The sequence below is a fragment of the Vigna angularis genome, chromosome 1 (genome assembly GCF_016808095.1).
Source record: "Vigna angularis cultivar LongXiaoDou No.4 chromosome 1, ASM1680809v1, whole genome shotgun sequence".
Classification (NCBI taxonomy): domain Eukaryota; kingdom Viridiplantae; phylum Streptophyta; class Magnoliopsida; order Fabales; family Fabaceae; genus Vigna; species Vigna angularis.
The window spans coordinates 22,158,358-22,227,838 of NC_068970.1; the positions used below are offsets into that span (position 1 = coordinate 22,158,358).

The 69,481-nt window shown below is 31.8% G+C and overlaps 7 protein-coding genes across 13 annotated transcripts in view; 2 read left to right on the top strand and 5 right to left on the bottom strand.

Annotated features, from left to right (window-relative positions):
- The window catches only part of LOC108332010 (uncharacterized), a 2,287-nt gene extending 1,405 nt beyond the window's left edge, over positions 1–882 (bottom strand). The window contains exons 1-3 of the mRNA XM_017567094.2: positions 469–882; positions 267–385; positions 110–167 (exon numbers count right to left, since the gene is read on the bottom strand). Coding sequence (XP_017422583.1) covers positions 110–167; positions 267–385; positions 469–646 — 355 coding nt within the window. The 5' untranslated portion in view covers positions 647–882. The remainder of the gene's footprint in view (positions 1–109; positions 168–266; positions 386–468) is intronic.
- A 13,325-nt stretch (positions 883–14,207) lies between these two features.
- On the top strand, positions 14,208–20,640 carry LOC108346578 (pre-rRNA-processing protein esf1). Its single transcript, XM_017585651.2, has 8 exons — positions 14,208–14,599; positions 16,001–16,545; positions 16,647–16,718; positions 16,824–17,038; positions 17,754–17,916; positions 18,106–18,234; positions 19,257–19,939; positions 20,163–20,640. The coding sequence occupies exons 2-8, from the start codon at positions 16,018–16,020 to the stop codon at positions 20,461–20,463; spliced, it is 2,091 nt and encodes a 696-aa protein (XP_017441140.1). The 5' UTR covers positions 14,208–14,599; positions 16,001–16,017; the 3' UTR covers positions 20,464–20,640.
- Positions 20,641–20,786: 146 nt separating this feature from the next.
- LOC108346589 (aspartyl protease family protein 1-like) lies at positions 20,787–25,287 on the bottom strand. Its single transcript, XM_017585660.2, has 10 exons — positions 24,842–25,287; positions 24,171–24,303; positions 23,756–23,994; positions 23,366–23,590; positions 23,144–23,279; positions 22,984–23,066; positions 22,805–22,901; positions 22,659–22,719; positions 21,291–21,362; positions 20,787–21,204 (listed from the first exon to the last, which is right to left on the bottom strand). Exons 1-10 carry the CDS (start codon positions 25,141–25,143, stop codon positions 21,005–21,007), a joined length of 1,548 nt encoding a protein of 515 aa, XP_017441149.1. The 5' UTR covers positions 25,144–25,287; the 3' UTR covers positions 20,787–21,004.
- Positions 25,288–35,493: 10,206 nt separating this feature from the next.
- Positions 35,494–39,231, bottom strand: LOC108338738 (aspartyl protease family protein 1). Of its 3 annotated transcripts, none has more exons than XM_052871405.1 (10): positions 38,660–39,231; positions 38,060–38,190; positions 37,408–37,643; positions 37,104–37,328; positions 36,861–36,996; positions 36,692–36,765; positions 36,510–36,609; positions 36,344–36,401; positions 35,991–36,062; positions 35,494–35,885 (listed from the first exon to the last, which is right to left on the bottom strand). In XM_052871405.1, the coding sequence occupies exons 1-10, from the start codon at positions 38,823–38,825 to the stop codon at positions 35,656–35,658; spliced, it is 1,428 nt and encodes a 475-aa protein (XP_052727365.1). In that variant the 5' UTR covers positions 38,826–39,231; the 3' UTR covers positions 35,494–35,655. The 3 variants fall into 3 exon arrangements, with proteins under 3 accessions (XP_052727365.1, XP_017431374.1, XP_017431304.1); XM_017575885.2 differs by having other exon boundaries at positions 38,060–38,217; XM_017575815.2 differs by having other exon boundaries at positions 38,060–38,207; positions 38,660–39,230.
- A 5,640-nt stretch (positions 39,232–44,871) lies between these two features.
- LOC108323680 (CSC1-like protein At4g35870) lies at positions 44,872–47,875 on the bottom strand. The gene has a single exon (XM_017556187.2). The coding sequence runs from the start codon at positions 47,575–47,577 to the stop codon at positions 45,169–45,171; it is 2,409 nt and encodes an 802-aa protein (XP_017411676.1). The 5' UTR covers positions 47,578–47,875; the 3' UTR covers positions 44,872–45,168.
- A 1,202-nt stretch (positions 47,876–49,077) lies between these two features.
- Positions 49,078–54,939, top strand: LOC108345311 (probable protein phosphatase 2C 46). Of its 5 annotated transcripts, none has more exons than XM_017583906.2 (6): positions 49,109–49,442; positions 49,558–49,622; positions 49,690–50,087; positions 50,548–50,915; positions 53,758–53,994; positions 54,420–54,939. In XM_017583906.2, the coding sequence occupies exons 3-6, from the start codon at positions 49,775–49,777 to the stop codon at positions 54,678–54,680; spliced, it is 1,179 nt and encodes a 392-aa protein (XP_017439395.1). In that variant the 5' UTR covers positions 49,109–49,442; positions 49,558–49,622; positions 49,690–49,774; the 3' UTR covers positions 54,681–54,939. The 5 variants fall into 5 exon arrangements, with proteins under 5 accessions (XP_017439418.1, XP_017439395.1, XP_052727942.1 ...); XM_052871982.1 differs by having other exon boundaries at positions 49,109–49,411; XM_017583929.2 differs by lacking the exon at positions 49,558–49,622 and having other exon boundaries at positions 49,078–49,190.
- An 868-nt stretch (positions 54,940–55,807) lies between these two features.
- On the bottom strand, positions 55,808–59,072 carry LOC108328541 (probable serine/threonine-protein kinase PBL25). Its single transcript, XM_017562424.2, is given in 8 exon segments — positions 55,808–56,481; positions 56,607–56,929; positions 57,016–57,071; positions 57,327–57,399; positions 57,816–57,904; positions 58,101–58,344; positions 58,691–58,881; positions 59,038–59,072. Coding segments are annotated over 8 exon segments (1,452 nt in total). The 3' UTR covers positions 55,808–56,040.
- Positions 59,073–69,481: the final 10,409 nt, after the last annotated feature.

A 69,481-nucleotide genomic window follows, 5' to 3' on the forward strand; every position in this document is an offset into this window, starting at 1 on the left:
ATTGTATAAATCTTCTAATTCAAAAGCGAAAAGTTATCCTCATTTTTCTTTCTCTTGAAAACCACCCGTAGGTATGCACACAAGCACATGCCAAGTTACAATAGCATACCTACAACTGTAATGTCAGCTCCATACTTTTTAGCTAAAGCAGAGGTGGTTGCAATAGCCTAATAAAAACACAACAACCCCAAGTCAGCGTTTGATGAACAAATGCACATATTAAGCCAAGGCCAAAAAAAAAAACTAAGTGCATCACAGCGACCCACTTGTCTTGTACCCTCAGAGAGGTAGGGATTCCTATCCGTAATGGGCAAAAGCAGATGCTTGAATTCCGTGAAGGCATCACTGGCCACACTGACTTCGGGTTCCTGCGGCTTAGCGTTGGCTGAACCGGAAGCAAATGCCGAAATTAGCGATTTTTGAAAAATAAAAAAACAACATTGAGAAAAAAAAGATGAAAAATTCTACCTTTGTGAGCGATTCTGCGGAGCCTGGCGAATGGTGAGAGGTTGTGAGTTTTGGGGCGGAGAGTTGAAGAGAGGTTTAAACAGTGTGAGGAAATCGACAACGGTTGGTTGGATATGGGAAGTTTTGGATATTCGCAGGGTTCAACGGGAACTGCGAGCAGGCAGTGAGCGAACGCCATCGAATGGAAGAAGAAGAATGAGAAGAAGGTGGCGGTTGTGGTGGTGCTAAGTTCACGGTTCAGTGCAGATTGGGGTTAGTTCCAGAAGAAAGAGACCCCAACAACATCGTAAAAGTAAATTATTAATTAAAATTAATGAAATTAAATAAAAAGAGATAGCTCCATCGGCTGAGATTGATAGCGTGGATGTGAGGTACATGCAGGAAAGTGTAGCGGCGCCCTATTCTCTAGCCACCTGTTACCATGGTCACCACCAGCCCACTGTTTTTCGAATGAAATTTTTTTTATTGAAATTTATATTAGAAATATATACAAAATTATAGTGAAATCATCTCCGTGTTACACCTGTTTTATACAAAACATTCCCATCTATCATTCTTATTAATAAATATTTAAAAAAATTGCTTAAATTTTAAAGGACCATAAATAATTTTAAAATAATATATTTATTATTATTATTATTAGATTAAAGTTTAATAATAAATTTCAAAATTTTTAATTGAATCTTAAAATAAATTTTTATGGTTGACTATTTAATAATATATTTTTCAAGTGAATTCATGTATTAATTTTTTCAAACTTTGTGATATAAAATTGGATTAGATGACTATTTTTTCTATGTTTTTTTTTATTTTTAGTGAAAATTAAAATTAATTGTTTTGTTTTTAATTTTGACTCAATTTAGTTCTTCAATTTCAGAAATGTGTGGATTTAGTATTTTTTAATCAATTTTTTTTAAGTTTACTTAATGTTTCTAATACATTTTATGATAGCATTTGAGTTGTTTACATTATTTGACACATTTTTTTATTCAATGTTACTTGGAAAACGTATTTGAAACCTCAAATAAACTTTACAAAATTTGATTACAACAAATAAATTGATGCAGTTCTAAAGATGAAGGACTATATTTGTCTAAAATTTGGAGAAGAGATTAATTCAAATTTTAACTAAAAGTTAAGAAACTAAAAACATATTTAATCCTATCTTAATTTAGTAGGTTTACACTACTAACTAAAACTATTGCAAGTTAGGTATTGAAGTAATAAACAATCATATAAACATAGATAATGTATCTACATACTTTCACAAATCTCAATGATACATTTTTCAAAATATAAAGTTCTTACACAAGTGGAGGATCTATATAATACAAAATTATATACTTATGCATTAATTATATTTTATTCGTCCATCAACCATCTTACTATTTCAAAACCATCATATTTGTACTATCATATGCACACATATAACATACGATAATCACTAATGGATAAACCACAACTAAACACGAAAAATAGGATAAGCTAATGATAGTTTATACCATCACATATTATAATACCACAACGATTAAACAAAAACCACAGGTCCACACATTTCAAATTGCACATGTCATGTAATCAATGAATAACCCAAATTTACCAAGTCTCAATTCCTCGTGACATGGTTAGTTCACTTGCCAAAAAAAATATCTCTTGTCCTAAATCCCATTATAGAAACCTTATTCAACTCTCATAACCTAAACATCATTCTATATACAAGTTTGCAAATTTAAGAGTTAAAATAATTTCACAATAAGAAACCTTATTCAATGCACAACATTATATTAACCAATATATATATATATATATATATATATATATATATATATATATATATATATATATATATATATATATATCATTCCTCTTTATGAACACAATATTCATACAATACACAAATCTCATCCTATTACAACCTGACTATTCCATTTTTTCCTTTTATTGAACATCCATTACATAAACGTCCCTCCAATACCATAATCATTTTATAGTATGATAAATCCTCATAGGATTTTTCACATTTCAAACAACACATCATATAAGGCAATTAACAAACTTACTCGCTTAGTGAGTTACCTTTGGGATGTATTCGTTAAGTGATTAAGCAACTCACTAAATGAGCCAAACACTAGATCCAAAAATACATAAATTTGTCTAATGAAGATGAAATCATTGATATGTTTAATATACATTTAATTATATATTAATGTAAACATTTATCATGTGTTAAAATGTTACATTTTGAGGAAAAACAACCCTTTTAGCTTACATTGCATAACATGGTAATTAAAGTTCAAAGATTTATTTTAAAATATCATAAAAACACTTCAAACTTACTTCAATCATCCCTATTTATATTTGTGACACCTGTCCATTTCTTTGATTATTTTGTTATTTCATATTCAAACTACTATAAAATTGACCAAAATACTCCTATCCCATGTCATGACACGTGTCCATTTTGTGGATTTTTTGTCATTGCATATTAACTTTCACCATGCAAAAAAAAAATACCTTCACCAATTTACCAAATCACCATTTAAACATTGAACTCTACGCAATGGTTGGTTTTTGTATATTTCTGCACTTTCAGTACATCATCACCCATCTATGTGGGGCTAGAACAATAAAGGTTTAAACCCTCCCTTGGTCCTTATTTTTGTATGAAAATCTCAGTTCGGTCCTCATTTTTTCATCTGTCTCAATTGGGTCATATTTTTTGTAAAAATGAACACATTTTATCCTAACCGTTAACTGATCTCAGACGACGTTAAATTAAGGTCACGTGGTGCAGAGATAATGTGCTGACGTGTGTTTGTGTAGATAGTGTTTTGATTGTCCATTTGTGCAGAGAGTGTTTTGATTGTAATAATTAGATATATAATTTTATTACTTTGAAAAGTTAAAAATATAATATATATGTTGAATTTATTTAAATTTAAAAATAAAATAATTTTAAAAAAAATATTAAAATAAGTTATCTTTTATAAGTCTAAAAATTATTTATATTTGGATAGAATTGTAAAAATACATATTTTTTTTAATTTTCTTTGTGTTTAAATGTTTTTATGAATTTATTTTGACAAAAAATTTAAAAATATATATATATATAAGACTTATTTTTAGTTATGAAATCTAAAATATAATAAACATATTTTAGTTTAAAAATAAATTTTTTCTCTCATATAGTCATCTAAAAAAATATTAAATAAGTTATTATTTTTATATAATAATTTGATATAATATAAACAATTTTGTATATTAATATTCAATTAAAATACACATAATTTTATAAAAATTTTAAAATTAAAAAATTAAATTTAAAATAATTTAGTTCAAAATAATGACTAGTGAATATGATTAAATTGGATTATTAATTAAATTATTATATTATCTTAATATATTTTTTTAATATTATTAAAATAAAATAATCAACATATAAAAATATCATAAATTAACTGTAATGGATAGGATTTTAAGACTTTATAAATATTTAATTATATAAATTTTTTAATAAAATTACTTTTATTTCTATTAAGTTTTTTATCCCTGATTTAGGATTAAGTTCTATAAAATGAAATAATTTAACAATATTATATTAAAAATACTAAAATAAATCTTTAATATATAAGATGTGATGTTTTGTCTTATGATAAAATAATATTATTATAGTCAATTACGGTATTTTATATATTTTTTATTTATATAAATTTATTTTTAAAGAAAAACTCAGAAAATTAAAAAGAAAACATATATTTAAAAAGTTTGCTTAATCAATTGATGTACAATAGTTAATTATTTATCTATATTATTTTTGTATGAATTTCATTAAAAAAATATATATTATTTTTAAATTTAAATAAATTCAACACATATATTATATTTTTAACTTTTCTAAGTAATAAAATTATATATCTAATATTACAATCAAAATACTTTCTGCACAAATGCACAATCAAAACATTCTTTGCACAAACACACATCAACACATTCTCTCTGCACCACGTGGCCTTAATTTAACGTCGTCTGAGACCAGTTAACGGTTAAGATAAAATGTGTTCATTTTTACAAAAAATATGACCCAATTGAGACAGATGAAAAAATAAGGACCGAACTGAGATTTTCATACAAAAATGAGGACCAAGAGAGGGTTTAAACCAACAATAAATGATTGGGTGTAATTTGATTATTATTATATGGTTTAATAGCCAATTTTGTTCCTAGTTTCGGTGACAAATCTCAATTTAGTCCCTCGTTTTAAAAGTGTTTGAAATGGATCCTCACTTTTAAAATTTTGAGTCAAATTAGTTAATTCTGTTAAATAGACACAAACGGTGTTAAGGGTTTGATGATTTGGCAGAAGGCATGTTATTTTATAGATATATTTATGCTCACGTGTTAGTGGATGGATGCAGAGATGAAATTTAGAGGTGCACTTGATATTTTCTAGGCGAGGCCCAAGCCCTCTAGGGTTTTTTTTTTCTTTTTCAGAAACGAAGGTCTCTTCTCCACCTTCATTAGCGGCAGCTCTGCCCTCTGCATGACCAATGTCGTCGTGCCTTCCTCTGGATGACCAAAATTGTCGTCGACGGCACCGATCGTTGCTAGAGACACCGCCAGCCACTACATCATTCCTCCCTCCGTACGCACTTGATGACGTCGTTGCCGCTACGATTAGGTTCCGATTCTGAGTAAACGTCGTCGGCGACAACGCCACCGTCCTGCGGAGCAAAATCGCTTGTTTCTCCTCTTCAAATTGCAAACACAAATCACAACTCGTTCTGGGCCCTAATTCCTCCGCTTCACTTCAGCCTCCGATAGCATCACCGTCGAAGTGAAAGGCGTAAAGGTAAGGGATTTCGCCCCCTTTGTCCCCTATTTTCTGCACCATCCACCACAGCTTGAACCGGAAGCACGCCATGAACCTTACATCCCTCAAGGTTCCCAATGAAACCACTGCTATCTTCCTTCTCCATATCCACTCCCAGAAACATTCCTTTTACCGTGGATGTCTCCACCATGTTCTCTTGTATTCCTGTCAGAATCGTTCCCTCCTTCACCACCAGCTTCCCCTCCGAAATGCAAACAACTCTTCAGCTCCCTCTACGTTCCTCTACAATTAAATCAAACCAATTTTTCATCTATCCAATGGAACTGAAATGAAATTTTGAATTTAGGGGTTTTATTAATCAATACCTTGAATGACACCACTGGAAACACTCGATTAAAAAAATGTCTGCGAATTCGAAAACATGAAGATGGAAACCATTGCCGTTAGCAACATTAAAAAACAATTGGATAAATAAAACGGAACAAAAAAGAAAATATTAAGACGATGATGAGGGGTCTGTACTCTTTCACAGCCAACTTCTAATTTACTAACACATCAGCACAAATATATTTATAAAATAACATGTTAGCATTGTTCTCTGCCAAATCATCAAACCATTAACGCTGTTTGTTTATATTGAACAGAAGAGACTAATTTGACTCCAAATTTTAGAAATGAGGATCTATTTCAAACACTTTTAAAACGAGAGACTAAATTGAGATTTGTTAACGAAAATGGGAACAAATTTGACCATTAAACCTTATTATATTTATTATTATTAGTATTATTTTTTTTATTAAAATTATTATACTATTTGTGTTATTAATAATATTAATATTACTAGTACTTCAAATTTATTAATATTAGAATTAGTATTATTATTTGAATTAATATGATCATTAATATTAGTAATAGTGGTTGAAGTATGATTAATATTATCATTATTACAATTAAATATGTTTTTTTTTAATTTTTACTGAAAATTATAATTACTTTTTTTTAACTTTATACTAATTTAATCTCTTATTAATAGAATTGCATGAATATTAGATTTTTTATTTTTTCTTAAATTTAGTTAAAGTTTGAAATACATTTCTCAATTAACATGAAAAAAGAATACATTAAACGGCAACTCACAGGAAATGTCCTCACTCGCACACTTTTTGGAAAAAGTTCCGAAAAGGTTACCCATCCCTAAATTACTCCAGGCTAAGCACGCTTAACCATGGAGTTCTTATGAGTTAGGCTACTGAAAAGCAAATGTATTTGGTGATATAAGTAGTCAAATCAATCCCTTTAAGCTATCCTTCAATCGTATAGTCCCATACCTATACAGTCTCTACATCTCTCTCTTTCCGGTGTATGTTCGATTCATCCATGTGTCCCTTCCACTCGAAGCCTGCCAGGAACCGCTCCTTGTCTGTGCCCCCTGCACTTCATGCCTCTTGCACCGACGTCACTCCCCGCCCTCGTCAGTGCCCGGGTGTCACATGCCCACCAGCTTCCGGTTGGTTCGTCCTCGAACCACACCGTACTGGGAGAGGCTAGGCTCTGATACCATTTGTAACGCCCCGACAACTCACAGGGAATGTCGACTGCCCCCACAGATCACCACGAGGTTTTCCAATGTGCTTTGTCCTCACTCGCACACTTTCTGGGAAAACTTCCCAGAAGGTCACCCATCCCCAAATTACTTCAGGCTAAGCACGCTTAACCATGAAGTTCTTATGAGTTAGGCTACCGAAAAACGAATGCATTTTGGTGATATGAGTATCTAAGTCTACAAGATACGGTGGAGTTGTTGGGAACAGATCAAGCTAAAGATTTCAGTTTGGGATTAGATGGTGTTATTCGTTTTAAGAATAGAGTCTGCGTTCCAGCAAAGGATGAGTTGAAGAAGATGATTCTAGAAGAAGGACACAAGAGTCGTCTTAGCATACATCCTAGTATGACTAAGATGTACAAAGACTTGAAAGAATCTTTCTGGTGGAGTGGGATGAAAAAGGATGTGGCAAAGTTTGTATCTTCTTGTTTGGTATGTCAGAAGGCTAAGATAGAACATCAAAGGCCGGGTGGAATGTTACAACAGTTGGATATTCCCCAATGGAAATGGGACAGCATCTCGATGGACTTTGTAACTCACTTACCAAGATCATGGAAGGGTCATGATTCCATTTGGGTGATAGTTGATCGATTAACGAAAAGTGCTCACTTTTTGCCAATCAACCTGAGAATGTCAATGCAGAAATTGGCGGAGTTGTATATTCAGGAAATAGTGAGATTGCATGGTGTACCAAATAGCATTGTCTCAGATCGGGATCCAAGGTTTACGTCAAGGTTCTGGCAGCAATTGCAAGAGGCTTTGGGTTCGAAGTTAAGAATGAGTTTAGCATATCATCCTCAAACAGATGGACAAACTGAAAGGACTATTCAGTCATTGGAAGATCTGCTGAGAACGTGTGTATTGGATTATTTAGGAGGTTGGAGTGAGGTATTGCCTTTGGTGGAATTCACATACAACAACAGCTTTCATGCGAGCATTGGAATGACACCGTATGAAGCATTGTATGGGAGAAGGTGCAGGACACCTTTGTGCTGGTTTCAGGATGGAGAAACAATTTCAGTAGGTCCCGAGTTATTGCAGCAAACAACAGAAAAAGTCAAGTTGATACATGACCGGATGCGTGCAACACAAAGTCGGCAAAAATCTTATGCAGACAAGAGAATGAGACCTCTTGAGTTTAACGAAGGAGATCATGTGTTTCTACGTGTGACACCGATTACCGGCATAGGTAGGGCTATTAAATCAAGGAAGTTGTCACCAAAGTTTCTCGGTCCTTACGATATTCTTAGGAGGATTGGACCAGTAGCAAATGAGGTAGCGTTACCACCACAGTCGGCGAACTTGCATAATGTGTTCCACGTGTCACAGCTGAGGAAGTATGTCTCTAATCCGACTCATGTTTTGGAAACAAATGACATTCAAGTGCGCGAAGATCTTACTATCGAAGCGATGCCAGTAAGGGTGTTAGAAGTTCAAACAAAGAAGTTACGGGAAAAGGAAATTCGTACGGTGAAGGTACTTTGGAACGACAAAACCCAAGACATGACATGGGAACTAGAGGATCATATGATTAAAGAATACCCTCATTTGTTTAAGTAACAATTAATTTTCGAGGACAAAAATTTTTGGAGTCGGGGTGAATGTAAGACGTATAGAAAAATAAAAGTAATTTTCTTGTATTAATTATTTGAATTTGATGCAATTTGTGCTGACAATCTTTGGTTAAAAGGAGGGACATAATTATACATTAATAATAAAAAAAATTAATATTAATATGGAAAATAAGAAGACAATATTGAAGCATGGAGGTCGATGTTTTGTTTCCCGTGAAACATGGGTGCATGTTTTGGTAAAGGGGACCCATCCCTTTCATTTGTTTGTTTTTTTTTTCTTTTCATTGTATTACTGCAAGCATCTTCCAAGAGGATTCATTCTCTTGATATAAGCTTATTAAGGCCAAAAGAGAGGAGGAGAAGAGAAGAGGGATTTAAGTTAGAATTTTCTTTGAATTTGAGAGTGAAAACAAACAAAGGTGGTGGTCTAGGAGTATCAAGAGTGAAGAATTTCTTACAAGAAGAAGAGGTAGGGGAGCTAATCCTTTCTTGTTATGATCATGAATATGAGTATGAATATGTTAAAATTTTGGTAATGGTAGTTATCTATTGACTTGTGTAAATGTGGTTTTCATGATTATAATTTCTTATTTTCGAGTTACTGTGGTGAAATTTTTCTATAAATTGTTTTCACCGTTGGATTTAGCTAAAATTTTAATATGTGAATCCTAAGACCTGTTACTACACTTTGACCGTTCGGATTTGAAAATAGAAGTCTGTACTTGGAGAAATAAATCCTGCATGTTTGAGTAAATTAGTTACCCATGTAGTTCTATTACTAAGTTGTCTCGGTAAAATATAGATTCTGATCTATTTGACCGTTAGATCAAACTCAAAATTTGATATATTATCCCTAAGACATATTAATACACTTTGACTGATCGGATTTGTAATTGAAGGTCTATGCTTAGAGAAAGAAATTTCGAAAGTTTGAAATATTTGATGAACACTGTAATTCTGTTTTTAAGTTATAATGGTAAAAATTTCATATATATTCCATTTACCGTTAGATTGAGTCCAAACTTTAGTATGTATCTCATAAGACATATTAGGTGATCTTGACCGTTCCGATTTGGAATTAAATATCTGTGCTTAGAGGAATTTATTTCGTATTTCGAGTTTAACCAAGAACCACTTAAACTTCTGTCTCTGAGTTACCTCGGTAAAACCTCCATATCTACTTAGTTAACCGTTAGATTACCTTGAAATTTTAATATGTTGTTTCTAAAAGATAGTGACATACTTTGATCATTCAGATTTTAAATCGGAGATACAGATGATATTAGTTTCGTATCTTCTCAGGGATCTCAATACTGCTTAATTTATGTTTTGGAGCATTTATACATAAATTATGATTTCCGCCTCATCAACCGTTAGATTGGACTAAATATTTTACCATATGATTTAAACATATTGTTTATTAGTCTGATTGGTTCAGATTTTAATTATTGATATGAGTGAAGAGTAATCTTTCCATGAAATAGTAAATTTATTTGTATTAGATCAATTCTTGAATAATTATATTCTTAAATTGTATGTGTAGTTGTATTTTGAAAATTTGAAGATAAGTAATATAATATATTCTATATTAGAATATAAAATTATATTTGAATATTACTGAGTTGGTAATAATTATTTGAGTTAAATCATGAATTGTAAATAAGTTTATGGTAAAATTTGATGGGTAGTATAAGAATTATTGTCATAATTGTAAATTCGAAATTTATTTATTTTCCTACGACTTTGGTAAGTCGGGAGGGAAGATGTTTGAAGTCGGACGCTACTTTGGTAAGTAGGTGAGATAATGAGAGATTAATTTGGCATAAACCGTACTACTTTGGTAAGTAGGCAGAATATTACCTTGTTGTGCTACTTTGGTAAGTAGACAATATCACCTTATTGTGCTACTTTGGTAAGTAGACAATATCATCTTATTGTGCTACTTTGGTAAGTAGACAATATCATCTTATTGTACTACTTTGGTAAGTAGACAATATCACCTTATTGTGCTACTTTGGTAAGTAGACAATATCACCTTGTTGTACTACTTTGGTAAGTAGATCACTTCGTTAGATTACTTTGGTAAGTAGTCAGTATCACATGGTTATACTACTTTGGTAAGTAGATAGAAGGATTGTTGACTGCTTTGCTTTGGTAAGTAGGCAGGTTAATAATATGTTGCATTGACTCTAGTAAATGTACTGATAGTTTTGACTTGAGAAATATTATATAGTATCAATGTAATAGTCTGTTCTTGAGTATGTTCGAGTATGTATTGGACTGATTGTCACACTTGTGATATTAGTAAGATTGTGGATAATGTATATTTCTTGATTTGGTTAGCTCACCCTACTGTTTGTGTTTGTGTATGTGAATGCAATGATCGTATAATGTGTGATATTATACGGGAGTAGAAACTATTTCAGATGAATTAGCAGATGGTTCTGGATTTGCTTAGAAGATGAGAGATCTGTGGGGAAAAAGGAGACATGGAGAATTTCTAAAATAAATCTATGTTTGAATTTCCGAACTGTGTGAAATTTTAAATTTCAGAAGTTTATGAACTGTGTGTAATTTTATTTTCAGAAGACTTGTGTTGTAATAAAGAACGTAATATTTTGTTGGGTGGTGTTGAAATTTAAAAAAAAAAAATTATATATGTATTTTATGGAACATAAATTGTAACGCCTAATTCGAGGTGTTACATAAAACATTCAACTATTGTAACAAAATATGTTTAAAAGTAAAATAAATTTGGTTAAAAAAAATTAAATCTATACATTTTTAAAGTTCAAATATTAAATTAGACCATAATTTAAAAGATTAATAGACAAAAAGATATTTAACTCTCATTATTATTTGTATTACTAATAATAAAAATATTAGTAATATTATTGTTAGTATTAGTATTAGCGTTATTCTTATTATTAATATTATTAGTATTCTTATATATTATTAGTATTAAAATTAGCAGAAATAATAGTAAAAAAATTACTATTAGTATTATTATTATTTGAACTAATATTAGTATTAGTAGTGTTAATATTAATAATAGTTTTATTTTTTTTATTATTGCTAATGAAAATACATGTACTATACATACTTGTCTTATTTGTTTTTAATAACAATAAAAATAATAAATTATTATTACTTTTATTATAATTTAATATAAATATGTTTTATAATTTTATTGTAAAGTAGTTTTTATTTATTTTGTACGTAATTTATTAATTAAAAGTTTATAAAAATGATTAAAGAAAAACTGTTAAATTTAAATAAATAGTTAAATAAAAGACAATATTAATAAAATAATTATTTTAATTAAAAATATATTTAAAAAGTAAAAGTGAAAAACAAATATGGATAAAATGAATCATATCTATATATAGATTAATAGTATTATTATTTTATTAATATTTTTATTATTAGTAGTAACAATAATAAAATTATTATTATTATTATTATTTATTTGTATTATTAGTATTACAGATTTTATAATATTAGTACTAATATTATAATTAGAATTATTGTTAGTATTGTTATTTGAATTTATATTAGTATTAGTAGTAGTATTGATATTATTATTTTTATTATAAGCGTAAATAGATTAATAATATTACTTCTGTTATTATTGTATCATTATTTTTATTAGTAGTGTTATTATTATTGTTAGTAGTAAGATTTTTAGTATTATTATTATAATTTGTATTATTAGTACTATTTGTAATAGTATTATTAGACTTCCTAATATTAGTATTAATATTAAAATTAGTATTAATATTATTGAATATTATTATTTGAATTTATATTGGTATTATATTTGTAGTATTATTTATATTATTACTTCTAGTATTATTGTTATTATTAATAGTAATATTAGTATTATTATTATTAGTACTTTTATTATTATTATTAGTAGTAGTAATATTCTCATTATTAATATTATTTGTATTATTATTATTATTATTTATAACTGTTTGTAATATAATTGTTGTTAACTTTTTTTGAAGACGAACTACTATTTTTATTTATTTTTAATAAAACTCAATTATAATTACATGATAAACTATTTTTATAATTTAGTATATTGAATAATTTATCAGTATATCTATAATTATATAACTGTAACTATATATGTAAAGAGAATTTTATCTGTTATGTACACTGTTCATATTCTTATTTTTACGACCTATAATATATACAACAGTTGTTAATTGAATTTTTAAGAATAATCATTATTTTAATTTTTTAAATAAAGCTCCATTACAATTAATAACCAAAGAAAATAGTGAACTATTTTTATAATTTAGTATGTTAAATGATTTATTATTACATTTATCAGTACATATAATATTTTATCAGTATATTTAATAGTAGCTTTTATATTTAATAATTTAATATATTTCACTTATAAAAATTAAAGTAATTAATATAATTTATATTATTTTGTGAATCAAACTTAATGTAAAAAAAAAATAAAAAGACATGTAAACTAAAATAATCTATAATAATTTATTAAATAAAATTATTATATTACATCAAACACATTTTATACTATTTTCTCACCACAAATATAATACAGGTATAATAATTACATAATAAAAAAATATATATAAAAAACTATGTAAACATACTAAAAATATAATAAATCTTAAACTTTTATTCATTTAATTAAGAAAAACATAAAATAAATCTTTTTATTTTATTTTTGTTGATAACCTTCAATATTCATCTTTAATAAGTTTTATAATATTGTAACAATTTGATTCTAAATTATGTTATTCAAAAGTTATATCATTTTGACCTAGTAAATAAATAAATATATTAGTTTCTGCATTATAGATTATATGTTTATCTTATTTGCATTTTCTTCTTTTTATCATGTTTGTTGATTAATATTTTATTTTCAATTGAATATTTTTTTTGTTTTAACTTTATTTTACTGTTTACATTGTGTGTCAATTGATTATTATCTTCATACGTACACTGTTTAGAATATTTTATGTTTAATTTAACTTTTATCTTATTTCATATGTCAATATATCTTTATTCTAAGTGGTATACATCTACATGTATTTTTAATTACAAATCTTTTGCCCACGAATCATATTTTAGAGTGTGCTTAAATTTTTTTAGATACATCTTACTTTTCTTTTGTATGTGGATCATAATTCAATTACTTGCAGTTATTTCAGTTTTGTGTGTTGATTTACAATACAGCGAGAAACACTTGATGTTATTATTGTTATTCGTATTATTGTTTTTGTTATTAGTTTTAATATTTGTATTATTATTAGTATAATTCATTATATTTGTATAATTCATTATATTTGTATTATTAATTATATTTGTATTATTAATTGTATTCATTATTTGAACATAACAAAATCAATATTGAAATAATAATATTTATTTTAATTAAACGAAAAAGTACTTAGTTATTTATTTTTTTCCACATTATTAAACTCTATTTTAAATATTATTTTTAACTATACATAATTATAATACGAATATATAAATATTTAAATACATTATTTATTAAAAAAAATAAACATATAATTTTCTTAATACAAACATAAAAAACAACAACGAGTGAGCACGGCTCCAAAAATAGTCACTAAATGTATGAATGTAATTATTTATTTTTTATATAGTTTTTTAATACAAATAATTAAAATCTAATAATTTTAATATTTTTTTTTCTATTTTCCCTTTCGTTCTTTTTTTTTCTTCCATCTTCCTCTGCCTTTTAAACCCTAACACAACATCCGCATACCGCACCTCGCCGCACCTGGACCTCATCTCACCGCACCTGGACGTAACTCCGCCGCACCTGGACGTCACTCCGCCATAATTTTTGCGATTCTATAGTAGTTAAAATATAAAAAACAGGGATTAAAGGTGATCAATGGTGGTTCTTTCAAAGGATCCACTGTACTGACAAAAAATCAACAACGGCAAGGTCATTGGTTTCACCCTCTCTTTCAAATCCTTTATTCCGGAAAGCCCGTTTCTGTGGTGCTGTCAACCAATTCTCCTCCTTCTGTCGGTGGGAACCATTTGCCATACATCACTTCTCCTCTCAACAACACCCGCGCCCCCCGCCGCCCCTTCGTTTTTGGGGTAAAACCCATGTTTCTCAACTCTCAATTATAAGTTATTTTTTTATGTATGATTTTGAGTTTGGCTACTTATTTCGCCTGTTTGTGCTTTCATTTGGACAAAAGGTTTGTTGCATTTTTACCAAAGGTTTAGTGGTTGTGTTGCGTTTCTAGTTGTGCTCTTCGACCATATGTTACTGCATTTTATTTGTGTTGGTTATTGGTCACTCCTTTGTTGTAGTATTTTATTGTTTTTTTAATCTGCAAATTTGTCGATCTTGCTTGGTTTGGTTCACTGTTGGTCTTGCTTGAAACTTATGTGAGGATTTAGTAGGATTTGACGGAATGACTAAATAGGCTTGCCCATTTGGTATGCATAGCTTGTTCAAGTAAGAAGTGCATTTACCTTGTGATTGGAACATAGTTAATATGAACGAAGTCCAATTAGTTCATTGGTAACACTTCAAGCTTATTTTTCTTACACGTACAACTAGTCTACTATTAGCTTGAATCACGTAAGAAGTAAGTCATTAGAAAGTATTAGCCGGTGTCGCCTATTATAGATTGCATTATTTGTTAATAATGTGGTGTCTGAATTGTGAGTGTCCGTGTGGGTTGGGTTTTTTTGCCAAGTACTTCTTGGAGGATCCTGCTTTAGGTTTTGCAGATCCTATTACCGATTGTTAGATTTATTTCCTGGTAGAATTGCTATGAAAGAGACTATTGTGGTTGCCTTTAAATGATCACCGAAGAGCTTTTTTTTGCAGCTGTTGGAGAATTCAAGTGTTTTTGATTTATCTTTTGTTGTCTTTAATGGGAAAACAAATTAGGAATTTTCGTTGTTGTTTAAGATACTTAACAGTGGCAGTAAGAAAGATACTTAAGAGTGGCTGGAAGTAGTAGACCATACTATTTGTTTGAATGAATTGTCTTCAGGTTTTATGTATGCTTGGAGCTGATGCTATACATATAGACTGCATATATTTTCCACTCCGCTTTGGTGCTTTTTTTTTTAGTTTTGGATGAGGTGACCAGTTATAGGTTTTCACTTTATAGGGTTTATTTGGTTGTTTATACAATGAATGGTTTATGTGACTATTTCTTATTTATTTATTGCTCTAAATTTTATAATTTATGTGTTATATTTAACTTCCTTTTGGGTTGCCTATTTTTTCTTGGTGAATTATGCATCTTTAAACATTGTTGATTTGTTGTGATAACAGAGACATGCATTTTCTTTGAAACATGCACTTTATTTATGTTGTATATTTCTTTTCCGTATGAGCTTTGGGTTCACTACAATGGACCATGACCAACAAAATATTGACAATGCAACATTTTGTAGTTTTTATTTCATTTGGGAGGGAGAATCTAAGTTTTATTGTCTCGTAATCCTTGCCTTACTTTGTTTTTCCTCTGACAGTGTCCAACTAGAGCATAATGGGATCAAAAAATGCGAACAAGAAGGACCTAAAGGACAAAAGGAGGAAGGTTAAGGATAATTTGAGTTCAAAACATTCTGCACCGAGTGATGGCAAGGTTATCAGTGATCCTCGTTATGCAAAGGCTCACACAGATCCTCGGTTTAGGGAGGCTCCAAAGCGTGAAACAAAGGTGGGCATTGACTCTCGCTTCAACCGCATGTTCACTCACAAGAGTTTTTTGCCCTCTTCTGCTCCTGTTGACAAGAGAGGCAAGCCCAAGAACAAACCAACCTCTCAACTTGGTTCTATGCGCCATTACTACAAAATTGATGAAAAGGAAACAGAGCAGAGTAGTGATGAGGAAGAAGAATTGGTGAAAGCCAATCAGTTGAAACCAGAGAGTGATAAAGGTTCTGAGTTCGAAGAGACCAGTGAATCTGAGTCGTCAGCTGAATCAGAAGAGGCCAGTGAGTCAGAGTCTGCTACAGATACAGATGAAGGTGAAGACGAGGTAGTTTATGAGGAAGAAGCATCTGATGTACAGGTACTGCATTGCATTTAAATTTGAAATTTCTCATCTTTGTTTTGTGTGACATTGTATATAACACTGGTTGGCCCTTTTGAATTATTTTTATTTTGTGACAGGAAGACATAGCAGAAATTGAAAAAGAAACACATAGGCTTGCTGTTGTTAACATGGACTGGAGGTTTGTTAAGGTACTATGTATTTCAAGTATAATGTGCATTTGCTGCAATAAATTTTTGATACGAGAATTATTTAAAATGTTGGCTAAAATTTTGCTTTTGTTTGTTTTTTGCTAGGCTGTTGATTTGTATGCATTGTTAAGCTCATTTCTCCCACCTAATGGACTGATCAAATCAGTAACTATCTATCCATCCGAGTTTGGCCTTCAACGTATGAAAGAGGAGGAAATTCATGGACCTATTGGTCTATTTGATGATGAAAATGATGAAGATAACAGCAATGATGACATTGACAATGAGAAACTTCGTGCATATGAGAAGAGTAGAATGCGGTAAATAACTATAAAAATACTTGTAATGTGATCTAAATAACTATAACTGTCAAATGTATTACTTTGTGTTGTATTAAGTATAACTCAGTAATTTTAGGAGTTTAAATTGGTTCTATCATTTAATGTAAAGTTTTCATTACTTTTTCCTTCAAGAACTCATTACATCAATAGGTATGCCTTCTGATGTAATAATGTTCAAAAGGGAGGAATATTTTACATGCTGATATTGTTAAACTGAAGAATAGTGTTTAAAGATGATGATCATGATGACAAGACCATTCTTTATATATTTTTACCTCCTGCCTTCGTTTTCCATTTTTCTTGTAATCTAGGCTGATATCAGTGTGATCAATAGTGTTTGGTCTTAGACACCTCCTTCTTGTGACTATCATTTTGGAGTTCTTGCATTTTATTGTGATGATCTAGTTGGGTGGGTGTCTAGAGCCGGAGGCCTTAGAAACACATTGCTATTCACTCATGTCTGATGTCTCGTATGACTTTTTATTGTTGTACCTTTTCATATGTAACATGGGTTAAGTAAACTGTTCTGCTGATTGATACATGGGTCCACAACGTACAACTAAGGAAACTTAAGGGATCTTTTCAGCACATCGTCCACTGTTTCAAGATATACTTGTTTACCATGTGGTTCAAGTTTCTTTTATATATTTTTTCTTCTTTTCACATTAATTTTTATTATTTCTCTTCTCCCCAGGTACTATTTTGCTGTTGTGGAATGCAACTCAATTGCCACAGCAGATTACATTTACAAGGAATGTGACGGGGTTGAGTTCATGCAGACGTCTAATGCACTTGATTTAAGGTTTATCCCAGACGACATGGAAGTCAAACACCCACCTCGGGATGTTGCTACTGAGGTATTTAAGATGCGATTGCAGTTGACCTCCAATAGTATGTCAGATTAAAAAATGCAATTATAAATTGATTGATGTGGACTTTCAATTCATCTGGTCTATATACGTGTGCGCTCGCTCACATATTTAGTTATGATGTATATATGCAGTATACTAATAAATTGCAAAATTTTGACTCCGTTCTGTGCTTAGGTGCCTGCAAATTACGAGTGTAAGGATTTCTATTCTCGGGCTCTTCAGCACAGTGAGGTTACCCTTACTTGGGAGGATGAAGAACCTCTTCGCTCAAAGATATTGAATAGGAATCTCAATGATGAGCAGGTCAGCTTGCTTTCTAGTAATCAAAGTTTTAAATAGTGCACTATAGAATCACTATACCAGTTAGCAATGTAGAGCGGTCCCTCGCTACAGGGGCTGCTGTGGTGGAGTGGTTTAGTGCAACTGCTATAGCAGACTAAGTAGCGAGCTGTTGCTGATGCTATAGCAGTTCTATGTGTTAGTTTCACAAAATACCTTTGAAAAAAAGATATTAGGCGTGTTGGTAGACTATTTTTGGATTTTTATTTCCAAAACCGAAATCTATAGATGTAATAATAGTGACAATGATAAATACTTGGATTTAGAAGATGATGACTAGTCATTCCAACCAATCTAGGAAACTTGTTTTAGACTTTTGTTGGTATTTACTTGTAGGCTTTGTTTATTACATCTGTGATTTTTTATTCTTAATTATAAATATTATTTTTGAGTAAATGTTTGAGTTTTGAGAATTTATATATATATATATATATATATATATATATATATAATACATTATATAAATTATAAAAAATTTCAAAACATCTTGCTGTAGCGTTTTGGGGATGGCCCCCAAACTTTGGGTGTCATCTTCTGTATCTTTTGTGCATAAGGTTTATCCATTCTAAAAATTCTGGGCTTGCATAGTGTTATTATGAGGTCTTGAGTATTTGCATCTTTTATATGGTGATTTCTCTACGTAGTTCTTATTTATAAAATTAGTTAAAGACCCGTCATACATATTATGAAGGAAACATGCACAATCTATTAATGGATGCATCTATAAATATCCCTGTCATGCATATATATATATATATATATATATACACACATATATGCTGACATTTTATCCTTAACATTTTACCGTACTCGTGTATCTTTTACATATGTCTATTTGTTTTTTATCTATATCATATCTGAAATTGTGAAGCATGGATGTTCTTCCATATTACTTTATATGTATTTTCTGTACTTTTATATGCACTTTGCTTCAAATTGAATGGTCTTTTTCTTATCTTCCCTTCCTCTTACTTCCTCTTGAATAGTTAGCTCAGATGGAATTGAAGGAACTCTTAAATTCTGATGATAGTGATAGTGATGATAGTAAGGATAATAATAGTGAGACAGATGATCAGCCTGATAAAATTGAAAAAAAACGAGCTAAATACCGTGCTTTGCTCCAATCTGGTGATGATTCAGATGGAGGTGGTGAACATGATAACGGCCATGATATGGAGGTCACCTTCAATACAGATTTGGAAGATTTAAGCAAACATATATTGGAAAAGAAGGATAAAAAATCAGAAACAGTTTGGGATGCATATTTGAGGAAAAAACGGGAGAAAAAGAAGGCCAGGAAAAATAAAGCAAAGTATTCATCAGATGACGATAGCGATGATACCGATCAAGAGGCAACTGAAGAAGCAGATGACTTCTTCATCGAGGAGCCTGCAGTCAAGAAGAGGAAAAAGGCACAAAGTACAGACGAAGAACATAAGCCCCAAGACAAAGTGAGCAAAGAGGAGCTTGAACTGTTGCTTGCTGATGATAAGGGAACAGATACTGGTCTCAAGGGATATAATCTAAAATTTAAAAAGGGCAAGGGAAAAAGGAGGGAGAATGCTTTTGATGAGGAAAAAATACCAAGTAATGCATTTGATGATCCACGTTTTTCAGCTCTTTTCTCCTCAAACTATGCAATTGATCCCACCGACCCACAATTTAAAAGGTATTTTCTGTTCTATGTGGTGACATTTACGTTCTACTCAATGTTTTTATAAAATAAAACTAATAGCTGATCAAGACATTGTTTCAAAGTTCGTAACATTCAAAGAAAATATAGTATCATAATTTTATAACAAAAACAAAATCATTTCATAGGTATTCAAAAGTAAACAACAATCTAAATCGAATATGTTTAACTTCTACTAATATAATCTTGGTGTTTGCAGGAGTGCGACATATGCCAGGCAGCTAGCCCAGAAGCAGCAAAAGGATAGTGCGGATCCACCTGCGGAAAGGGAGCCTACAAAACCAAAAGGAATGCAATTGTCTTCGGATGAGTCTGGCATGGTGAAGGAGGGTGAGGAAAAACCATTAGAAGTTTCGATGTCAAAGAAAGATAAATATGAAATATCATCTTTGGTTAAATCGATTAAGATGAAAGCAAAACAAGTTCAGTTACCCTCTGGTAGCAAGACAAGGAAAGAAGAAAAATCACATATTAAAGGTATGAAGAAAAAGAGGCAGTAGTTCTACCGAGCCCAGCAGGTTGTTTATTCTTCCAAGACGTGAAAGTTTTCCTGTCCAAATCACCCATTTGAAATTTTGAATCCACATAATTAGAATGCTTCATTAATATTTTGGTCCAAACTACATGTAGAACGGTATAAATTATAATGAGTTTGATGATTAGTTTTGGAAAACGCATCCATTTGGTGGTGTTAGCATTTATTAGCATTTATAGCTGTATGTTGTCAATCTAGATTTGATTGCATTCCCATGCAAATTAACCCGTAAGAGTTTTCACCTCTGGTCTTTTCTACAATAATTAATTATCTCGTAAAGTCTGCACATATCGAGTCTAAGTCGTATTTCTGGAGCAATTTTATTCACTAGATCAAGTATATGTAGTAACGTATGACTGAATTTTCCCAAGTTTACATCTATACTGGGTTCTTATATACAAGCCCATCAAAGACCATTATAATTGGAAAAAAGGAAAGCAAAAATGGTTCTGGTGTGGTAAACTAAAAATGGAATAAAGCTACTATTTTGAAGAACACTTGATTGGTCAAAAAATGGCTAAAAGTGGAAATAGGAGGAAAATAAATGTAAAAGTAGGTTTAATGATGAATGATGGATTAGGTGGTTTAATAGAGGGACTGGATGTAGCCACGGGATTCACAGCGGTTGCAGGAGGGACCGCAGGGGAAACAGCAGGAGAAGACGATGGGTTAATTGGTGGTGTATTTGAGAGCACATCATCATAACCTGACAATACCAGATAGCATTGTTTAACAACAGTGCAATGTGGAAGACCAATAAATTGAAACGTTGAAGAGATGAAATATACTCACAATTAGTTTCTTTCCATCCAAGATTCATGTTCTCACGATCGAAAACTATGTTGTAACCAGTCATGAAGTTCTCTGCAGTAATATAAAAATACAATCAGTGTTGCAAGTTTGTATGCATGGTTCAGCAAAAACATTGATGTTTGGTCTAAACCTTGATTTATGATTTGCAGAAACTAAATAGAATTATGCTGTAGTTGTAACTTGCGATATTCATGACATGTCCCGTTTCACTAACCCATGCATGGAGTTTTACAAGTTAGAATTCGTTTTTGAGAATGGATTAGGGATTCGTGTGATCTGAAACCAACTTGGTGTTTTGTTTTGTTTTCAAAATTTTCAATTTTCAATTATTAATTACTAATCATATTCTTTTGACTTAAAGAATATGATTTCACATGATATATAATACACTTACATTAATATTACTTATTTTGAAAAATATCTAATAAAATACACTTACTTTGACACTTTACTTTTTAATTTTGTGACATAGTTATACATAAATTTTAATAACTTTTTTTTTCATCACACTTCTCAATAATCTTTTTTTGGTTTTAATCCTAAATAAATTTCTTATTTTTGATTTGGTGTCCAATAAAATTTTACATTTTGTTTTAGTTCTCGATTTTTTTTTTCATTTTTGACCCCATGAAATATATATTTTTATTTTGGTTTCTAAGTTTAATAACATCTTTTAAGTATTGAGTTATCTTTTAAATGACCATATGAATTATCAAGATGATACATATAATTTTTAAAAGAAAAAAATGTATTAATGTAGTGAAAACACTCTGTTCTCTTCTCTTTGATCAGGGGTTGCATTTCTTATTTCTTTTAATCTCCATTATTCAACGATGAAACTGAAAGTGTATAAATATCAATAAATATAGGATTTTTTTGTTTTGTTTTGTTTTGGAATTCTTCATTTCTTTTATATCATTGTCGAATAGAAAACACTAAAAGAAAAAGAAAAAAGTATGTAAGTGTTTAATGGATAACTCACCAATGACCTATAGGAGAAAATTAGAAATAAAAACACTACAGGACACCAAATAACAATACAAATTTTATGCCAATCCTAGTCAGCCTTGTTACTTCATAGATAGATGCAAATGAATCAAAACAAAAATAAATATTTATTGAGGACCAGAACCCCAAAAAAATATTTATGGAGGACCATATGTAAAATGTTTGAGGGACAGGAAAATGAAGTTGTGTATGAACCAAAATAAACTGTTCCAATCTGTTAAATGAATGGTCTTAATTGTAGGTGTTATATCAATAAAGGCACGATAATTGATTATTCCGAATGGAAAATTTGAAGATGAAAATTCTTTGAAGAAAAAAATGATTGAGTTAAATACTTACGTCCAATGATATTGATGCTGTTACTCTTTTGGATTCCCAAACAAAGAAAGTTTCCTTCCTTCTGCATGTCAGAGAAAGGAAATGAGATTAAGAAGGTTGAGAATGATTAGAAAGCATGAAATTGGAAAAATATTTTGTGCTCCCACCTCACTAAGAATTATTACTATGGGATCCGTGACATAATAATCATCTCCACCTTTCATCGTTAGATTCACAGAAGGAACTAAGACTGTCTGATTTAGACTGCAGGTAAAGTGGAAATCAGTTTCTGATAGATTATTCAAAAACAAAATTATGTTAATGTTTGCTCTCAACCCAATATCACCTTATGTTATAACAGTACTCAAAAGGGACAACAGATTCAGTTGATTGAAATGAATGCCGATTTGCTTTGATCCGTGAATTGAACTGCAAATAAATTTTTCACAGCTTATGGCTTGAAACTCATTAATCCTTAAAAAACTGTTTCATAGTAGATTACTTACCATCTCACCAAGTCGTGTATAAGCTGGATCACTTATGTATGTAAACGAGGTACCAGAGTCAAATATTGCATGAAACTCAACATCAGCAACAAGATCTTCCACAAAAATTTGGGTTATGCTGATGTTATAAGTTGGACTGCAGGGATTAATTAAGCACCAGTACACAGTTAGACACAAGAATTTTTGTTGCTTCTGTTGTAAAGAGTCCAAACGTCCACTTACTGCAATTTGTCAAGGTTGAATGGTGTTTTTCTTTGGTCTGCCTTGCCAGTATCACCAAACGTGATTCTTCCAACACCATCAGATCCAAAACACATTGAAAAGGAATTTGAGATGAGCCCTTCTTTGGCTAGGATGCTAGGAACGGATCTATTATCCATTCCAAGTCCAAATAGGCCATTTGGAGTTCCCCCATTTTGAAACGCACCAGTTTGAACTTGGCCACAACTGCAACAGATTAATTAATACCAAGAATCAAAACAGTTTCAAAGAAGCAACCATATTTAAATGTTAGTTCAAGAATCACAGTGAAGGGTTTGGCCTAGAGTTTATTGAACCTTCAAATGTAAACACACTGAGTAAGTATTTTCAGTTAGATGTTCAGTATTTTACCCAAAAATAATTCTTGTGTCAGCAGCATCTGCTATATCATCATCTGTGATTAAGTGCAACACGTCCTCTACCAAGATTCCCCTAGATGAAGTATCGTTTGAAAGATAGTCAACTCTATATCGACAGCTGCTGCCAGGTGAAGGACACTGTTGTTTCTGTGTACAATAGCTGCTATTGGTGCATGGAACTATGTTGCTTGTCGATGACTTATCAAGATTATAGGTATTAAGTTTAATTATCTGCCAATTTAAAGAAGGAAAAAGAATGGTGATGATGACGATGGTTGAGTATGAAAAATACATGAGTTTTGTTCAAGACTCAAAGAAACCGCAGAGAAAGGAAAAGTGAATCCATTTAATCAAGAATGATCATGAAAAATCAAACACAAACGCTTAGGGTAGACAGATTTAAATACCTTTCCTCTTGATATCAAATCGGGCACACACCTTGTACAATTACAAGGTAACCAAAACAAGTCACTGCCTGTATCCAACGCCACCAGAAACCATAAAGGTGGTGTGCCAACCGAAACATTTGCAAAATGCAAACTGAAATGCAAATAACGAGGACATATTATAAGTACACAAACAGCAACATAGAAAGTACGGAAAATGTTAAGTTTTAGTGTTTGGATGAACAAATTTACTCAGTTTTAGTTTCTGTTATTAACTGTTTTCAGAAAAAGAGCATTAAATTCAACAGTTAAGAAACCAAAACGCAATAAAACTTGCTCGTTCAGATATTAAAACTTACTATTATTACATATAGATTGAGCGATTCTTAAAAAGGTAAAATGTGAACAAGTATCAAAATAACAACTAAACCAAACCTTTTTCTTTAACTGACAAACCCTTTGGCATCAGAGTTCAATCTAAAATACATAAAGTGCCAGAACTTTTCAAGCAAAAAAAATTACATCTACACTTTCCAGCACAATTATTCTTCCAGGGTCATAATTTGAGGCAGAATTCTGACAAACTGACCCAGAAAACTTAACTTTTTGAAAGCAATACAAGTTAAAAAATTAACTTTTTGAAAGCAATACAAGTTAAAAAATTGACTAGTGGGGGTGAAGAATTGTCATACAATCCAAAGGCGGGAATCCGGTAAGTGTCATTGCCGGCGGCGAAAGTGAGCGGCGTAAGAGGATCGGCGGCGAGTCTCCGGCCCCGGAATATGCGATCTCTGTGGGTCATAGCAGCATAGTATTGAGGAGTTCCCTTCTGAGGAAGATCATCAACAATGCCCAGAATCCCCTTAACCGGATCCGAGAGCCTGTGGTGTATGTCAAACCCAAATGTGCCCAAACCATAACAACTCTCTGAAGCCAAACCCAACAGCACCACTAACATCACCCATGCCAAACTCACACACCCACAGCAACCCATGACTTGTTCAAGCTAACACTTTACTATGTGTGGTGGAAAATTATGTAGCTTAGTTTTCCTTAAATTTTGTTGTGTTCCTCAATCTTTATGTTTGATGAAAAATGTTGAGTGGCAAAGAAGATATGGTTTATGTATGGTTTATGGTGTTTGACACAAACAGAGGTAGGCAAAAGTTTCAACTGTTTTTTGTGTCCCTTTGGGGATGCCTCAACACGTAAAATATGGGTCCCTTATTATCTTCATTAATTCAATTTAATTTAATCACTAAGTTAGGTTTTTATTTATTTAATAAAAGTAAATCACAACTTGTTTACCATTTCTTATTTATTAGTGTTGCTATCTAGTTAAAATTGGATCATTATAATAATTATTGTAAATTTTTTAACTAAACAAATTATATTAATGTGTCCCTGGTGTATATGATTATAGAGAGTAGAAACTGCATACATAATTTTTTGTATTATATAGCTCAGTTAATGCAACTTTCCTTTGAGTTGTTTTAGAGACACTCATAATATATAGAGTTAGTAAAAATAAAATTACTAAAAACTCTTGTATAAATGAAGATAAATATATTATTAACTCAATACAAATTATACATACATATATATACATACATATATATACATACATATATATATATATATATGTTAAAAAATATTATGAAAAAAAATATCGACCAGAATAAAATATTTCACGTATTGCTCAAGTGAAATCTTATTTAAAGTTACAATTTTAAATTCTTGACTTTATTATAAATAAAAATCGTTCGTTATTAACATTGTTCAGTGCTTGAATGTCAAATCTTCTTTGTTTAACATTATTGACTAATGATAGTTAAAGATCAACTTGATCTTTAGTTAAAAGCCATATTTTATCATCTTAGATTCGTAAGTATTATACCATTCCAAAACTTGTAGTGATTGCATGATCAAGATGTATCATAGGGTCCAAAATTTTATAAATATCTTTTCGTACAAATTTTTTATATAGATTTTAGAAAATTTCCTATGAAAAATTTATTTACCAATTTTTGTGAATTTTATAAAATTCCACTAAATATTTATGAAAAAATTCAAAAAAATAAGAAAATTTCTAATAGTGATAACTTATACGCTAACTATTTTTAATAAATAAGATCATTGAATATAAAAACTTCTCTTTTATTAGTTTGGCAAATCTTTAATAGGCGTATGTTTTTCTCAATTTCAATTTATTGCATTTTCCGGAGTTATAAATTAAATACTAATAATTTTTATTAAGTGACGATATAAGTTAACTAAATTAAATACATCAAATTTCTGGATATATTTTATGAATTTTGACTGAGAATTATCAAAATATATATTTTTAATTAGGTATATTTAATGGGAGAAATACAGAAAAGGACAGTTTTATATAATAAAAGAAGTATATTAAAAAAGTAAAAGAATGTGTATTTCAACACAATAGAATAAATTTCGGTAACTTCTGTGGTTTGGTAGAAAGACTAGATCAAGTCAACAGAAGTTCTATCAAATCAAATTTATTATTTAATTAATGGTAACGACTACAATCAAATGCAAGTCAATCTTGCTAAAAAATCTTTTACAAGTCAACACTGTACGTATCCATAACTCAACTCAATTTTCTTTAAGTAAATTATTTTTCTTTGGTGTATAGAAAGATAAATTTATACTATATATAGGTAAAAATAAATTCTATATTACATATAAGAATGAATTACACTTTTAAAATAAAATCTAAGATTACGGTATTTAAAAATTTATCATAATAAAATTTATTATTTATTTAATTCATTTATAAATATCTCATTATAAGAAAAATATTAAAAAAATCTCAGTTTGATTGAAAATCTTATTACATAATATAGGTACAAATTTATAATATAAAAGTAAAAACAAATTTTATTATATAAATGGGTTTTGTAGATATATATTTTATTATTATTCTTATTTATTGTATATGATTTTCTTATTTAAGATGATGCAGAAGGGAGGATCATTATAGTTTTTATTTTAAGCCTCACATAAAAACTGATAAATTGAATCATACATTTTATAATTTTTAATTTTCATAGCTTTTTTATTTAAATTTTTTCCAGTATATTATTTTTAAATAAAATGAAAAAAATGTAAATATAACTTTAAAAGCACGTATCGTTCTATAGAAAATACACAAGAAATACATATTTCATAAACTAGAAAATATACTATCTTAATTTTATCGAGGCTAACAGTTTAAATATATTTTAATTAAGATATCAATCAAATGTTAGATGAGCTTTTACATTGATTATGATTATATATATATATATATATATATATATATATATATATATATATATATATATATATATATATATATACATTAAATATAATACTGGTTTCGTTTAGTAATTTTAAAGTTAAATATGTTTCTCATATTAATTTTTAATAAAATTTGGAATTAGTCTCTTTTCAAAAATTTTGATTCAATTTAAACTCTCAACTTAAAAAATATATGGATTTAATTATTTTAACTAAATTTTGTTAAATTTATTTATATAATGCACATTTCATAATATTGAAGTTGTTTATTGTTTGACATTTTTTCTTTCTTTAATGATAGGTAAGAAACCTAAAATAAACTTAACAAAATTTGGTTAAAAAGATTTAAATTCACATAGTTCTAAAAATAAAGGATTAAATTAGTCTAAAGTTTCAAAGAAAAATTAATTTTAATTTTTACCTAAAATTAAAGGACAAAAATTTATTTAATATGTGATTTTATTAATTAATAATGATTTTATCCATAATAATGTCTTTGCTAGACACAACACAATTAATAACTTAAAAAGTGATAAAAACGACAAAGAATAAAATAATAGATTCAATTTTTAAAATAATAAAAGAAAAGTTATCCGTGAAGATGGAAAGAATAAAAATCTACTTGTTTTAGATGTTAAACATTTTTCTATAAACAAATTTAAATGTTCACTGTTACTGTTACTGTAGGGTTAGACCCGACCGATCGGGTATGATGTTGTGCTGAGTAAAATGGACCAAACGGTCGAGGCATGGAAATGGATTTCATAGTAGTTTGGTCACAACAATAGTTGAACAAAGTTGTCTGATTAAGACTAACATTAATGACCATTAAGAGATAAATTAATTGGTCAGATTCTTGTAAACTTTATAAATATGGGTTTAATTTTGAGATAAAACTTACTTTTTCATAATTGAATTATTTTAACTCTCCAGAGAAAATTTTTGACTTGAGTCAACCCCTCAAATCGAACCATCATTTAAAATAGAGAAGAAGTACACGTTCGTCCAAGTTAAAAGTATCACGCAAGAATTATCTTCTTCCATTCCAGCATAAACATTCACTTTGTTTTAAGGATATTTACTATCTTTCTTTTTATTAAAAACTTTTACTTTTCTGTAGGTGAAATAATATGTATTAGACGACAATATCACACGTTGTATTTAAGCTATTAAACGAGACTAGTTTTAAAAAGTTTTTCAATCAAATTTTCTCTAGTCTTGGATTAATAACTCGTTTTCTTAAATAATATGACAACTCCTTGAATTATAAATTAAAATGTTATTGTGATTCTTATGATGCATAATCTATGATGTTTGACACAATACACGAAAATCTTTCAGTGGTTATAATGTTCTAAATGATAATGTATGATTGGATTGGAAATATTTGTTGGTGATTGCTCTTGATTTAACTATTTAATTTAAATTATAAATCATTCTTCTTTATAAATATACTAACTTATCCTTATTTTGTGATTGTATTCTTTTCTTTCTATTATAACAGTAAGTTATAGGGAGCAAAATATATTATAAGTGAGGAACCTAGCAATGATCTGGCTCGGAAATAAAGTAGATGTAGACGACTATCTTGTATAACTCGTTTTGTATTACATGATATTTCTCCTATTTTTTATAATTCCCACATTTTGAAATACTTTTACTTTTAAGAAATATTGTAATATATTTATGTAACCTTATGCATGTAGTCTTATTCTTAGAATCAAAAGATAAGATACTTAGTAAAATGTTTTACTAATCCAAGTGTTACAATTTACTCTTATATATTCTAATTGTGTCAATTAATTGCTCAAATTGTCTGAATATATAATTTTAGTTTGCTAGATTTTAACTGTTAATTAAATCCTTTAATTAAATATATAAGTTTTTATACCATTTTATTGACGTGGACTACCATTGACTTTGCCAATGACTCATTTTTATTATAAATAACTAATAATCTTTTATCTCTTATCACATTCTTATTAATAATATTATAATTTTCAAAGGAGTAAACTTTAATCTCAAACTCGTTATCCATAAAACCACATTAGTAAATTCAAATTAAAAAAAATGAAATTATAAGAAACATATAACTATTACAATTAAAATTTAGAGATAAAGTGACATTTTTTTATATTTAAAATACCAAATTCACATAATTAAAACCTGACTACAATCGCATAATTAAGAATTGAATTGATACAATAAGTTAAAGCAACTAAACTATTTACTTACTATATAAATGTGTATTTTAATAGTGAAATTGCCATTTCACTTTAGCCAAGTGGCAATACTTTAGTGTTGGTGATTGTGATGGGTGAAGTAGTTTTACCCAGTCTTTTGCTTGTGGTGCTAATTTTTTCTTTTAGGATTTGTTTTCTTTCCTCTCATGTTTATGTCTTTTCTTTGTGATGCATGAATGAATGATGAAAAGGACAAATAGTTCATTAATGGAATTTGCACCAAAAGAGCTTCCATCATTTCCAAATAGTTTTAGAGAAATGAGACAAAGTTGAGAGTCTCACACTTTTTACAATTTAATTGGTTGATGAAAAGTATAAGCCCATGCCATTCCATTTTTAATTCAAATTCCATCTCAATTCATCATAAAATTATACCATATGATTCCACTTAAACATAAAATAAAATATAAATGAAATTAATTTACATCTTTAAAATTTTCTTCTATGAAGATAACATTTTTTTTATCTTTTAAATCAAATTATAATTAAATTTTTTACTTAAAATTATGAAATTTATCCCATAATATGTTGAAAAAAATATGTTATAATATTTAAGTTAATTATACTTTTAGTGCTTGAAATTTGGAGTAATTCTAATTTTGATTTCCCAAATTAAAAACGAAGAAGGGTTCTTTAAGTTTCTCAAAATAGGAAAAAATGTAGTTTAATTTATGAACACTAGATTTAAGGGATTAAAACTGATTTTAAACTCGAATCTTAACTATTAAAAACTAGTTTTAGTTCCTCAAATTTTCTGTTCAAGGGCTAAAATGGTTTGTTTTTCAATTTTGGGGACTACAATTATTTAACCCAAAAGTTTTGTGAGAGTGATACAATTTAAAAAAAATTAAATTCTATTTAAATATGAATTATATGAATAAATTCCTTTATAGTACAACGCCTGTACAAGCATAAAGGAACAAACTTGTCAGCATATAAAAATTGAACTCTTTTCAGTGTGTTTTACGTCTTGTCCTTCAGTGCCATATATTCTAAAGTTTCAAAAAGACAAATTTGGAAAACTTAGTCACAATTGTTTATCAATTTTATTTTCTAAAATTCTGATTATATTTTTTAATCAATTTGATTTTCAATGGTCTAATAAAAATATATTAGTTAACTTTTTCTTTGCATATTAAAAGAATATTTCTTTTATAAAATAAATGTTTTTATTTTAAAAGTAAATGTTCTATTTAAATATAAACCACAAAAAAAACTCTTAAATAATAACTAATTTTAGTAATAAAAAATATATTTAAAGATCATTTTTTTTATAATCAAAACTTTGGTAGTTAAAGTTAATGAAGAGAAATACTTACATAAATTGGTTGAAAGAGTTAGTAAAAAAATACAATTTTCCCTTAATACGTAGTTATTGTTACATTTAAAGTATAATAATAGTGTGTAGTTAATGGAAAGAAAGGGGGAAGAAATACATATCTTTATACCTCTTTTTAGATGTAACCATGAGATTTGAGTGTAAAATATTATACTTTATTGTAAATGAATTAAAGTAATGAAATTCTATATAATCTGAGCATTTTATCAGCAAGTGCAGTGAATAAGTTTAAAAAGAATGAGCAAAGAAGTAAGTGGAGAATTCAAGAAAAAGACTATATCAGTTGACTGAGTGAATACAGTTTGAATGGGCGTGTAGAAAACGAATGCGTGTTCTTCATTTGTGGAAAAGTTTGAAAGACTTGCTACAGGAGTCAGATGACTACGCGTAATCCCCGGACCAATTTCTTCCTACACCTTCTTCTGCTCACACCCATCATATTCAATATGTTAACATTCTATTGCATATATTTTCATCATATTAAATGTATTTGGACAATTTATATATAATTTACTTTCAAAAATTTAATCAGTTGACATTTTTCTTTCAATAAATTTAAGAATCGAATGCTGTAAGATAGTGTAAAAACAATTAATCATTATGGATGTATTTTGAACATGGTTATTATAAAAATTAATAAATTTCTCAATTTCATTTTCTTTTCTTGATCTAATCTATTTTGCAATTTCCCCTTTATTTTTATAAACAATATGCGAGAGAGAACTTCAGGCCTTTGGTTTGAAAGAGTTTGTCTCAAATTTTGTCCGAAATAGTCTATCACGACCTTTAGCCTGGATTAATCTATCTTAACCTTCAGTCTGAGACGATCCGACTCAATATATTACCCAGACTAAAGGTATTGTTTTTAAGAATTAATTAAAGCCTTATAGAGAAGTCAAACTTATCTTAACCCTAACTCTAACTTGCTTAAGAAGAAGTTTTTTCAAAGTGGACTAAGGTTGATCTATGGATCATGAATCAATTTGACAATTCTAACTATGACCAATGATATTGTGAATAGTGAAGGTGATGATAAATCAACTTTTAATTTATATTATTTTTCTTTTCCATTCCAAACTCCTTAGCATGCACTTTTTTAGATTGTAGAACTTGAAAAATAGGTACAAATCTTGCAATCTAAAAGCATTTTGAGATAATAATACTACCTAAATTATGTAATGTGAAATGCACTTCTAGATCAAGAAGTCTATTATAGAATACATAATTCAAAATAAACTTATAGATCCAAAAATGCATTATGAATGATGCAATTGAAGTTTTTTTCTACATAAAAGTACATTCCAAATTGTGAAATATAAAATACAATTATGAGTCTAAACCTCTATTCTAGATTGCACAACCTAAAAGAAGACACTTTTATATATAAAAATATTTTGTTGAATATAAAATATAGGTTTAATTGCTTCCTTTGTCCCCAGTTTGGTTGAATTGTGTCAAATTCATCCTCATTTTTAAAAAAGTTTCATTGTCGTCCTCACGTGGTGTAAAAGTGTCAATTGAATCCAAACATAGAAAAAATTTGTGTCAATGTAGTCATCTCCGTTAAATACACACTAACGGTGTTAAGTGGCTGATTATTTGGCACTAACGTGGCAAATGAGTCACAGTGGTAATGACGTGTGCACAAACTCTGGCCATGAAGTGTTCCCCTCTTCTTCTGATACTTCCTCTTCTTCTTCTTCTCTTTTTTCTCCAGGGTAGTGACAACCACCGGCGTAACCAGAGCGTCTTTAATCAAATCAACAATCAATTTATCCCTAACATCCCTCATGACAGCATTGATCACCAACCCCACTTTCATCCCATCTAACAAAACACTAAAATCAGCCTTTATATACCACAAATAAGCAGCAACGGTTTTGTCTCGCGGGGATTTCACGAAGAACTTGAGTCTGGCGCCCCACTTGAATTTTCCGTCGAGGACGGCGTTGCGAAGGGCGAGAAGGTCCTGGAGGGTGGAGGTGGAGATGGAGGAGCGGGGGACGTAGGAGCCCGTGTCGTCGGTGGCGACTTTCTGGTAGGCGAGGAGCCAGAGGTCGAAGCGGCGGAGGAGGGGGGAGATGGAGGTGACGACGCGGTCGGGGTGGCGGAAGTTGTCGATCCACATCTGACAGCAGAGGGAGACACCATCGTCTCTGGAGAGGGTGGAAGAGGAGAAACGACGAGGGGAGGAGAGAGGTGGGTGCAGGATAGGAAAAACTGAAATTGGCCGCAGGGGATTGGTGGTATTGGGGAGAAGTACATGGCGGAGGCGGCCGGAGAAGAAGGGAAGACGGCGACACATTTGGAATTAGTGTTGTCCGAGCATTGGCTTGGAAGGGAGTGAGGGAGGGAAGCAAAACCCACCAAAAATTAAAAGTGTAAGACTAAAAGCCTCCCCTTGTCTCTCTTCCTCTCCCTGCAACCAAATACAGAACAGAATATACATTCATGCTCTTCCCTCTTCTTCTTCTCCAAAACCATTCTAATTAATTAAATCAAAACACACTATAAAATTATATTCTTTTCTTCTTCTACCCCCTCGCACTAATTTATCAAAACCCTAACACAAGATGGTGAAGGTGCGAATGAACACCGCCGATGTAGCCGCCGAGGTTAAATGCCTCCGGCGCTTCATTGGAATGCGGTGCTCCAACGTCTACGATTTGATTCCATTTTCCTTCTCTGCAGACCTACGTGTTTAAGCTGATGAACAGCAGTGGAGTTTCGGAATCTGGGGAGAGCGAGAAGGTTCTACTGCTCATGGAGAGTGGCGTGAGATTGCATTCTACTATCTACATGCGTGACAAGAGCAACACGCCTTCTGGTTTCACTCTCAAATTGAGGAAGCATATTCGTACCCTGGAGAAAAAAGAGAAGAAGAAGAAGAGGAAGTATCAGAAGAAGAGGGGAACACATGGCCAGAGTTTGTGCACACGTCATTACCACTACTGTGACTCATTTGCCACGTTAGTGCCAAATAATCAGCCACTTAACACCGTTAGTGTGTATTTAACGGAGATGACTACATTGACACAAATTTTTTCTATGTTTGGATTCAATTGACATTTTTACACCACGTGAGGACGACAATGAAACTTTTTTAAAAATGAGGATGAATTTGACACAATTCAACCAAACTGGGGACAAAGGAAGCAATTAAACCTAAAATATAATGTCTATGGTTTATAACTACATTTTATCGTGTTGTCATAGTTGATATTAGTGATGTTATAGAGACTTGTCACATGACTGAAAAGATACATCTCTTAGAGAGTTATATTGATCATGTTGCCAAAAATAATTATTTTCTTTCAAAATCATGAAACTGTGAATATTTTAAAGATGTGTTAATATCCGTCTTAAAATTCAAATTAATTTTAATTAAATGATTCTTAAATATATAATTTTTTTAATAGGAATTAGCATGAAATACAAAGTGGGCTTGCTGTACTACCCACAAAACTGCATTTTAGTGGGCTACAGGAAGCTTCTTCCAGCACCTCCATATAATCTGAAAAAAAAAAGTTTTACAAGTCAAAAATTACTTCTAAACAATTGAAGAGGATTAACAAAAAATAATTTTTAGATGTATATTTCATAAATCATTTTATATTTACCACAAAAATATTTAATATCTAAACATTTAATTTGCAATGTGTTGCCAAATATATTATATTCTTTTATTTATTATATAATTTTTTTTAAAATTTCATTCATTAAAATATTTTATAAAATAAATCTAACTAATTTAAATACCATTTTATATTATTTTTAACATTAATGACAATTTAATAATCTTATTTTTTATTTATTAATTTTTTTAATCTATCATATTAGTCAAATCACTCAATCTACCGTTGGATACTTCAATTTTTATCTATTTTTGTATTTATTTTTCAGAAAATATCGCAAAAGGAGCATTGAAAACCGGTTTCCACAATTAAATATTTTGAATACATAGAAGAAATTGAGATAACTAATTTATTATGGTTCTATACCCGTGCACAAAGAAATCCATTGAATGATGGTTGATTTTTGTTATTGTAATTTTCATTATTTGAGAATAAAGAAAGATTTACTTGTAAAATTTTTATAATTATCCATCTCGTCAACAGAATCAATTAAAAAAACCCCTCCCTTTCTTTTTTGATCTCAATGTTTTATCTTTTCAGCCCCTTCAAAATAAACATGCATGGAAAAATATAGTGGAATCAAAGGTTAAAAACATTGATAGAGACGGATCACAGGTTCGGTAGAATAAAAGTAATGAGGATTAGGTGTTCTGTCCCAGCTTGCGGATCAGAAACATGCCCTCGTGGATTGATGTTGAAATAAAACCATCTACTTTACACGCCAGCACAATTGTTCCTTGCTGGATGGACTCAAATGTTCCTTCCTAGCTAAACTATGAAAGTATATATATGTTCTCCTCCTTCGATAAGTAACAGAATAACAATTGGGAAGGGAAAATACAATGCAAATGCCATTTACTGATTTACAATGTGGTTTTATAGCGTGAGTAAAATTCATACATAAATTCTCCGTGACTGGACTATATCAACATACTCTTATATCAACGTAGGATCAAAAACTACCACTGGTCCATACAAATGAATGATTATGGAATATAAACAAAACAGAACACAAGAAATCCCAGTAAAGTTGGAAGTGAAGTATGGCTATAATGTGAAGATGGTGATGATGCAGTTGACCTCTGAGAGTTGTATTTGGACTTTGTGGATGAATCCGTGGCAGGGTAGTGACCAAGCCCGGCAGCGACAGCAGGAGGTACATCTGCGTGTGAGTGTGGTCTTATAGGGATGGCATTGCGATCCTCAATGTCATAACCTGTTTAGGGCTCAAAGTGTGAGCATTTGTTTCTTAGGCATTAAAGTATGGCTACAAAATTTAGCATAGAGGAATTGTAAGCACAAGAAGAAAATAAACACTGACAATCAAATTTCTTCCATCCCAATACGAGTTTTTCTCGGTCAAATACCACACGGTAGCCAGTCATGAAGTTTTCTGCAATAAACATCAGAAGCTGAGGTGTAAACAATCATTATGATCATTTAGAATTATGGACTGGAAAATAAACATATAAAGAATGCATGCATCATTGGAATTTTGAAAGATAAAAAGGAAGAAATGGTGCACTGACACAAGACACCAAGTTGTTAACAAGACGCATTCTTATTTAGTTTGATTTAATTTAAAGTAATACTTGTCCCCAGGGGTATTTAATTGACTTCTGGTTCATAAAGAACATATAGCCCTGAAATATTCAAAAAGTAGAAGAGACTTACGTCCAATTATATTTAGTTCGGAACTTTTGACAACTGCTAGACAATATACAAGTTCGCTCTGTAAAATGGCAAGGGTAGGAACATCATGTTAGTTATACGTATATCCTCAAAGTTAACACAATTGTTGGATACTTATTTTGAAGAATAATCCAGCAGGAAGTAACACCTGAGTAGAGATAATAATTATTGGATCATAAACAGCAAAATGGCTTCCACCTCCCATAGTTAAACTTACACTAGGAATCAGGCTAGTGTTTGCATCAGGACTGTCCATCATAAGAAAGAATACTTAGAACTTGAAAGAAAAACAATTAATAATATTAAATAATATTCCAATAGTTTTATGACCTCATGTCATAGCAATATTCAAAAGGGATTCTTGAATCTGATGGCCGCCGCCTGTCATGTACTTGGGAATGAAACTGCAATATAAAAACTTTGGTAAGTTTTGGCCACGATGAAACATCTAGCTGAATGTAAGGATATTTTATCCCATTTTAGTACTTCAAGTGCTTACACTCTCAGTAAGTCTCGTATAAGTTGGATCAACCAAATATGTGAAAGAGGTCCCAGAATCAAAAAGAGCTGTGAATTCCACATCAATTAGAGTTGTTCCTACACGGACTTGAGTGACTGTGACGTTATAGGTAGGGCTGCAAAGATGTATCCAAGCATAGGAGAAGTAAGCAATCTTTGCATTCAATTAATGTTACTTTAATTTCATACAATCGGAGGCAAGTAACAGGGAATTACCACTTACTGTGATGGATTCAGATTAAACGGAGTCTCGTCTTGATCAAAACTTCCCTTGTCCCCAAAACTTATCCTTCCAATGCCATCACTCCCAAAACACATGGAGAATGAATCTGCTGTAAATCCTTCTCTAGATAACATGCTAGGAACTGATATTTTCTCCATACCTAGCCCAAACAAACCGTTGGGAGCAGCAACATCTAAGAACGATCCACTCTGAATTTGTCCGCATCTGCAACACATAAATTAAAATTACTCAGATAAGTGTAACATTGATTAGTTTTGGTAATTTAACAACGAAGGAAACTGACCCAAATATGACATTTGCCTCAACAAGGTCATGGTGATTATCATCTTTTGTCAAATGCAGAACGTCTTCCACTAGTATTCCTGATGTAGACGTTTCAGCAGAGACATAAGAGACCATGTAGGGGCAGTTGCTGAATGTCCCGGGGCATTGACTGCGGTGCATGCACAGACTGTTGTTACAAGTAACCTTCTTGCTAGTTGAAGATCCATTAGGATTGTATATTTGAAGGTCAAAATCCTGCAAAAACAACGTTTTTAATTGAGAAACAAAGCAGGCGACAAGACACAAGACTTGCATATCTAGAACGTAAGAACCATCTTCCACATATTAGAAAGCTAGCACTTAAAGTTAAAAATGTTTTTCACTCGAGGAATAAAAGGGGGAAAAAGAAAGCCAGAAATGTCATTTACTGGGGTGGATCACATGAGAACCTCACTAAATACAGTGTGGCCCAGGTAATTGAATGGGACCTAGATACATTTCATCTAATAATAAAATCATTTATTCAATGCAATGTTAAAAGAAGTGCGCTTCTTGCAACATGCCCTTAAAATAACTATAGCCAATTAGAGAAAACCCCTATAATCAACAACAATATACTATAGGAAAAACTTCAGTTCAGTCACCAAAAAAAGAAGGAAAATAAAACATACCGAAGCAAAGGCCGAAGCAAAGGCTGGGCTATCAGTAGCAGCACATCTTGTGCAATCACAAGGTACCCAGAACAGGTCACTTCCGGTATCAAGCGCCACCATGAACTTGACTCCCGGTGTCCCTATTTCAACTGTCGTATAATGCAAACTGTATGAATCTCCAGAAGAAAAAGAAAAAGTTAAAGAAAACCAGGAACCAATCTCCAAGAAAAAACATTACTGACAAAAATTCGTAACATCACCGAAATCATTAACAAAGAATGGTCAAACTCAAACATTATTCACATCTAAATAGTAATTTCTCTCCTTCAAAATTCAAACCTTAAGCCATTATCTCTTCATTAAACTGATAACTAAATTATTATAAAGAAATTATTAATCAATTTAAATTAAAAGAAGAATCTAATTTTCAACTATTCGTACACTAATTCTCACATTATCAACGAATTAAAAACGGTTTCAACACAATTATTAACAAAATTCAATCTTCCTATCATTTTATGGTTAGAAAAGAGTAGGAAGAGATTGTATTTAAATTAAAATCTTGAAAAATAAACCTTTAAATAATGACAATAGAAGAATCAAAGAGAAGAAAAGTACAATCCGAGGGAGCTGATGCGGAAGGTGGAGTTGCCATCGGAGAAAGCGAGACCGGCGTCGATCTGAGAGAGTTTGCGGCCGCGGAGGAAGCGGTCGCGGTCGGCCAACTCAGCGTAGTACTCGACGGTGCCCTTTTCGGGAGGAGGGGGGATTCCGGCGGCGGCATGGGACCACTTTCTGACGGGTTCGGAGTGGCGGTGGTGCATGGTGAACGTGTAAACGTGGTCGTGGCACTGGCAAAACTCCCAGAGGGAGATGAAGGTGACAACAACGACGAAAACGAAAGCGAGCATTTTCTTCGTTTGGGTCCTCTACGCTAACCCTCTCCCGATAAACCCCGCATTGCTCGGTGGAGCCTAGGGTTTGGCGTGGCGGAACAAGAGAAGATCTTGGTGTGACGTGACTGAGATCTTGGATCGAAACAGTGTCGTTTTTGGTCACTGTGTGATGATGTCTGTGTATGAGTGGGTGAGTGAGTGAGTGCTTTATTATATGAAAATGCCAGAGCCATGTGAGTGGGTCCCACCACCGCGCTTTCACTTTTTAACGCTGCCCAGCTCTCCAATGGCGGCTCCTCTGTTCCGTTTTTGTTTCTATAAATATACGCCATCGCAAGCTTCAACTTGCTCAAACAATTCTATAACAATACACTGTTATTACCATTCCCATTAAAAATATCATTTTATTATGAGTTTTATGAATATGGTTTTTCCAAAAATGGAAGAGAACTTTTTTTAGGTAAATAACTTTTTCAGTTTCAAAAATCCCATCATGGAATTTCCTTTAAAATAGAGTTTATGTATATTTATTCATAAAATATATATTTTCACATTCAATTTTTTTTTACATTCATTTTATATTATTATTTACTATTTTTTAATTTTTTTTATAAATACCCAACTTTACTTCTTTTTTTATGATCATTTTACTTTTTAGTGGATTGTCAAATGTTTTTGGTATCAAATAAATTTGTCCTTTATCTATTTCTTTTGTGTTTGTTCTTTGATGCAATTGGATTTAACGATGGATAAGGAGATGAAACAAAAAAGAAAACTCATGTAATGCGTACTTATATAGAAGTTCTGATCACAAGAGAATCAATTTTTTAAAATGATAATAATTCATTCTTGGTAATAATTGTTTGAGAGAACCAATTCTCAAAATGAAAAATCAATTTTGAAATCCTACTCATATATATATATATATATATATATATATATATATATATATATAAATTGATTATCTGATTCTTTTATATATGTATATATACATAATTGGTTTTATAATTATATAATATAAATAATAATAATAATAAAATAGATAATAAAAACAATAATAATTTATATTATAAAGATAATTGGATGATGTTACATTCAAAATAATTCTTTTTTATCATCCACATCAATTAATTTATTCACAATTTTTCATAATTTTTTTTTCATTTTCTCACATTTTTTTACTATTTTCCCTTAATTCAAGTAATATCTTGCATTTCTTTTTCTCTTCAAATTTATTGTTTTTTTCCTACCTCAAATTCATCCTAGGATCCAAACAAAACATTAAAACATGCAAACTCTTAATTTATGTAAACATAAAAGATATATTAAAAGTTTAATAAAACAATAACAACAATCCTAATAAAACCTACCTAATGATGTGTATGGTGTATACAACTAAATCACCATATTACTTCATTTAGACTATATAGTAATTGTTTGAACCTTAACTTGGGTGAGATAAACATTAAGATCAATATCACATTTGAGATATTATGTGTTTTGAAGTTCAAAATTACATGACGGTATTATTATCTTTAAAAGTAAGAGACTCCTAAACAAAAATATTTAAAATATAATGATTGACTGTAAAAATGTTTATCTCAAAAGATCTAGTTCACAACATACCTCTTTGGAACAATAACTATTTACATATTCAACCTTAAGAACATGTATATTTAGAGACTAATCATCCTTAATTACCTACGTCATTCCCTTAAATGTTACTTCTACACTATGAAAATTTGTGTAAACCCTTATCTTGCATGGCTACTTTTCTTCCCATCTTTTGTGATTCACATAGGGGAAGCAGAGATGAAACCAAATTTATCCGAGAGTTTGGCTCGTGCTAATGGTGAAACAACTTCAACTTGGTGAAGAAACTGCACGTCATGAACCAATGGATTTTCCGTTCTGCGTGGAGGAGAGCCAGAATAACAACAAGGCAAGCATCCATTGCATAGGAATTCCCTCGCATCTGCATTCTGGATTAACAACATTCACTAACCACCATCACAACGCTGTATATCTGATCTAATTGCTCAGACCAATCACTTTTTTTTTTCCGTTAATTTAAGAAAATCCAAACCTTTTCGGAGATCATATCGAGAACTTGGCTTCCATTATCGACATTTGAATGACTGGCGAGAAGAATAACAGATGAAAAGAAAAACAAAAGGAAGGAAAAGTCAGCATCAAATGAGGTGTTGTTGGCATTGATTTTATGATGGAAAGTGAATAAAACCTGTGTTTGTTACACTTAATTGGCCTGAGGAATTCAGGTATGGAAGGTGAGAGCTTTCTGGGCTTTGGACAGAGGGGTTGTGATTCAACCCTTTTTCTTTCTGTGCCTAAATCAGCAAGGTTGCTTTTCACTGGTTGATGATGATGATGCATGTTCTGACCTAAGTGATGAAGAACAATGGAAGTTATTTAGAAGTGAAAGAAAAGAGCAAATCATGACCTGTGACTCGCGCTATTCAACCTATTTATCCTCTTGTTGAATTGGTTATAGTGAGAGTATCAGTTACATTGAAAGTATAGCCACACATTTCAGAGAGAAAGTTCCATGTCACAATACAATGGATTCAGATTCAAAACATGCTCAAGTATGAACAAATATTTGCACTTGTTTGGTTCTTAGTGAATATAGCATCATTCTTTGACTATGACATCCTTTCCAACATCACACTTCAAACCATTCATTTTCTCTCTTAAATTACTAAAATGCATCCTTTTTTCTCTTTATTTTAGTACAATTCAACATTTTACAGTCTTCTCATCTACCCTAGACAGCTATCACTTACCATCTTTATGCATTTAATCTAACTACTTCTATTATTCATTATAACTACTTTTTATTTATTTCATTAATAAATATCTAGTTTCTATTGAAATAACTAGTGGCTTGAACAAAAGTTAATAATCAAAACATTTAAATGCAACCTTCCTTTTTCAATCCCAAATTTAATTATTATTAGCGTTTTAATTAGTACTTGGCGTGTGTTGTACAAAATATATTTTACTTTCATATAACTTACGTTTATGATAAATAAATATTTTTTAGTCTATGAATTATATTTTTAATTTATGTTAAATAGTTTATATTATTCTACAAATTTATTTTAACTTAATGATAATTTCTTAAAAATTATTAGTTTAGTGATAAATATTGGACAGAGAGCTTGATAGAGAAAAACAGTTATGTATATATAAATAGAGATAAAGAGATATTAGAAACATTTTTTTAGGATAATGGTTGGGTATTTGAAAGTGTGGAGCAAGTCATTATAATTTTAGGCCTATAATAGTCCTTAAATTTATTTTAACTAAACAATAAAAATATCTTTAACTTAATACAATTAATTACCATTTAAACTAAATTAAAAGTAATATGGAATTAAATACATTTAAAAAATATTGAATATTATTGAATACTCAATGTATTGGAAAATTGGATATGTTGCTTAATATCTGGGAAAGTAACTCATTAAAATGTTCCCATTTAAAAATGAAATTCAAATTTATAATACAATATATAATTCAAATTTACGAAACGTAGAACTCGTTTACAACCAATAATTTATGAGTTCATTTTATATTAACAGTTTGTAATAATATTTAGGATACTTATTTTATCTTGATAATATGTATGTTTTGATATGTTGAGTGTCTTTAGTGTGCTGGAGAGTAAATTACTAATTTGATATCCAAATTATATAAGTTAAATTGTTGTTTTAAAAAGTTTCACTTTTCATTCCTTTTCTCTTTCTTTTTCTACTCTCACTTCAATCCAAATGTTTTTGGTTAAAATTGTATGTTAAATGTTAAAGAGAGCATGCACATTTACTTTAGTATCAATACGTTGACACAGTTATATTTTGTTACATGTCAAATTCATTTGACATGTAAAGCGTTCTCTACATTTTTTAGTTAGAGGAGGATTCATGAAGATGGAGAATTGAGGGTAAAGTTATAATTTTCATAGTATTTTGAACTTTAGTGTTTTCCTGTTGACTTTGGTCGCTCAGGTTTCATTCTCATTGTATGGTGTTTTTATGTTCATTTGAATTTTATTGTGTGGCTATTAATAATTGGGACACATTTCATTTGTTTTTTTAATATAATTTCGTTTCTTCATCATTTATTTCAGTAATATGGAATCTGCTTTTGTGAGATGAAATCTTTGTTGTGAATGTAGTTTGTTGAAGTTTTTGTTTATGAGAAGTTTGTATAAAATAGGTTGGAATTTGCTTTTGTTCACTAGTTGAAAAAAAACCTTCTAACGTGTCTATTTTCGATTCTCACAAATCGAAGCATAAGGAAGTGAGGTAACATTTTTGTAATTTTCGAAAATATATAGATTTCGGTTAAAAATAAAATTGAAGTCATATTGTTACGAAACCGAAGCATAAAAAAACACAGTAATATTTTTGTAATTTTTATAAATGTATAAACTTCTGTTAAAAAAAACTGAAACTATAATGTAACTTTGGCATTAGTTGTTCTCACACTCGCTGTCATAGGTTTTGCGAAATTGACAATTAAAATCTTTTCAACTGACAAGTTTTCTGTACAAGGCTTGAGTTCTCTGCACAACCGCTGTCATAGGGTCTTACGAAACTCACAATTTAAGACTTTTCAACTAAAAAGCTTTATGGACAAGCTTTCTAGCCTTAGTTCTCTACAGAAATGATGTCGTAGGGTCTTAACATTTCCATTGCAAGCTAACTTTTGAACGGACAAGTTTTCTAGAAATGACCTATGTGGTGTCGGTGATCTCGATTCTATGTAAAACAAAGGTCATAAGGTTCTAACGTTGCATGTCTTTTCAATTGAAAGCTCTATGACCTCGGTTATTTTAAAAACCGGTGCCATCAAATCTGTTGCATGTCTTTTCAATTGAAAGTTCTATGACCTCGGTTATTTTAAAAGCCGGTGTCATCAAATCTTTATGCTCTGGTTATATTTCTAATTGAAGAATAAAAAAATTGAAACAAATTTCAAAATTTTCACTAAAAATATTACTTTTTTACTTTTTCGAAAGACAACCGTTCTTAGTAGAACTGAAATCATCGTCTTATTTATCCTGTTAATAGAATAATCAAGGTAATCTTGCACTTTTCTTCACTTTCGCTTTGCTTATTTGCTCAAACCTTTATAAGATGAAGTTTTCACTGACATAGGTAATTTTTCTTTTATTTTACACAAATGCTCATTGATTTCTTTCATTGATTAACTACATCATGAAAAGCTCCCACAAAAAGTTATAAAAATTCAAAATATAAGTATTTGAAATATTTTTACAAAAAATAAATAAATTAACGAAAAATAAAAAAACACACATTTTCAAATCTAGAAGGAACATCCAACTATCCAGGCTGTCAATGTATTGAAAATTTGAAATTTTTTTTCTACCCTAAATCGATACTACTAAACTTCGATTTTAATTTCCACATATTGTTAATCTCTGAAAAATATAATAGTAATTTTTCAATACTAATTTAAAAACATTTAAACTACTAAACTTTGATTAGTTGTTATGCGAACATTTCAATGACCAATCGGTTCTGAAAACTTGGATAGTTCTCTACTCTGTTCAAAGAAAATATCGGACGAATTAGGAAAAAATGATACACAAAAAACCCGTAAATTCTATTTAAAAAGGAACGTTCCAGTAAACAATATGCATGAGTCTGTCATAGGTCTGTCATCTAAATAATACTAAGCTATTAAAAAATACTTTTTAAAAACGAGGCATTATTTGGCTTTCGCTTTCATTTTCTTAGCAAGTAGGCGGTGGTAATGGGACCAGAACCGCTTTCCCTAAGCAACATGCTCCTTTTCTAACGAAAATAAGTACGACATTCCAACCAATTTTTCCTATTATTTCGAGACCTACTTTCTAAAAATGGTATCACATCACAAACTCAAATTTGCAGAAACTAGAAAGCTACGTACTTCACAAAAAAAATCATATGGTACATTCTACATATTAACATCCTGGCCAAGCTTTGGAATTAGGGAAGAAGTGGTAGAGAAGAATGAAGTGTGATCAATGAGTGTTACAACAAATTATGAACAGTAGTTGCCAGAAACCTCTTCCTATTTCTTCCTATCCCTGCGTGCCCTCTGTCCCCATCCCTCACCACTATTTTTTTTTCCAAGTTACGTACTGGTTTGGGAAGAGATACATCTTTATATGACATCAAGTAATGCATATCGAAGTCTGAGTTACCTTTGGGAGGTATCCCAATCAAACCTGGGCTGTGAATATGCCTCATAATCGATGGGCCTAGTATCAACAACGTGGTCGACTGTTTGAATGCCCTCCAAAAGTGTTGGTTGTATACTATCATTACTTGAAGGCAGTAATTTATACATGACTAGTAACCCAAGAGTGAATACAGCTTGCAACTTTGTGGAGTCCCCTCGAGCTGAAAAGAATAGGAGCATGGCAAGGAGGAACAGATCAACACAGAAACGCATGATGCATATTACAGTATCCATTAATCTACCATCATTGCCGGCAGGGAAGCCACGAACTCGATAGACAAACAGAAAATTGTACTTGTCAACCACATATCTATACCCAAAATATACAGCACCAACAGGGACCACAAGAGGATTAAATGAACAATATACCAGAGTCAGGGCAAAAATTGTCAAATTAAAGGCATAATACTGTGCAAAATCAAATGTCTGTTTGGGAGCAGGTGAGCTTCCAGTAATTGGATAAACAAAAAGATCTTGTCCCTCAACATTATCCCCATTGGCAATGTCATAAGCATTGTCGTGCATTAGTGGTCTCTGAAGACTACTATCTATGTCCTGATGTTCTAACGGGTATTCTTCACTTTGTTCTGGCACCAATTGAAGCATGTCATTCTTTCGAAACTTCTGAAGGTTTCTTTTAATCCAAGGAATGGGTGCCAACAGATCATAAGAAATCCCCAAGAAAGTGCTTGTGATCAGAAATGCAAGTGATGAAAGGCATGACTTGGACAAAAACGATGCACTCATATACTGCTCAATCCTCTTGCAGTCTTCTCCATCCAAATAGCAACGACCCATCTTCAAGATGGTACTCTCTAACGACGATTCCACCAAACCCCTTAAGAGAATGAGATTCACCAGGAAGAAGCAAACCATCTTCAACAGTGCAGCCCTCTGCTCCCCAGACACTGTCAAATGCCGTTCAAACTTCGAGAGATACGAAAGAGCAGAAGGGATCACTATGTACATGCTAACAAATATGATCACGTTGGGTAAAAACTGAAATATAATACTTCCTAGCCAGCTAGAGCTTTGCACCCAAGCCAACCACAGCTGCGCATTATCCATAGCTTCAGCATTAATAATCCTCCCAGCACTCTTAGCAGCAGTGATCACCGCTAGGGGTGAGCTGAAGAACAAAAGCATTAACAACAAACAGGTGTTCACAAACACCCGCCGCAACTTGAGCGACATCCTCGGCGTCCCCATGTTCTTCCAGTAAATGTCACTGGCCAAGGGAGCCCTCTCAACCTTCCACTGGTTCCGCCGCAACCGCAACTCCATCACAGAAAAAAACTTTCCAATTCTCCTCCTCTTCTCATTCTGAAAATCCTGAACAGCCTTATTAGCAGTATACACATCCCTGAACATAACGAACGCAACACCAGCACCAGGCGCACGCCCTTCTTTATAATCAGCCAACTCACTCTCCAACTCAGCCCTCTGCTCCTGCAACTTTCTCAACCTCTCCTCATCACTATAACCAAACCTCCCCATAAAATCAACACAAAAACCCTTCAACCATTTCCAAAAACAAACCATCGAACCCCACAATCCGGTTTGGGAGATACCGCCGCCACGCTCATCGTCCGGCAAAAGCCGAGAGTCTATCCTGGCCACGAGCCACGAAATCTCATCCCTCACACGCAACAATTCATTGGCTAAATCATCTAAAGCACACAAATCCATTGGGGCAATAACCTTATAAACCTTCCCCGGATACCTATACTGAAAATACTCGTGCAACACTACCCTGTCAGCGGCTATAATTTTCGGCAAACCCTGAACCATAATAGTGAATATTGCAGTGGAATTCGAGGTAGGATCACTCAAATTACCGTACCCGTCCCTGAACCTCGTAATCCTCAAACGCTCCTGGGTGGCGGAAATCCCGAAGTGGACCAAAACCACCACGACAACGACGAAGAGGAAGTGAATCCAGAGAAGAGAGGAGCCCTTCTCGATGTTCGTGATCGTGGTTCTGGAGAAGCCGTCGTCGATTACGGCGGTGCCGGCGGAGAGGTTGAGCGGCAGGAGGACGGTGACGGCGAGCACAGAGAGAGAGAGGAGGAGGGCGCAGCTGCCGCCCTCAATGAGGAGGAACTGTGCGGCGTCAGCGCCGCAGTGGCGGGCGATTTCGCGGCCGGTGGCGTGCCAGACGGCGAGGAGCTTGGAGGCGAGGGCGGTGGGCCCCGGCATGCGACGGTGGTCGCTGCGGAGTTTGACGAAGAGAAAGATCAGGAGGCAGCAGGCGGAGCCGATCGCCGAGATGTTCAGTAGGTAGTCGATGTTACCGTACCAGGTGCCGAAAGGGTCGCCGTCATCTCCAGAGGATGACGGCGGCAGAGGGAGGGGGTCTCCTCCCATCGGAAATCAGGGTTCGCGGAATCTAAATGTGGTAGGGTTTTGCCGCGAATTGAGTCCAATTTGGAATGGATTATCTTAGTGTTGCGCTCAAGGAAGGGATCGGATGGAGAGTGCTTAAGGCTTTGCGTTAGGGTTAGGGTTCGGAGGAAAATTGATGGGAAATAAGAGAAGGAAACGGAAAAAGATGGCTACGCATGTAACTTTCCGTTTTCTTCACTATTTTTACTTTATGATCTTCTGTTCCTTCTTGTTTTTAATGTTAGATCCATCTTAGAAGAGGATAGGCAATATTTTATTATTGGTTATAAATCTTCGTCTTTTCTTTTATCTTTTAAAACCGATCTGTGTTAGTTTTATGAAATTAGATAAAATTTCACTACTCCTTTATCTCTACATTTTTTTTTACATAAGATTAACTTAAATAATTATTAAAATATATAATCATATGGTTTCTTTATAAATATGTCTATGTATTTTATAAAAAATCCATGTTTATGAAAGACAATAAGAATTCGTATACACATTTAAAGATACTTTACTTAACAAAAAAGTTAATTACGTCACTACGCTTTAAAACCTAATTCCTGATTCCCAGGAATCACATCTACTGAATATGAAAAACATAATAGGTATGGTAAAAAGTTAAAAGATCACTTGATAATATAATAGCCCCTAAATGAATATGAAAATATTCTCTAATTCCAATTTATTTTAAATTCAAATTAAAAAATCTTTTTAACTGTCATGGAAGAAAAAATTTGTATATAAAATATTTCATATGTAATTATAATATTTTATTATTAATCTCTATTATAAATATTATATATATATATATATATATATATATATATTCTGTATTAATATTCATAACTATTTATATGTTGTGTATTAAACTATAGGCACCAACATATATATTTTTTAATATTAATATATATTTGATAACTATATAACAAGTTATAATAACATGCAAATTAAAAAATTATAATAACATAAATAAAACAAATACAGAATATATATATATAAGTTGTCTAAGAAAATGAATACAAAAGTTATTTTGCGGTATAGTTTTTCCTAGATCACACTTATCAATATTTTATGAGACACATATCTTTATTCCAGCAACAAGAAAACCTTCTCACAGTACCGATAGTTTTCAGCTAGTTTATAACATTTTCTACCATTATTTAATGTAATTAAGAATTAACAAACTTTTTTTTGGTAGTCTATAGCATTTATTGAGACGTCATTTAAAATATATTTTTTAAAACGTTAGGTTGTATTTGATTTATTTTGTCTTAGAAAATTGATTAATTTAGTGATTGATTTTTGAAAAATAAAGTAAGTAATAATTGGTGAAGAAGTATAAATTGGAAGGTAAAAGTCAGCATAAACTTAATGGTGTGATTAATTAGTTTATGGTGCATAATTAAACTGGCTTAAAGAAAAAGGAGAAGTAAATGAAAAAATGGGGAGAAATTGACGGGTGTGTAATATTCACAAAATTCAGGGAGAGTTAGTTGGTGTGGATTACCCTTTTTCTTCGGTGTGTGTCGAGAAAGAGCAGAGTAGATAATAGAAGAAAGAAAGAAAAGGAAAGTGTTTTTGAGTTTGAGGTCAGTCATCATCCTTCACTCACTCCCACCACCACCACCACCACCACCACCACCGATCACTCATCATTAAGCCCTTTTCTCCCTTTCTCCTTTCTCCTTTCCCTATCCTCTATTCTACATCATCACCACCCCCAAACCAGAAAACGCGTCAACTCACTACAAAACCCTATCACCACACACTTCCCTTTCTTCGATCTGTAGATCTAACGTTCTTGCATCACGTAACCTTTCCTCTGTTCCCTCTCTAACCTAGTATTGCTCTTTTCAACAACTCTCTTTTCTTCTTTTCTTCTTTTAATTTCTTTTTCTTTATTCTCTTCTTTTTTTCTTTATGCTTAGTTATGTTTTCTTCTATTTCTGTTTCCAGGGGCTTCCTGTGAAATTCACCGCTTTAATTTCTCGGATTTTCATTTTTGACTTTCAAATTCAGTGGTAACCATAGCATAGATATATTATTATTCTTCTTCTTATTATTTTTAATATTATTTATGTAACATAGGTGAGGCAGGGTTTGTGGGGGTGGGGTTGGAGCATCCGTTTGTGGATGTGAAGGAATTGGAGGTTGTTTTGGGGTGAAATGAGGGATGCTATCAAGGTTGATGGACTTTCTGACTGCCTGCTGGCGGCGAAGATCCTCCGACGGCAAGGGTTCCGAGGTTACGGGGCGGAAGGACGGGCTGCTGTGGTACAAGGATGCCGGGCAGCACTTGTTTGGTGAATACTCGATGGCTGTTGTTCAGGCCAACAACTTGCTTGAGGATCAGAGCCAGATTGAGTCTGGTCCTCTTAGCTTGCTTGAGACTGGTCCTTACGGTACCTTTGTTGGTGTGTATGATGGCCACGGTGGACCTGAGACGTCACGCTACGTTTGTGATCATCTCTTCCAGCATCTTAAACGTAATGGCCTTTTATTTTTTATGGTCTCTCCATTTTTTAGTGAGATTCACAGGTGCTCAACGCCGTTGAATGTGTATCGCATCAGGTTGTTGGCTATAGCTGTTAGAATGTAGTTAATGTGGTGATGTTGATGGCCCCATAAATTGATGTGGTACATTTTCAATAGCGTGGAGTAAGAATATTGTCTTGCTCTAGGGAGCATCTATGAATTTCAGTTTGGACAAAACTTAGATTAAGTTCTGTTGTTGGTGTTCTTGTTGTTCTCCAAATAGAATTAGAGGTTCACCTTGGTAATCGGCGTAATAAAGGTTTGCACTAAAAGGATTATGCAAATTACAGAGGTGAAAATCTAATTTTGATAGGAGAACAGTAAAAGTGTATATAAGTTGTCCTTTCAGTTCAATTCATTACTCAATGTTGCTTGTGAACATTTGTATTGACCTGTTCATATTTTTTTAAGGATTTGCGTCCGAGCAGAAGTCCATGTCAGTGGAGGTTATTCGGAAGGCATACCAAGCCACAGAAGAAGGTTTTTTGTCAGTGGTTACTAAACAGTGGCCTATGAACCCCCAAATTGCTGCTGTGGGATCTTGTTGTTTGGTTGGTGTGATTTGTGGTGGTATCCTCTACATTGCTAACCTTGGCGATTCCCGTGCTGTGCTTGGGCGGGTTGTCAGAGCGACTGGGGAAGTTTTGGCCATCCAGCTTTCGTCTGAGCATAATGTGGGCATAGAATCTGTGCGACAGGAGATGCATTCTTTGCATCCTGATGACTCAAAAATTGTGGTTCTAAAACACAACGTATGGCGGGTGAAGGGTCTCATACAGGTAAGTTTTACATGTGAATCTTGGTGATTAGTTTATTTTTTTATTTTTTAAAGACAAGGTAATCCGCATCTTTCCCAAATTCTTCCATCTGTTTTTTTGAAGTGGAAATTTAATTTAATTCTGCAGTCTATTAAAAACCTGATGTGATTCATTAATTCATTGCGTTTTTCCTGTACCGTTTTAGATATATGCATATCTAAATTATGTCATCTGTGATTATGATGACTCTTTGTAAGTTTTTAGATTATGCAATATGTAGACTGACTCTTCACAGTTGGTCCTATTGCATAGGCTTTGCTGTCCTGTACATGAGTTATGGTCTCATTTTATTGATTTATTTATTTACGTTTCATTTTAAGTCATTTTTCTTTGTTGTTAACATGCTTTTTTAATTTACTGATGAGGTTGGAAAGGTGATTTGCTTAAAGGCAAAACCCTAAATCTTGTCATAGCTGGAAAAATATATTTTAATCTTTGGGTAAAAGCATCTCCTTTAATTAGTTAAATAATTTTTATTGAGGTATTATATTTACCCTCTTTGCGAATGAATCTATTTTTACCAGATAATTAGGATATTAAATTATTTATAAATTAAAGGTGCCAGTAATGTTTTATTCTTACTTTTTTGCAAGGACTAAAAAGTGTTCTTGTAATTTTAACCAATTAAATGAGAGATTGAAGTAATATGCTCTGTTTTAATCATAGTTTATATTGTAGCCATGTGCAGCCCATTCACTGGTATGAAGAATTGTCATACTATTACCGTAGTTAAGATATAAAAGCATCACCTATAATCTTCTTTTGGTAGAAATATTGCCTGTACTCTTGTGTGTATATATATATATATATATATATATAGTATGTGCAATATTAGGATTATTATTGTGTTGCTGAGTTTTGTTATATTAGTATATTCTTGGCAGGGCTTGTGCTACACGAACACTTGACTTAGGCTAGTAAAATAATTACGAATTGTTGATTTCCCCCCCTAATAAATTAATGCTACAAAACTTTAAAAAATCATGAAAATTTTGATAGAATTCTGCCTTATTTTAAAAAAAATTCAATTTTCTGGTTGTTGGATAAGATAATGCAGGAGGGACCACTAACCTATCATATCATACGAATATCAATTAGATATGTTCTTTTTTGTGTCTTCTTTATATCAAACGAACATTCTGTAATTTCAACTTGGTGTTAGAGTTATACCATCCTCCTTGACCTAATATCATCACTGTTCTGCTGTGTAGCTAGATTTGAAACAAGATTTTAACCCTTTTTGCAAATTCTTGTAAACGTTTTCTTACAAAAAGAAACGTTGTCTATTAAGATCTGGTAGTCTTCATCAGCTCTCCTATCTAATATGTAATTACGCAATGAATGAATTTGCAATTCAATTTGTTGCAGTAATTTTAAGATGAGAGGGGATAAAAGTAAGAATATACACTAGTTCACTCTTTACCACTGAGAGCTACTACCAGTTTCCCACTCCAACAAGATTGAGATCACACTAATTTTCAATGTTTACAAAAAGAAACAATAACATCCAAATCCCTTGAGATCTACGAGATGAGTTGATAACCCTCTTTGTAGAAGCTTGCTACAACAACCTTGAGACACCCTATCTTGAGAATTACAAAACCTTCAAAGATAAAAACAAATATTTAAGGACAATATCTGCTGATTTCTTGAATTTGTAACTGACAAGACTTGGCTACATGAGTTGGTGATGATCACTTATTTATCTTGAGATAAAAAGACTCCACAATGATTTTTAACTTGTTGATTCTGAAAACAAAAAATTTTATCTATCAAGTTTTGTCCTGAGTGTCCTTGAAAAAAATTGTCTAAAAATGAAGTCATGTCTTTAAAAGGTAAATAAGATTATTTCAAATATTAATCAATTACTTCTCTGATTTAATCAATTATTTTTCTGTTCTATTCGATTTTTTTCAAAGGTTGATCATTAAATTATGTGTCTCCTATTCTAGGTTTTCAACAAAGACAATTTAATGAATTGGTATTAAGTTTAATCGATTGAAACAAATAAGATATTGCTTGTGATTGAATTAATTGAGAACAACTTGAAACAGATACTTGATTTAATCTCTTAAAATTTTGATTATTTAAATGAATCTTCTTAGCTTTTTGAAATGATAAAGAACAAATTAACACATCAAGAGAGAAAATATGCTTTGGTTCTGTTTAGATGTTAAGAAGCTATGATCACTCTTCCAATTAATAGTTCTATCATGGGCAATTTATGACTAAACAAGATTGATCATCATCAAACCAACTCGTACTACAACAAATAAAAAACTAAACTAAGTCCAGGAATTTATCCTCATTGGTTGGTGATCCATCAAATACTTGTCCACAAGTCTTGAATCAACTCAACTCTGACCTAGGAACACATTGGAAATATCCGTGAACAGAATGATCTCATTGCATAAAGTTGTGGAGAATGTAGTTATTGATAAAATTCTAGAATCATACTGCAGTGAAATAAACAAAAAATATAGCAAGAAGTGAACGTTTCAATTTTTTTTTTAATTTTTGTATTTTACAAAAAAACTATCAACCTTCGAAACCTTTACAATAAATAAGCAGAGGAAAAGACTACCTATTTTAAGGAATTCCGTGCAGTGTACAAACATCTTACACCAAAGCTGCCTACCTGACCATGCAATTAAAATGCTACTTGTTTTCCTTTTCCTTTATAAAATTAAGCTACTTGATCTTTTTAAGAGATTTCTAGAAAATGTGTTTGCCTTTATTCTTATAAGGAGAAGAAGAACTAGACCAAACATGACCATATAGTTATGAAATTTTTATGTTGCAGATTTCTAGATCCATTGGCGATGTATACCTAAAAAAGGCTGAATTCAACAAGGAACCACTGTATGCCAAGTTTCGTGTACGGGATGGCTTTAGGAGGCCAATTTTGAGCTCCGACCCATCAATTTCTGTTCATGAACTTCAATCGCACGATCAATTTCTCATATTTGCTTCTGATGGTCTTTGGGAACACCTTAGCAATCAAGATGCTGTTGATATAGTTCAAAACAACCCACAGAATGTAAGATAAATGTACAATATGGTCGTTTCTATTTTGTTTTATGTTTTTTCATTCCTTAGTTACTGTGGTTTTGTCCGGTCATAACTTACATACCCCTAGTTGTTTCATTAAGTTTCAAATAGTTGATTCATGTACTCTGTTGGAGCATTTAGTGCTTGATTTTCTTACCATGGTTTCCATGCACTTTTATGTCATCACCGTTTTCATTTAGATTACCATCATGCCAACTTGCTCTCATGTAAATGCTACTGCTTGCAGCCATTGGTTTTAAAATCGATTGGATGTATTTTGTATATGCTCAAAAGCTGTGACTTAAATTGCTTACAATGCACAATTTTGAATATATCTTAAGAGATCAAACACTTAATAGTAGCGCCAAAGAGTGAAAGTGAGATGCGGGCATTACATGCTTTTATGTTTTGCAGGGAATTGCTCGAAGGCTCATCAAAGCTGCTTTGCAGGAAGCAGCTAAAAAGAGAGAGATGAGGTACTCTGATTTGAAGAAAATTGATCGTGGTGTCCGCAGGCATTTCCACGATGACATCACAGTTGTAGTTGTATTTCTTGACTCCAATCTTGTCAGCAGAGCCAACTCAGTAAGAGGTCCTCCTTTATCAGTGAGAGGAGGTGGTGTTCCCCTTCCTTCTAGAACTTTGGCTCCCTGTGCTGCACCGATGGAAACATAGTTCAGGTTGATGAAGCTGGCTGTATGATCTGTTATGCTTGTATGTAGTGTTGTATCCTTAGCAGACATTGAGCTCTGGTAACCACCAGATTGTATATCCAATTTAACTGAGATTGAAAACACTTTCGCTCATTTAGTACAATGTAACAAGTGACTTGGGATATCTACCTTGCGTGAGTAAAGCATCATGGAAGTAGAGTACCAAAGCCAAAGGTAACCTTCAATATTTGATCATTAAGAGGCAATCATGTTGCATCTCATATTTTTCTCATCCAATGGGGAGCGATTTCTGTAAGTTGTTCGTGCACTCCTTTGAATGCATAGTTAGTTTATCGCACTCAATAGGAAAACTAAATAAGTATCCGAAGTTCATATTGCTTTTTATCCTTATTTCTTTTAGGTTAATGTCTGGTACAAAAAGGATGGTGAATATGAATTTTGGATCTTGTTCTGGGTACGCAAGTGATGGCTGTGCTATCCTTTTAGGTTATGTTTGCGTATCTTTATTTTTCATAATTTACAATGTTTTCTTACTGTGATATTCTATTATTGGATTTGATAATTGCATTAATCTTGACTTGAATTTAAGGTGAAGAATACGTTGTAAGATGCGACGTAAGAAAAGTAAAAGAATATCTGGATAGAAAAATAAATTGTGCTATTGTCACAATCGTAATTAAAGAGCTTAGTATGTGGATAAATATTAACAATTTAAGTTTTTATCGTACATAAACGTTTAGGCATCATAATGCAGTGCGATCTGGGATAAGTATATGTTTAACTAATATATGTTTTAAATATTAATTAAATTATTTTTTAAAAGTCCCAGTTAAGAAAATATAATATATTCCACTATTAAGTATCAAAATGACATACACTTTATGTATTAAAAATGAGATTCCAATATTAATTGAGATTGAAAGTTGATATTAAAAAATTAAATAATAAATAAAAATATTAAAAATGAGAAAAAATAATTTGATACGAAACTATTTTTATAAAAAATTAAAAATATCTGAACTTCTGCAAACCTCTAAGGTTGCAAAAGTAGAAGTTTACCGTCTCTTAATTTCTTGTAGTTTTTAACATTTATTTTATCTTTTCAAATTTTCTGGTAAGGTAACAAAGGGAGAAAAAAAGGACTGAAAATTACTTCCACACCTCTGAACTGGATCCATGCATACATATAGATGTACGTTGACAACGAGATTTGAATGAAGACAATGATGAGACATACTGAAACTATTTCGTTACTCTCAAATCCAGAATTCCAATATAGGAAAAGAGTGATGAGTTTTTCTCATTCTGTTGGAGAAGTCTCTGTTTCCAAATCGTTGTTATCAGTACAAAAACTGTTACCATTACATTCTATTCATGTCAATACTAATACTATTATTTTCTAGGCACCTTAAGTTTGTGCTCTTAAAGGAGAAACTATCCATATCAACATGGAATTTCTGCAATCCAACACCATCAATACTAACAAAGCTCTGTGAACAATCATATGATTCAACTGATCCCCGAGTCTCAGACTTGGGTGATTGCTGGGATAAACCAATTGGTGTAAAGAATCCCTTTGAAGACTGTTTGTTGCTGTTGAAGCTATCAGATGAGCTGAGGGCTCGCTCTAGTTCTTGACACACCTGAGTCATTGTTGGGCGATGTTTTGGTTCTTCAACCACACATCTTAAAGCAAGTTTCCCCATCTTCAGCATAACTTCCATATTGCAGGGCTCACTTTGACATAGTAGATTTGCATCTATGATTTCTTCAACACTGCCCTTCTCTATGCTTGGCCTTGCCTGCATCATGTACCAATCTGTTGTAATGAGTAATGAACTATGATGATCTTCTTGGTTTAGAACAATAACAAAACAAGCAAATCTTTGCATTGGAAGATTAAGGGCATTAGGCATTGCTTGCTTACCCAGTCAATGATATGTTGATTACTTTGTTTATCAGTGGAATCCACCACAGGTCTAGCTGAAACAAGTTGCAAAAGTATGACACCAAAGCTATAAACGTCACTGAATTTGGTCAAATGAAAGCTTGAACAATAGGCTGGGTCAAGGTACCCTGGTGTCCCTTTTATCTGGCTGCTCACATGTGACTGATCACCAGTTGGACCTGATTTCACTAACCCAAAATCCGAAACCTTAGCCTCAAAACCTTCCCCTAATAGGATGTTACTTGGTTTGATGTCACGGTGGATTATGCTTGGCTTCACACCTTCATGCAAATAAGCTATGCCTGTAAAATGTACCAACATAGCAATTCTGTGTTAATTCAAGGATTTCTTGTTAAATCAACTGGGGACTATTATTTAAAGGACAAACCTCTTGCTGCTCCTATTGCTATTTTCACTCTTCGCCTCCAAGTTAAACTCATTCTGCTTCCTACAAAAAGCTAATATTCTTAGCCATGCATTTGTGCTTGCAGAATAAACAGTAGAAGCTAATAATGAGTTTTCTGTTCACGGCTTAAATCCTTTTAATCAAATTTCGTCTATCTTTTAATTCTGTCTTCTTTATTCATGTTTCTGATACGATGTTCAAGTTAAGAAACACGTTAGAAGTGAAAGAAAATCCTTGAGCGTACACATAATAGCTTTGACTATTGTGTTGTTTAAGAAGGATAAACAGAAAACTTACCCATGATGTACTCAAGCAGTGAACCATTTGGAACATATTCATAGACCAGTATTTTGGCTCCATCTTGTTCTGATCAAGACATGATTGTTAGAAAGATAGAGGGGAATAGAGAAAATACAAGACATTTTATTGTATTTGACACTTAAGTTACATGATTGAATGCAGCATAAACAGTAACGTAACCCAAAGTCCTTAATGACTTTTCAATTTACAGACTAAATGACAGTATAAGAATAGTGCTCCTTAACTTTCACCCCTCCATCTTCTAATACTAAATCTCAAGTCCTTGTTTTTCTAACCATTATTCTAACAATAATTAGGCCAAGTTAGTATAAATTTGTTTGGGAATAACTTCCTCACAACACTGATAACTGGTAACGAATATAAACTACCAAAGCAATGTGCTTTTACAATTAATATCACGATGTTAAGAACATCAACTTTTACTGCACAATCAAGAGGGAATTTTTGTCAGTCATAGTCACCTGGTTCTTCACAATATCCAACCAGACCAATAACATTCCTGTGCCTAACAGCTGAAAGAAGCCTAACTTCTGCCATGAACAAATAAATACTCGTCAAGAATAATAAATTGAATTTTCTTTTCTGGGGGTGTCATGGTTTTGAATTGCAGTTGTGGTTGCAATTATCAAAATTGCAGATACATGATACTGCATTATGATTGGAGACCAAAAGGTATTTGCGACCACGATTGCAACTTTAAAACCATGATGAGAGCGAGTTGAGATGAGAATTGACATGAGTTAAACAGGCAGAATTATCTTCATTGAGGCTAACCATTTCTGAATTCATCCACACTTGTGAATGATTCAAAATGAGCTCTCTTAATGGCCAGTGTTCCTTCTAACTCAAAAGTTCCTTTGTAGACATTTCCAAATGCACCAGAACCCAGCAAGCAATCTTCGCTAAAATTTGCTGTTGCTTTCTCTAGTTCCTTAAAATCAAAACACCTTAATGATATAGTGTCATGTTCAAAGCTTTTATGTTCCTTTCCTGCTGCAACAATAAAAAAGCCTCCATAGATTCAGTGCCACCTTAGGTGAAAGAAATACCTGGATTTCTTCACTACCTAAATTACTTGCATTCGTTCATTCATGTTAGAACAATCCAAACAGTCAAAATCTCACGTTAGATAAAGAAAACAGGTTAAACATTATACAAAACGAAAGATCCATAAATTTATTGTCTAAGATTTTGAATAAAAAGTGGTGCAAAATATCTTATGTGAAATAAAACTCAATGTCATGTTTTCTATATATATATATATATATATATATATATATATATAATATTTCTCTAACAATCCATCTCTATGAAATAAACCCATCAGTTCACTCACCTTTCAAAGTCTTACGTTGCTTAAGAAATGGAATGACCTTTTTCCTGAAGAGCCAGTAGAGTAAGGCCACTACCATTGCTGAGAAAATGCCTGCAATAAACTCCAGCGACATCTTACGACCAGATCCACTCCTGTTTCTCAAAGGCTGTTGTGCTATTTCAGGTGGTGAAATCTCCACCAAAACTTGCAACCTTAGTATTTATGTTCTCACCAAAACTACAATTTTTGAGACATAAATGTCTTTTTCTAGCTTCTAGTGGGACCCATCACGTAACATGTTACATAGGATATTGTTACATGTTTTTGTTTATTAAAGGGCACTCTCAATTTGGCTTACTTGGTCATACCTTGGGACGGCATATAAGCCAAGACATATATCCATTGTACAATGGAGAAGAACATATCATAAAACATATCCATTTTCAGCATTTCCGAACAGAGAGCAGAGCAAATAAGTTATTATTTGCTACAAAAATGACTTTAGCAGCTTGTTATTTTTTTAATAGGAAGCAACGTGGTCTTGTACATGAATAGTGTAGTAGTATTCAAGAATTAATATTCGTCCCTCTTGTGGTCTTATGCATACTTTCAAAGTTGAATAGACTTGCCGGACAGAGTTCAACGTATGTGTCCCATGTTTAAAGGACTGACCAGGTAAAGTTTTTTTGATTAGCAATTTCCTAACGTCCTTTAGTGTTTGGTTTGGTCCGCATATTTCGCTTATTTGTTAGCTTTTTTATTATTTCAGTGGCGTAATCAATGTTATTATCATACATTATTTTTTTTTTTGTGTTTTTTTTGCACTAACTGACCTTGCTTAAATTCTTTTACTGACTACAAATGTCAGACCCATAAAAACCCCAACTTAGTGGAGTACAGGTATAAGCGAACGGAGGGTCTGAAATTCAGAAAGTGGAAAACATGTGTGCGGTGCAGATTGGACGAACGGTTTTGACGATAGGAGTAAAACTGAAACTTTCAAATTTTCGTGCCACTTCTCTGCATGCACCATCCATCTTCAACCTTCTGAAATCTCCTCCTTCTCTCTACCATCTCCATTTTCTCTCTAAGAAAATCTCATCCTCTCTTATTTCGATCACCTCTCAGACACCGTTTGAACTCTTCCGGCGTCAAGAACTTTCGTTTAAACCGATCGGTTTGCGGTTCTCAGCCGGTGGGTTTCTTTCTCTTTAGCACGTTCGTTTCTTCTCGCATGCAAATTCACATTTCTGGTTGCCTGAGCGAATCGTATTATTCTGAGTATTTCTGGTCTTCTGTTTGGTTCAGTTTCTTAAAGTGTGACTCTCGAACGTTAAAACTTTGGTAGTGGTGAACTCTATTCTGTATCTGTGAGCGTTCGGTTACGTATAGAGGTAAGAGAAGCTTATATAATTTGATTAAGATTATTGTTTTGAACGTTTGTATGTTTGCATGATACGTTGTTTGATTATTTGATGAGTATGAAATATGTGTGATACTGCTTGTTTGGATGTATGGATGGATGATTGATAAATGGTGTGAACTGAGTAAATGTTGTAGTATGGTCGAGCGTCATTAGTGATCGTTCGATTCTTCATGGAAGTGTATGGTCTTAACTGATTTCTCATGCTTTAGGGATATTGTCTAAGAGTCATTCTGTAATACTCTGTAGAATTAGGTAAACTGTGACCGAGAGACAATATTAGCCGTTTAGTGTTCCTTTGAGCGTCCGTCTATACTAAATTCTTCTTCTGGAGAGAATGTCGTTCATGAAGATCATTTTATAATATTAGATACACGTAAATGAGCGTTCAACCTAAATGTAGTTCTCCTTTAGGCTTCCTAAACAGTTTAGTTAATGAAGTATATACTACTTAAAGTCGTAGACGTTATCATTGTTTTTCATTAAAAACAAGTGTGGTGCAATTGTATATATATATACATACATACATATATATATATATATATATACATGTATATATACATATATATATATATATACATACATATATATATATATACATACATATATATATATATATATATGTATGTATATATACATGTATGTATATATACATGTATGTATATATACATGTATATATATATATATATATATGTATATATACATGTATATATATATATATATATATACATATATATATATACATACACATATACATACATATATATATACATATATATATATATATATATATATATATATATATTCATTCGTTTTGGTGTAAGTTTATTAGTGCTCGGTCTTGTTCCAAGCGTTCGATCTCCGTAGCGCTCGTTCGTGATAAGTACTTGGTCTTGGACCAACGCTCGTTCAATAGTGTAGGGTTTTCTACAGGGTTCGGTCTTAAACCAAGCGCTGGGTCTTGTTTCAGTAATCTATTATTATCGTTTCTAGAATAAGAGTCTTCAGTCAAACTCGACAGTGTTTGTTAATTCATAGTTTCTCATCAGTATTAGTATTGGGTGTCAAACCGTGTTGGTCTTTAAAAAGTGTTCGGTCTAGAGTCTTAGTACTCGGCCTAGGCTTCGGGGCGTTCGGTTTGAACTCTTAGGGGTCTGTTTATTGAAGTGGATAAATTCGTAAATAGCGCTCGGTCATGTTAGTTTCTAAGAAGTGTTATTCCAGTCGGACTTATGCTATGATGAGAAAGTGTGATCTTATTTCAGTTGAATGTATTGATGATGAAGTATAAGAGAATTTGAAATGTGATGTGAATGAAATAGTTTGATTATGAACGAGTATTCCAGGGAGGAGTATCTCAGAAAGTGGTTATTGATTGGTAAAGTATGAATGTGGGCAAAGCTTAGCGGGCGTTTATCCTGATATTCCATGATTACTCATTCTCAAGTAGAGAGGAGTAAGTCATGTATGAGAATGGCAGGAGGTCCTAGTCCATAAGGTTAACTTGGACGGAACGGATTAACCTCGGGTGGCAGCTATTGAGGGTATCCCAGTTACTACATCACTCTAGTGTACAAACGTCGTAGCTACACAAGATTCATACAGTCCGGACAATCAGAGTCAAGTGGTTTTTCTTTGCATGCCATGATGTATAAATTATGATTTGGTTGTTGTTGATTTAATCATGAACGTTGTATGTTGTTATTGAATTAATTAAATTACATAAGCTTACCCCGTTTATCATTGTTGTCTGTGTTGTGCGTTCGGTTGTTGTCCTGTTACAATGATCATCCGTGTGGATGTAAGCAGAAGGAGAAGAGTTGCTGGAAGAAGCATTGGAAGAGGCCGAAGTGAAGGCCGAACCTTAGGAACGTTCGGTCAGTTGTTGGCTTCACCTTTTGTTAGACTGTTCGATACAAGTTCATTTTGTAAACCGTTCGGTCTAGTTATAGCTAGTGTGCGGTTTTGATTTCTCTGCTATTGTGTAAGGTCGTTCAGCCATGATAGTACCTCGTTGTGTGTAGAACTGATCTGTAGTATTATTAATATGTGATTAGTCTCGTATATGGTTTTATACTGTATTTTTGAAATGTTACAACAAACCTAATCTAATACTATGATTAAGTATAAATGTATAAATAAGATTTGGCCTAATGAATTTGGGGAAAACCCCATGAATAAAAATATTATTATAAACGCACAAAAAAAAACAATAATGTGAACATAGTATTGGTTTCTCCATAATTAAACTCATTTTTTAATATTTAGTGTTCGGATAATGTACTTAGCTCACAAAATACTACGGAGTGTTTTGTGACATTGTTAGATCAATCTACTGTACTTAGCTAACCTAATGTAATCAATCTAATTAAATGATGTAACATTATTAAGAATTATCAATAAAATTTGACACACTACGCAGCACAGTCACACTTCCATACACAAACCAAAAAAAGGATTCTAACAAATAGATAAACAATATAATAAAAAAAATATCAGGTAGATGATCATAAAGAAATTAAAGGAAGAGTAAGAGTCAAATAATAAAAACAATACATAATTAAAAATAAGAAGTTTTTCATTGAACCAATTAAAAGATACAACTAAAATTTAATTTCAAATTCAACGGTAAAAAAGATATTTCTATAGTTTTAATTTCTAAAGTCATATATAATCTGAATGAATACTGTGAGACCTCATTAAAGCGCACCAAAAAACCCCTCTGCACGGGCGCCATGTGTCAAGCAACTAGGATTCTGAAATCAGATAGTGGAAGACAGGTGTCGGTAGAAGAGCGGACGCTCGTTTGGACGTGGAAAGAAAATGATTGTTTTCTGAAACTTCCGTCCCACTCTCTTCTGCATGCACCCTTCTTCCCAAACTCTGAACTTTTCATTTTCTCCTTCTTCTCACTAGAAACTCTATCTTCTCTCTAAGAAAACTCACCCTTTCTCTTCTCCGATCATCATTCAGAGACCGTAGAAGCGTTCCAGGCGTCCTAAGCTTCATTCTGAACCGAACAGTTTCGGGTTCTGATCTGGTAAGTTTTCTTCTCCTTTAGTCGTTTGTTTCCTGGCACATGCAAACCAACTCCTGGTTGCATGAGTCCATAGTATTCTTCTGAAACAATTTGTCTGTCGTTTGTTTTGGTTTGAAGAGTTGATTGAACATCGAGGGTAGGAGAACCTTAGTCAGACAAACCGCATCCTATATCTTGTACGATCGTTCCCACTAGAGGTAAGGGAAGCTTATCTAATTTAATTGTATGTTTTTTATACGTTCGTTGATAATGAATGCATGTTGCTGAGTGGTTGAATGTATGTATAAAGTATGAATACTAATATGGTTGTTGATGTGGAATATGATTTCTTGGTATGATATGGATTGTGTGAAGTAAGCAAACTGATTATGATATGAATTTTATAAAGTTATGAAATTATGTATTGAGAAACGAGTTGAATATAAATGAGATCAGAATATGAATTTTCCTATGATAATGTACGTTCGTCATTGAACGGTCCTTGACCGTTCGGTGTTTCTAGTAATCTTGTTTGAAATTTGATTCTTTCATTCGGAAAGAATCCTAGTTGAGGACGAGCGTCTTATTATGATATACTGTGCTTGAGCGTTCGGCCAAGCGTAGTTGCGTCTGAGTATTTGGTGATAAACTTAAATCTGGTAAATATATGTATTTGTATATAATAGTTATTCTTAAACACAATTCCGATATTATCATATTGAGTAATCTTTTTATTATAAGTTTATTAGAGTTCGGTCTCACACCAAGCTCTCGTAATGAGTGGTGCTCGGTCTTATACCAAGCGCTCGTACTCGTTTATTTTATAATCTATCTTTACGAAAATAACGTTCGTCCAATTTCAGTAAAATTTCTTTTACCGTGTTCGGTCATTGACTGACATTAGGTTTCTGTATATGAATTATTCTAAGTATGGTTCTTTAACGTCTTGACGTGTCTACATTCATTGTCTCCGGCCTAGAACCTCCATACTTGACATATTTTTTGAGTGTTGGTTTGAGCTCACGAGAGTCAGTTCATTTAACTGATTCATGTTGTAAGTAACGTTCGTCATATATTGTAAAAGTGTACTCGGTTTATTCCTAAATCTAATAGTGACCCCTCAGTCTTATTCTATTCTGGAACGGGCGACTTAGCGGTCTCGTTCCTAGTTTCATCCTCGTTCTGAGGGAGGATTGAACGTTCGGTATTTGATGTTATTAGAATTGGTGATAAAGATGAAATTAAAATGATGGATAATAAAAGATGAAGATTATATGAGATGGATGAAATGTTGTGGAATATGAACGAGCGTTCCGGGGAGGAACGACTCATGAGTGAATATTGGAATTGGTAAAGTATGATGGTGGTAATGCTAAGGTGTCGATTCATCCTGATGTTCCGTGAGTACTCGTCCTCACGTAGAGGAGGGTAGGTCATGTGTGGGAACGACAGGAGGTCCTAGTCCTTAGGGGTACTTTGGACAGATAGGGCTAATCTCGGGTGGCAGCTGATGAGAGTATTTCAGTTACTACATCACCCGGGTGCACGAACGTCATAGCTACACAGATTTCATATAGTCCGGACAGTCAGTCTAGTAGTAGGCCTTGCTTGAAATGTATATTGAAATGTATCTTATGTGTGTGAATGTGAGAAATGTATGTTTATACTTGAATTAAATTACATAAGCTTACCCTGTGTTTTCCTGTGTTGTCTCGTTTTGTACGTCCGTCCTTGTCATTGTAATGATCATCCTTGTGGATGTGAGCAGAAGGAGACGAGCTGCTGGAAGAGGCGCTGGAAGAAGAAAATTTGGTAGAAGTTGAAGTAAAGACTGAACAGTAGAACGTTCGGTCAGTAGTGTAGTATAGCAAGGTGGTCGTTCGACCACCTTCCCTTTTGTTTATATTTGACCGTTCGGTAATTCCTTTGTAAATCGTTCGGTCAGACTCGTACTTGTATTGTTTATTTATGGTAACTCTTTATGAAAGGCCGTTCGGCCGAGACCGTACGTTCTTGTTTAGTGTAAGACTGAACTGATATATTATTAAATATAATTATTTCTATTATATAGTTTATTACTGTATTTTTGAGATGTTACAAATACAAAAATTTAATATATATATATATATATATATATATATATATATATATATATATATATATATATATATATATATATATATATATATATATATATATATAAAGAGTTTAGTATCTACAAAAACCAACGTCATTTATTAACGTTTGAAAATGATCATTTCCAATGTTAAATGGGTTAATTAGTGTTTAAAAATGCATTTCCAGTCTTTATACTTTGTAAATTTATCTTCTTACACATAGTGTAGATTTATGTACTATTTTTAGTCGAGTTATAAATTGTACAATTATCTAATATTATTACACGAGTCTTATATTATGGGAAACCATAAATAAGTAATGTTTCCATCAAATGTGTTAGAGATAATCAAAGAATATTTGTTGTGCAATAGTTGGTCCTATAATTTGTAGGATTCTTCTTAAGTGTGGTGGAGTTCCCCTCAAAAATATTTCCAAAAATATTTCCAAAGATAACCCGATATCATTCATAATTTAATGCACTCTCCCACTCGTCACCTCCAAACTCACATCTTTCTGTTTCTATCTCCAGAGAATATCTAACTTTCACGTATGAATAAGACATTTTTCTTTAAAATCACATTTTGCGTGTATGTTCTCATAATTTGTAATCTCTTTTACGAAAGTTAATCAAGTTTGTCATACTTTATAGCTTTTTAAGCAATTCTTAAGATTGAATAAGTATTTATTTTACATAATTAAAATCTATACTAAAACAACATAATTAACTAAAAATTTAAATTATAATCAAAATTTTAAATAAGTAAATAATTTTTAACAAATAATTGTGTTTTTGATTTATTGTTAATAATTCTTATTATGATGCCATGTAACTTCTTTTTATCGAAAATTAATAACATTTAACTTTAAAAAATATTACAAAATAGCATATAATAAAACATAAAATATTAAAAAAATCTTAAAATATTATTGTAAAGTATATATAATGTGAGTCCTGAGTAGATAATATATATTTGAACATTTGTGATACAAAAAATGAGATAAACTATACACATCTATACATAAAATAACAATAAAATTTGAACTTGTGATACATAAAAACAAATATTTATATAGTTAAAAGGTATACTGAGATACGTGTATATATATATACATGTTTAAATCTTGCTAACTTTACATCATGACTTATTTGAATTGAAAGATAAATTGTATTTTAAACTTTTTTAAGCTGTCCCGGTTTATAAGTAATAGGGATTTATAAATCTTAGTTAATCTTGATGGTTTCTGAAAACCTCTGCAAATAGCAACAATTTCCTAAAATCCTTGAAAATTGCAGCGGTTAAAAAAAAACCACGGCTAATTACTTACCAATGCTGCTTTTCTCGACAATTTTCATAATCATGGAAAATATATTTTCTAAGAGTTAAAACCACTTGTGCGAAAAAATAACCTAATAAAATTCTATATTTTTATAGTGACTAAGGCATTTTTCTATAATTAAAATCACATTTGCATGATGTATGTTCTCATTGCTAATCTATGTTACGTTCTAAAATTAATCAAGTATGTCATATTATATAGTTTTTTGAGCAATTTCTAAGATTGAATAAGTATTTATTTTACATTACTAAATTCTATACTAAATAAAATAATTAACTCAAAATTTAAATTATAATCAAAATTCGAAATAAGTAAATATTTTAAAAAATAATCGTGTTTTGGATTTAGGGTTAATAATTTTTATTACAACGCCATGTTATTTTTTTTATCAAAAAATAATAACATTTAACTTTAAAAAATATTACAAAATAGTATATAATAAAACGTAAAATATTAAAAAAAAATCCTAAATTATTATTGTAAAGTATAAACAATATGTGAGTCTTGAGCGGGATAATGTATATTTGAATATTTGTGATACACAAAAAGAATATAAACTTAATACACTTACACATACATAAAATAAGAATATAATTTGAATATGTGTGATACACAAAAACAAATATTTACATAGTTAAAAGGTATATTGAGATACGTGTTTAAATTTTGCTGAGTTTACATGATGAGTAATTTGAATGGAAAGATAAATTGTATTTTTTTTCTAATAACGAATAAAAGGAATATAAAAACAAGAATTTTTTGATAAGTTTTGCAATCACAATGTATAAATTCAATTATAAATGTTGTAATATGGTGAACTGAAAGGTGGCATTTGCTGTTGTCCTTGAATATTTTGCTTGTAGATATCTTGAAGCGGAGTGTAGGCAAGTGGATCAACATTAGCCGTTAGAATATCTTGCATGTAGGAATTTTGAGCAGGAAGAATATCTTGCATGTAGGAATTTTGAGCAGGAAGAATATTTTGCATGTAGGAATTTTGAGCAAGAGCGTAGACGAGTGGATGAATATTTTGCATGGAGAAATCTGGAGTAAGAGGTGATTGAACATTAAGAGAACCATTTACTTGACCACGAGGTGGATGAACATTAAAAGGAACAGTCACTTGAGCAGGAGCAGGACGTGGATTAACACTAAGAGGAAGAGTTATATCGTGAATGCTTTTTCTTTTCCTTTCTGATGGCGGTATTTTTTGACGTTCAAAATATTTTTGGGCATGACTGGCCAATTGACTTGGTGTCTTTGTTCGAACAATCTCTTTTGAAATCATTTTCCAACTCATGCCATACTTTTTTATGCCCCAAAGAAATAATCTGCAAAAAAAATGTTTGAAGAACAAAATGTATCAAAGTTTTAAACATAAACGAATTTTAATTTTACATGAAAATGGAGATATTAAAAACACATTTAACTCATAATGAAAAGCTGAATTTGAATACATACTCGTGTTCTTTAACCGTCCATGTTATCCTTGGCTTGCGTTGTCGACGTTGCACCGGAGGATCACATTTCTGGCTCTGCGTGTTCAGCGGATTGTTGAGTAGTGGAATCAAAGCCGACTCAACGTTAGTCATGTTTGCATTGTGTTGTATTGGAGGAGAATCAGACAAGTTTTGTTGAGGCAATGATTGGCCTTGTAAGTTGCAGAGTTCTTCAGGACACTTGACATCTACCCACCATTGATCAAGCAAAGTGGAGTTAGCCTCAATAGCTTTAGTGAGTTCTTCACACCAATCCTCTTCCGACTGACTCATTTTCTTCAAAGAATCTCAATTCTCATAAATGAACTTCTCTTCCTTCTCTACTACTTTTATAGGCTCTCATTTGTATTTGTATCTAGATTTGTTTGATTGTGTATTTTACATAAAGATCTCTTTAAAGATTAGTTTCATTTTATCTTATCTAATCTTTTATTATTTTGTTTGATTATATTTTATACAATAATCTCTTTAAAGATTAATTCATTCTATCTTATTTAATTTTTATCACTTTATTTGATTATATTTTACATGAGGATTTCTTTAAAGATTAATTTCATTTTATCTCATCTAATTTTTTATCAGGTCCAAGTATTAAAAAAAAACTATATACCAAAATATATGATATTAAAAAATTCCAAAAATATTATTCTAAATTATATATGGAGAGAATTATATTAGTGCAAAATACCTGTCAACATGAATTTTAAAGATTTAATTAGAATTTTTATTATTTAAATTATTAATTTATATATTTTACCACTCAATTTATACACAGTTTACCATCCTATTTTTTCAAAATTTTTATGTACTTGACCGATGCTTTAATAAAGTACTACTCTGACTTTTTAATGTTCAGCTAAAAAAATGTACAGATATTTTAACCTCCCTAATTCATTGGAACAATTAACTTATTAAATCCGAAACAGATACGTCTAGATATTAAATATATTTTAACACTTATGTTCATATCCCAACGGTCTAGCTAGCTGGATTTTATAATTATCTAAACCAAAATTATTATTGTTATGAGGTTCAAAATAATTCAATCAGTGTGATATTTAAATATGAAATCTGTATAAAATATCAACACTTCTAAAAGTAAATTAAAAAAATATTTATGATAATATTTATTATATCTTAAGCTTATTTATTATTATACACACTAACAAACCCAAAAAATTTATAAATATATAATAATAGAGAGTGTACTAATCTAAAATTTATTATTTACTCTCATCCTCACGAAATATTTTTTCTTAACTTTAACGTGGATAGACTTTCTCCCTTTATATCAAATTAGATCTCACATCCATTTAGAAAATTAAACTATTTCATGACTTATTTTCGATAATAACAAATTTAATACTCCGTTTTATCAACTAGAAATATCAATAAATACATTTTAGCAGTTGAAA

Coding starts and splice junctions, on each gene's coding strand:
- LOC108346589 (XM_017585660.2), bottom strand. CDS start 25,143: ATGGGTTGCTGTGGGTGTGTGAGTTTGGCATGGGTGATGTTAGTGGTG. Junction 22,902..22,983: donor GAGTACTGTTATAACATAAG/GTGATATTGGGT, acceptor CTTTACCTGCAG/TCTAAATCAGACAGTCTTAG. Junction 21,205..21,290: donor TGGATGGAAAGAAACTAATT/GTGAGTATATTT, acceptor TGGTATTGTCAG/GTTATGATGATGTGCTCTCA.
- LOC108346578 (XM_017585651.2), top strand. CDS start 16,018: ATGGGATCAAAAAATGCGAACAAGAAGGACCTAAAGGACAAAAGGAGG. Junction 16,719..16,823: donor TGGACTGGAGGTTTGTTAAG/GTACTATGTATT, acceptor GTTTTTTGCTAG/GCTGTTGATTTGTATGCATT. Junction 19,940..20,162: donor ACCGACCCACAATTTAAAAG/GTATTTTCTGTT, acceptor TGGTGTTTGCAG/GAGTGCGACATATGCCAGGC.
- LOC108323680 (XM_017556187.2), bottom strand. CDS start 47,577: ATGGGAGGAGACCCCCTCCCTCTGCCGCCGTCATCCTCTGGAGATGAC.
- LOC108338738 (XM_017575815.2), bottom strand. CDS start 38,952: ATGCTCGCTTTCGTTTTCGTCGTTGTTGTCACCTTCATCTCCCTCTGG. Junction 36,997..37,103: donor TTTAATCTGAATCCATCACA/GTAAGTGGTAAT, acceptor ACATCTTTGCAG/CCCTACCTATAACGTCACAG. Junction 36,610..36,691: donor GAATATTGCTATGACATGAG/GTCATAAAACTA, acceptor TATGATGGACAG/TCCTGATGCAAACACTAGCC.
- LOC108345311 (XM_017583929.2), top strand. CDS start 49,775: ATGCTATCAAGGTTGATGGACTTTCTGACTGCCTGCTGGCGGCGAAGA. Junction 50,916..53,757: donor GGGTGAAGGGTCTCATACAG/GTAAGTTTTACA, acceptor TTTATGTTGCAG/ATTTCTAGATCCATTGGCGA. Junction 53,995..54,419: donor TTCAAAACAACCCACAGAAT/GTAAGATAAATG, acceptor TATGTTTTGCAG/GGAATTGCTCGAAGGCTCAT.